The 60948-nt window shown below is 38.8% G+C and overlaps 2 protein-coding genes and 2 pseudogenes across 15 annotated transcripts; 3 read left to right on the top strand and 1 right to left on the bottom strand.

The window, feature by feature from the left end:
* Positions 1-1927: 1927 nt before the first annotated feature.
* On the bottom strand, positions 1928-30870 carry LOC131196251 (E3 ubiquitin-protein ligase RNF4-like). Of its 5 annotated transcripts, none has more exons than XR_009154679.1 (3): positions 30267-30423; positions 15086-16676; positions 1928-2715 (listed from the first exon to the last, which is right to left on the bottom strand). XR_009154679.1 is itself a non-coding variant. In XM_058178813.1 (2 exons), the coding sequence occupies exon 2, from the start codon at positions 16627-16629 to the stop codon at positions 15778-15780; it is 852 nt and encodes a 283-aa protein (XP_058034796.1). In that variant the 5' UTR covers positions 16630-16676; positions 30733-30870; the 3' UTR covers positions 4529-15777. The 5 variants fall into 5 exon arrangements, 2 of the variants coding, with proteins under 2 accessions (XP_058034796.1, XP_058034795.1); XR_009154678.1 differs by lacking the exon at positions 1928-2715 and adding an exon at positions 4529-13211 and having other exon boundaries at positions 13720-16676; XR_009154677.1 differs by lacking the exon at positions 1928-2715 and adding an exon at positions 4529-13962.
* Positions 6447-7906, top strand: LOC131196250 (unconventional myosin-XIX-like; annotated as a pseudogene).
* Positions 8301-14329, top strand: LOC131194335 (unconventional myosin-XIX-like; annotated as a pseudogene).
* YTHDF3 (YTH N6-methyladenosine RNA binding protein F3) lies at positions 30562-51649 on the top strand. Of its 10 annotated transcripts, none has more exons than XM_058178805.1 (8): positions 30562-30685; positions 32148-32172; positions 34750-34781; positions 36931-37016; positions 39819-41420; positions 46188-46256; positions 48686-48740; positions 50574-51649. In XM_058178805.1, coding segments are annotated over exons 3-8 (1833 nt in total). In that variant the 5' UTR covers positions 30562-30685; positions 32148-32172; positions 34750-34762; the 3' UTR covers positions 50576-51649. The 10 variants fall into 10 exon arrangements, with proteins under 10 accessions (XP_058034788.1, XP_058034794.1, XP_058034786.1 ...); XM_058178803.1 differs by having other exon boundaries at positions 30648-30906; XM_058178804.1 differs by lacking the exon at positions 30562-30685 and adding an exon at positions 31136-31275.
* Positions 51650-60948: the final 9299 nt, after the last annotated feature.

The following is a 60948-nucleotide window of genomic DNA, read 5'->3' as shown; positions in this document are numbered from 1 at the left end:
AGACAAGCTGCAGAGGAGGGGGCACCTCCCGGTCCCAACCCTGGCTCCATGCCCAAGCAGACTGCAGAGGAGGGAGCATCCCCCGGCCCCAGCCCTGGCTCCATGCTCAGGCAAACGGAGCAGCTAGACCCCTCCCCCTCCTCCACAGCATGTGAGCCTGAGGAAAGTTTACTTCCAACAGCTGATTGGAGTGACCCTCGCATCAGAAGATTGGATAGGCGGAGGCAACAGAAGGAAGAGAGGGGCAGGCCTTAATGAGTGCTGAATCATGGAGCCACACCCCATGGCCTATATAAAGGATCTGCTTTCTGGCAGTCTCTGAGTCAGGCAAAGTCGAACTTATCTTGCTGAAGTCACTTACTGGTCTCCTGCCTGCTCTGAGGACTTTGCTAGGACTTTGGGCAGAGCTGCAGAGGCAAGCCTGATTTGGATTTCCCTGACCCGGCCGTCAGCGGAGGAGTGGGACACGACAAACAATCTGAACTGGTTGCGATTGCCTTGAGGACGGGGGCATTAAAGCGGAGACTCCTCCCCTATTAAGTTTATTGTGCCTGAAGCCAGATTAGGCTAGCGATTGGGAGTGATTGCAGCTGGCTTGAGAGGGAGACATCAGAGCAAAGATTTCTCTTTTTTAATTCATCGCGCCTGAAGCCGAGTTCGCGATTCTTCAACTCACAAGTATACTTCCCATATTTCTGATGGTCTTAGGCAATCCCTGGCAAATCGTCATTCGCCCCCCAATGAGGTCGCGACCCACAGGTTGAGAACCGCTGTCTTAGTTGCTCCATTAGTAGCTGGGTGGAACACAGAGTTGAGGCCTTGAGAGGACCCTATCATAGTTAGGAACTTACACCAGAATTTAGCGGTGAATTTCGATCAGATACAATTTTCCATGGTATGCCATGTAGGTGGTAGATATGGGTGATGAACAGTTTCACCAACTTCCTGGCTGATGGGAGGCCAGAACAAGCCATGAAGTGGGCTTGCTTGGAAAAGAGGTCATTGATTGTCCAGATCACTGTGTGCCTTGGCTCTCCGGGAGTTCTACAATAAAGTCCATGGCCAATTCTTCCCATGGTCTGACAGGAGTCACCACTGGCTGCAGGAGTTTGGGGGGGTTGTTCCTTGCTACTTTTTTATGGTGGAGCACATGACACAGCTCTGTATGTAGTCCTCTATGTCTTTTGTCATGCACGGCCACCAGAAATGCCAGTTTGTTAGGTGTAAGGTCTTCAAAAACCTGAAATGCCCGGCCGCTCAGGCATCATGGCAGTGCTGTAGCACCATCAGGCGGTGGGTGCCGGATACGTAGATTTTGGACCCCTTCCATGCTAGGCCATCCCGTTGGGTGAGGAGTTGTTGGTTTTCCTGGAACCATGGATCAGCCAGGAGCGTGGCTTGGATGGAGTGGGGTATGTTCGCAACCTGCTCCTTCTGTCGTAATGTCTCATGCACCTGTTGAACTACTGCCCCCAGTGGTGCGGTGTCAGTGTCATGGTTTGTACCACCTCTTCTCAGTCACCAGTGTACTGCAACTTTCATGACAGGGTATCTGCTAAGAAGTTCCTTCTACCTAGGTGAAATGGCTTCCAGAGGAAGTAAGTGGGAAAGGGAGGCAAAGGGGCCCCAGACCTGACAGTCCCCAAGGAACTCTGCCACTACTCCCCTGCTCCCCCAGTTCTCTGCCGTGTACCCAGTAAAGCCTCTGAGGCTTCCTGGCTGGCTATGGGGTGTTTGGCAACTGGTCATTCCTTGGGATGCATGTCCTATGGAGGGGCCTCCAGGGTGGCTCCAGGCTCCACCCGTTCTGCAGCCTCCAAGCCAGCCTCTGTTCCTCTGCCATACTGCTAAATATGGCACAGAATAGTAGCCCTGACATCCTGTCAGGTTCTGGTAATTCGTGGAAAGAATGCAAAGGACACAATCCTGTTTTGCAATTGGTTTATCTTCGTCATGAATAAATCCGGCGTGAACTGACAATCACCATGTGAAAACAGTGTTTCATTTATTACAACCTTGTTTTTAGTCCTTTCAAATAACTACCTAGAATTCTTTTCAATTCTCTGTCCTTTTTCACAAAATTATTCAAAGCTTGAACAAGTCTTTTTTATAAATCCAAAATAACAAAATTATTGAGGTCTCTCTTGGTTTATTTGACTACCCCTTTTAATTAAGATATCAGCCAGATCCATTTTATGTCCAGTGTAGCTGCTTTTTCCCTATCATTCTTGTAGCCTTTCATTTTAAAATCTACTTTCAAATCAGTCCAATCTTGCTCCTCTTTCATAACATCTTTGAAACACAGTCTTATCTATAGAGGTAGCCACTTTTAACATTAACTTCCGGCTGTCTTGTGAAGATATATCTTTTAATATATCCTGTGTTAAAATATTTCCCTCCAACCTGAATTAGTGCAATTTAAATGTTATCCTTTGTTATCTTTATAGGAGTCCTTGTCTTATAGAACTTATTGGAATTGGAACTTTAGACGCTAAGCTTGAGTTACACCCAATTTTATTCTTTTGCCAAAATAATCATTGGCTAATGCAGTTGTGTGGCGCAGTGGTTAGAATGCAGTATTGCAGGCTAATTTATTGCCAGTAGTTTGATTCTGACTGGCTCAAGGTTGACTCATTCTTCCATCCTTCTGAGGTTAGCAAAATGATGACCCAGATTGTTGGGGGCAATATGCTGACTTTGTAAACCACTTAGAAGCTGAAAAGAACAATGAAGCAATATATAAGTCTAAGTGCTTAACAGTGGCAAAGTGGAGTGCTGGGATTACCATCACTAAGTGTTGGACATTGTGCTTTACTTGAAAATTGTATTTGTAACATATCTGGAGGATACCAGATTGGGGAAAACTAGGTTAAAGGGTGAAACAACATTAAATAATTAATTATATTTCAGATGGCACTTACCCTTTAGAAGTTATGATAGACCAGTAATGGCTAACTTTTTTGTTGTGGCCTGCCAAAAGTGGGCGGAGCACGGGGGGGCGGATCGCACACATGCGTGCCCATAATGCAATGCAATGTCCCCCTGTGCATGCACATGTGACCCAGCCACTCCATGCATGCGCACCCCACCCCTGCTTGTTTTGGGCCTGGAGGGTCATGCGCATGCACAGGGCGGCGGTTATGTGCACATGAGCAGGGGATGGGGTTGTGGCATATCCCCCCAGCATCAAAGGGAAGAGCAAGGAGCATCTGCACAACTCCATCCCACTATCTTTCAGCTTGCCTGTGGTCACGCTGAACATGCACCAGCACAGGGCTTCTTGATTACTTGCCTCCCCATGCTTCTGCCTCGGGCTGCCTCCAGGTAGCTACTCTTTCAGTTTCTGATGCTCCTGCGCACTTGAAGACCAGCTGGCTGGCGCACCAGAACCCAGAAAAGCAATAGGGGATAGCTCCGCGTGCCTGGAGGGATGGCTCTGCGTGCTACTTCTGGCACGTGTGCCATAGGGTTCACCTTCACAGTGATAGACTAAACAAGTAGACATTGAATAAAGCTTATACTTTTAAAAAGGAAGTCTTTTATTAGTTATGCACTTTCAATCCCCAGCTGATATTGCATGGATACTGGCCATAAGAATCAATGGTGTATTTCAACAGACAGCTATGGTGGCATGAGGGGAGATGCTTTAGGCTAAGTAGCTTGTATTTAAATGGGAGAAACCTCCCTTGAGTTCAGTGGGGCTGTGTGTTTATACTCCTACAGAATTGCTTTACATCAAGTGACCTTTGCAGTCAACACAGTTGAGTAATGAATACAGATGGTCTTTAATTTACAATCACAATTAGGATTGAAACTTCCAATGCTAAGTGATGCAGTTAAGAGACTGTGTCCAATTTTATAACCGTTTTGTTGCAGTTATTAAGTGGATATGGCTTTCCCCATTGATTTTGCTTGTTGGAAGCTGTCTGGAAAAGTCCCAAGTAGCAATAATGTGACCCAGAACACTGCAACCATCAGAAATATATGCAGGTGGCCATGCACCCACATGAGCATCAGGATGCTGCAACAGTCATGTGTGCATGGACCTGTCATAACCTATTTTTTTCAGCACCATCATAACTTTAAATGGTTGTTAAATGAATGGTTGCAAATTGAAGATTACCTGTAGTGCAATTACAGATGCTAAGCAATAGCTTCCTGATGGTTGTTTCAGTATTATAAAATTATTAAAAACTAAATGCTGATCCATTATTCTATATATTATAGCCAGGTTTAGCAACTTCTTGGAATTTTGAAAGTGATCAAACACTTATTACAGTGATTTTTAAACCTATTACAACTTTCTCAGCTGAAAAATTAATATATTCAAATAACCACACTTCTGAGACAGTTTGATGTGTCAATTTACCTATTCCTGCTTTTGAACTTTCTGTTTAATTTATAGTCATCATGTACAAGGAAGTCTTTAGTTCTTGAACGGTATCTTTGAGAATTAAACCCTATCAAAGTCTTGTCTCAGAAACTGGCCCGAGTTCTTATGAAAACCTATTCCTCAATTAGCCAAGACTCTTTTTGTGATGTGTATTTATTCAAATTATGATGCTCAGTACAATAATTGATTACAAGACCATTCTTACCATTTTTTTAATAAATAGCACCTGTACTATAAATAGAACCTGGACATTAAATATCCATATTCTCCCTATATATGTTCTTGCATTATAAATGTGTGAAAGAGTCAAGTATGTAAAAAGCTTTACTTTTATCTGTAATAAAATTTGTCTAATATGCTAACACAAACATGATATAGAAACATATAAATAAAAAGCATAGATTCTACATATTTAGGATGGAAGGGAATACAGATATTTGCCATTTTTTAAAATTATGCATATTTGTATAAATCAGTATCACCTTGAAAACAAATTCAGAATTGTGTTTAGATTTTACTTTGAAAATGCTAAGATTATAGGCTATAATGTTAATCATGTTTAACCAACATTTTTGCGCTTTTTCTTCCCTAGCAAAAAGACTAATTTTGGAAGAAAATAGAAGCAAAAGCCTTCAATATAGATGTTAATCGAAAAAGAAATAACACATCCTCTGAGGTTCAGGTATGAACTATTGAATAATGGTCTAACATTACATTACAGTTCAAACCTATTTAACACGCTAGAAGTTGATGTGCTTGCTAACTAGTAGAACTTTCAAAAGCTAGCAATAAAACCACTCTAGACCAAGCAGACTTGAATTAATGACAAATTGTAATAGAATAACAATTAACAAATTGTGCAGCTTTTTTGTTAAAATAACTAGATTAACTGATATTCTGATTGTAACATATTTAATCAAAAGGAATCTGCTCAGTAGAATTCAACCTTACTTTCTTAAAGGGGTCTAGATTTTTAATTGGCATGGGTTACTCTAGTCATTCAGTGTTGATTCACAAATATGTGAGCTGAAATATTGGAAACAAAAAGTTTCACTAAGTTTCACATATTTCACTAAGATAGTGAAATTTTAACAAGTAAAACTGGATCTGAGTAATATAAAACTATGTTGACTTCTAAACTTGTATTAGAGAATGATTTCAGTAAATGCTCTTATTGCGTCTAAATGAACCAATTACATGGATTCAGTTGATTATATAGCAACCTCTAAGCATGTGGGAATTGCTCATGGATAAGCAGACCTCTTAACTCCCAAAGGAAATCCCAAATAAGGTTTCACACTTTATGTAAATCATTCTGAAATAGCTGGTCCAGGCCTGAACTGAGTCACATTTTAGATGCTGTATACTGAAGAAATGGGGCTAGTCTGTTTTGAGTAGAAGTGATTTCAGGAGTGAATATCAGTAGCTAAGAGAAACTTGTGAGAGAAGGTGCCAGGGAGTTTAGGTCACAGGTGGGCAATGCTTGCTGGAATGAGGAAGATCTGGGAAAATCGGGGGCAAACAGGACATGCCATTCTGGAATATCAGTAAAGCTGCTGAGAGGGGGAAAATACAGACTTTTATTTATTCTTTACTAGGAGCTGCAGTTTAGAAATGGAGAAAGGATTGATATGCACTAATCTTACCCTATTCAAATATCATCCAAAATCTAGAATAAAGATAAAGCTGAACTGTGAAGTACCTAAGAAAGTTTGCCAGAACCTCCAAAATGAAATGGTTTAGTTCTGGGTGGAAACAATATTCTTTCTGATTTATATACATTTCTAATTTTAACTGCCCTAATATAAACAGATAGGGGAATCCATATCATTTTTAACATTTAAAAATGGAGGGTGATTTAAATTCAGCAGTCTCTGCTTCTTGTTCCTTCCCTTTCTTTACCTGGACTGGGACTGGGACCAGTAAGGAGCGACCTCAGCCTTCCTTTCCTGGTTGTTGTTAGAGGACATTTCCTTCAGCTTCCCCAGGACCACCATGAAACTCCCATTCTAGCTTTATCCGCTTTCCAAACCTATCTATACACGGCAGGCTAATGGCTTCACATCACGATGGGGAAGATAATTCTTTGGACAAAAAAGTTAAACCCTTTCTGAGTGACCAACAAGAAGTCTCTTGCATCAATGACATTACCAAAGTGAATCCTGTAACCACCATAACAATTCTGAAGTGTCTGCAAGCAAGATATGCTATTGATATGTTTTATACCAAAGCGGGGTGCAGCCTTGCATCAACCTCTTCCATCCAGTTCAGTCTCTCTACTCACAAGAGCTCATGAAAGAATAGCATGCTATTGCTTATCTTCAGGAATTAAAACCTGAAGCAGAAGCAGAAGAAAGCTACCGAAATGTCCAGAGGCAGATTTAATTAGTCAGTCCATAATTGTTAGCGGAGAAAGTGGTGCTGGTAAGACATGGACCTCCTGCTGCCTGATGAAGTTTTATGCCACCGTTGCAGCTTCATCTGACATCCCGGAAGGCAGTATAATGGTAAAGAGGATCAAGCAATGAGTGTTGAATTCCAATCCTGTCATTGAAGCTTTTGGAAATGCATGTACCCTTCGGAATAACAACAGCAGCCGCTTTGGGAAATACATCCAACTTCACTTAAATAGATATCAGCTTTTAACGAGTACCTCCATTCAGACTTGTCTTCTAGACAAAACCAGAATTGCTTATCAAGCCCCTCAGGAAAGGAATTTCCATATTTTTTATCAGATTGCAAAGGGAGCCATGCAGAATGAGCACGAGAATGGAACTTGTGGAGAATGCGCGTTTCTGTTGGCTTCCAAATTCTGACAAAACTCTAGAAGAAGACTGCTTTGATGTCACTTGGGATGCCATGACTCACTTGGGTATTGACAGTTTCACCCAGAATAATGTTTTTAAGATACTAGCTGGCCTTCTCCATTTGGGCAATATTCAGTTCTGTGAGTCAGAAGATGAGGCACAGCTTTGTTGAGTTAGAAGACCTGGCCAAAGGCTTTGCAGAGACTGCTTCCAGGTTTTTAAGAGTGCCTGGGGAGCAGTTGTTGGACACACTCAGGATCGATAACTGCTGGGAGACAACGGCAGGTGTTCAGGAAGCCTTGTCGCAAGGCAGAGTGTGAAAGGAGGAACTGTCTAGCCAAGGTGATTTATGCCAGGATCTTTGATTGGTTGGCATTATGAGCAATAAAAGGATCTGTAACTCAAATTCCGTGTGGAACAACTTCATAGGTCTACTAGATGTTTACGGTTTTGAATCTTTGTGGAAAACCATTTGGAACAGCTCTGAATCAACTATGCCAGTGAGAAACTGCAGCAGCATTTTGTCGGCCATTTTCTAAAGGCTCAGCAGGAAGAATATATTGAGGAAGGTCTTGAATGGTCTTTTGTAAACTACCAAGTTAATCAAACCTGTCTGGACGCCAATGAAGGGAATCCTGTTAGCATTTTCTCCTTGCTCAATGAGGCCTGTCACGAGCAGAATTTTTTCTTAGATTCCAGAATATAGAGGAAGAGAAGGGTGAGAATTTGGAAGCTAAAGTGGTGGAAATTTTGGCTGAAGTGTTAGAAATTAGCAAGGAAAAGGCGCTTGATGGTATTGATGAGATTTTCAGAGTACATACAAGATATGCAACAAAGAATAACCTTCCTAGAGAAGTTCATATAAGATTCACCAAAAAATCAATCAAAGCACAAATTTTACAAATAGCAAGAGGCAAAACATTGAAATATAAAGGCAAAGAAATCATTGTATTGAAACAAGTTCCAAGAAGAGTAAGAGAGTTGAGAAGAGAATACCAATTTTTGACTAAAATTGTATTGCAGAAAGGCGTTAATTACAGATGGCTGGCACCAGAGGGCCTGGTGTTTACATGGCAACGCAAAAATATAGAATAGATACCATGGACAAAGCCAAGGATTTTTATGCAGAATTCTTTAAAGAGAAAGAAATGGATACAAGTGCTAAAGTTACATTGATTGAATTACAGGAGTCAGAGCTATTGGCATTGCTTGAGAAAGAAGAAAGTGCTGTGGGTGGTAAGGTAGAAGTTAAGCCATGACGTGAACCCAGATTGACAAGAGCGATAAACCCTAATCACAAAGTATAGAAATGGAAGAGAGAAAATGGATATCAATACATGTAAATGGATTAAATTCGACTATTAAGAGGAGGAAAACGTTTCACAAATTAGAGAAATTGAAATTGGATATAATTTGTTTGCAAGAAGTACATATTAAAAAGCAACATGAACGAGTATTAATACAACCAAAGTTAGGGAAAGTATTTACCTCACTACCCCAATGTAAGAAAAGATAAATAGCTTTATATATAAAAGAGACAATTAGGGCAAATTTAATATATTCAGATAAGAATGGTAGAATTTTGATGTTGGAAATAATAAATGATAATACAAAATTACTTTTAATAGCATTATATGCCCCTAATGAAAATCAAGACGACTTCTACAGGAAATTGCATATGAAGATTGTTGAATTGGACTATGAAAATACTTGCATCCTTGGTGATTTCAATGGCGTAGTCGATGCAAAGTTGGACTATAAAACAGAAAAAGCAATGAGGCAAAATAGAAAGATCCTTCCAAAATCCTTTTTTAAAATGGTAGAGGAAATGAATTTAAAGGACGTGTGGAGAGAAAGGAATCAAGAGAATAGACAATATACTTTTTACTCAAATAGACATTTGTCCTGGTCTAGAATAGAGATGATATGGATGACAACAGAAATGTGTTTTAATATAGAAAAAATTGACATAGAAGCTAATACCTGGGCGGATCATAACACCATGACGTTGATATGGAAAGGCCAAGGAAAAGATCCAGATGGACTTTAAATATTATGATCTTAAAAGATAAAGAGTTTGTACAAAAAATAGAGAAGGAATTGGTCTTTTTCTTTAAGGAAAATAAAAAGTAAGATACCTCAATCCAAAACCATTGGGATACAATGAAGGCATATGTAAGAGGCTTCATGATAGATTATGTAAGAAGAAACCTCAAGAAAAAGCAAACCTTCAAAATACTAGAAAATGACTATAGGAAATGGGAACAAGATTTACAAAAATTTTCAGAGAAAAGATATTAAAATAAGAATGGAATTAATTAAACATAAAATGGCTTTAATTGAAAAAGAACAACTAGCACAAAAAATCAAAGGGGCAAAACAGAATTATTTTGAAAACCAGGTAGATGGCTACCTTATAAACTCAAAAAAGAGAAAGAAAATCGTAGAATATCACAACTAGTGGATAATAAAGGCCAGATCCAATACATGAATGAAGAGAAGAAAAAGATTGTTCAAAATTTCCATAGGCAATTATATGGAAAAGAGGAAATTGATGAGGAAAATGTGAAACATTATCTACATAAAGCAAATTTACCCCAGATTCCTAAAGACATGGAAATGATGTTGGAGGGGAACATAACAATGATGGAACTAATGCAAGCGCTTAAAAAACAGAAAAGTGGAAACGCATCATGCCCAGACAGATTGCCAGCTGAATACTATGTGACTTTTCAAGAACAGTTGGGCCTTCCGCTATTAATGCAAAAGGGAAAAATACCTGAGACCTGGACAGAGGCCTATATTATGCTTATCCCAAAAGAGGACATTGATTTAAAACAAGTTAAAATCTATAGACCAATATCTCTGTTAAACTCTGATTATAAAATTTTTGCTTTAATATTGGCAGGGGCCGGAATAGCTCAGGCTGTTAAGAAGCCTGTTATTAGAACACAGTAGCCTGCAATTACTGCAGGTTCAAGCCCGGCCCAAGGTTGACTCAGCCTTCCATCCTTTATAAGGTAGGTAAAATGAGGACCCAGATTGTTGGGGGGGCAATAAGTTGACTTTGTAAAAAATATACAAATAGAATGAGACTATTGCCTTATACACTGTAAGCCGCCCTGAGTCTTCGGAGAAGGGCGGGATAGAAATGTAAACAAACAAACAAAAAAAGAAAGACTTAAACAATACTTGAATGAGTTTATACATCCTGATCAAAATAGATTTCTGCCTAAAAGACATATTAAAAACAGTATGAGAATAATATTGGACACTTTAGAATATTATGAGGCTCAACCCGAAAGGAGATGGCATTGATTTTTTTGGATGCACAAAAAGCCTTTGATAACGTTAATTGGCATTTTATTCTTCTACAACTGAAACAAATGGGTTTTGGTGAAATGTTTATTAAAGCAATAGAAACTATATACCATAAACATCAGCCAAGGTTATGATAAATGGTGAATTGACTGAAGCGATTCAAATTAAAAAAGGCACAAGACAAGGTTGTCCACTGTCACCGCTGCTGTTTGTGCTGACACTGGAAGTATTAAATAGAACTAAACTAGAACTATTTAAAGTATTAAATAGAACTAAACTTAGAATTAAGGAGAAATTTCCTGACAGAACAATTAATAAGTGGAACAACTTGCCTTCAGAAGTTGTGAATGCTCCAACACTGGAAGTATTTACGAAAATGTTGTATAACCATCTGTCTGAGATGGTGTAGGGTTTCCTGCCTGGGCAGGGGGTTGGACTAGAAGGCCTCCAAGGTCCCTTCCAACTCTGTTGTTATTATTATTAAGTGTCAGAGAGGAAAGAGAGATAAAAGGTATGGAAATTCAAAAGAAAGAATATAAACTTCAAGCTTTTGCTGATGATCTGGTTTTTATTATTGAGGATCCATTAGAATCTATAACTTGCTTGAAAGATAAAATAGGAGAATTTGGGAAAGCTGCAAGCTTGAAAATTAGTAAGGATAAAACGAAGACTTTTGACAAAAAATATGTTAATGAAGCAAAAAACTGAACTGGCAGAACGCTCAGAGATGCAGGTAACAAACAAAGTTAAATATTTGGGGACATATTTGACAGCAAGGTGTAGCATGTTGAAAGAGAATAATTATAGTAGACTCAAAAGCAGATTGCGACAGATCTGGCAAAATGGGAACATCTGCAATTGTCACTGCTTGGAAGAATATCAACGATTAAGATGAATATACTACCTAGAATTTTGTATTTGTTCCAGACAATTCCAATTAAACTGGGGAGAGGATACTTTGAGGAATTGAATAAAATGATGTTGTAATATATTTGGCAAAGCAAAAAAGTGAGGATAAAATTAAAATTATTACAAGATGTGAGAATGAGAGGGGGCTTTGGGCTACCTAATTGGAAATTGTACTATCAAGCAGCAAACTTGATGTGAATTAAAGAATGGATAACTCTAGGAAATAATATTGACTTTGGAAGGACATGATTTGTTGCTGGGATGGCATGCCTTTTTATGGTATGGACAAGCTAAAACACAGGGATATTTTAGAAGACATTTAGTAAGAGAGGTGTTGTTATCAAACTGGGAGAAGATAAAGAAGTCATTTTTAAAAAATTCCAATTTGGGTATCATCTATTGTGGCATTTTCATATCCAATAACATTTAGAAAGGAACAAATTGTTAGGTACAATGAATTGTTGAATGAAAAAGGTGAGTTAAAAACTAAACTAGAACTAGAAGGCATAAAAATGAATTGGTTTTCTTACCTGCAAATACACTCCAGATATGATAAAGATTCTAAAACAGAAGGCTTTTATAATAATATAACGGGTTTTGATAAGATTTTAACAGGTACAGATGATAATTTGATTAGGAAATTGTATGGATATTTATTAGAGGTTAAATTGGAGGAAAAACAAATGAGACAATTATTGCTTGGGGAAAGAATTTTGGTCATGGGATAGATCTAGAGGCATGGCAGAAATTATGGATGTATAACTATAAAATGACAATGTCTACAGCATATAAAGAGAATTTGTATAAGATGTTTTACAGGTGGCATCTACCCCCGACAAGAATTGCTAGAATGTTCAAGGATAAATCTGAAAAATGTTGGAAGTGTCATCTGATACCTGGATCATATAACCGTATGTGGTGGACATGTAGCGAAAAGGTATTGGACTAAAATACACACATGGTTGGAGAAAATGATCAAAAAACATATAGACTTTAAGCCAGAAGTTTTTTTGTTGGGAATTATACCTGAAATATATACTAGAGATTTAAAATATTTGATTGTGAATATTATTACAGCAGCCAGGATTGTGTTTGCTAAAAATTGGAAAAATGAGAAATTACCTTCGCAAGATGAAATTATTAGGAAGATGATAGAATGTGCAGAGATAAGTAAATTGACATTTGAAATTAGAGAACAAGATAAACAATATTATAAAATATGGGATCTATTTTATCACTGGTTAGAAGGAAAGTTATGTTAGAAAAGATTTTTTAAAAAACGAGGTCAAGATTAAGGGAAGTAATTTGAATTAAACTAATTTAGGAGAATGGAATGAATAATGTTACTATAAAAAATACCACTTTTTAATTAAAAATTGATTGAGTAAGAGACCTGGACAATGTAAGACAGATGTATGAAAGAGATGTTTATTTTGAAATTGCACAAGAAGATATGTAAACACCCCACAAACAATTGTAATTGGTTTGACGAGATTTTTGTTTGTTGTTAAAAAAAATAATTATAAAAAAAATGAGGCCTGTCACCTTAACTGGACCTCCGATGCTGCACAGTTTCAAAGTCGGATTAAGATTGTTCTGTCCAAGAACACCTGTGTAAGCTGAGACAAATTTAGGAAGGAGCCAAACATCATCATATCCCATTACGCTGGTAGTGTCTGCTATCAAATTGAGAGTATGGTGGAAAAAAATAAGAATCCCGTCCCCCAGAGTTAGTCCTCTTGCTGCAACAATCCCAGGATGGCTTCTTCGAAAATTATTTCCTGTTGAAGAGACAAACACCAAATCTGATGAAAATGATACGAAGATGGAAGCAAAACCTGCACTTGTCAGTTGTCTCAAATTTTAAGGGTTCGCTCGAGCAACTTATGGAGATCCTGCATGGCACCACCCCGAACTACATCCGGTGCATTAAGCCCAACGCAGACTGAAAGACGGCCCTTTTCAGAAAAGAGGAGGTTCTGCATCAGTTGGAGGCGTACAGCATTATAGAAACCATCAACATCAGTGCAGCTGGCTTTTCAATTAGGATTTCCTTTGGAAGCTTTTTAGAACGTTATGGGCTGCTGAAGGAATTAAAGAAACGGAATCTGAAAGCAACGTCCAAACAAGGAAATGACTTTTCCCCTGATGCAGAGAACGGCAAATCAGTGACTCCTCCTATAGAAGAAACATGTGACACTTTGCAGTCTACGGTCCAAGATATCCTTCGGCACGTGAAACCCATTAATTCTTCTGTCAAACCTGGAGAAACAAAATCACCCAACCTACCCATGTTTTGTGGCATGACAAAAGTATTTATGACCAACTCCACGTTGGAGATTCTCGAAAACCAAAGGGCTTCTGTCTTATCTGAGAAAGTGTTGTGCATCCAGTGCTGTTGGAGAAGGTTTCTGAGAAGAAAATCGCCAGGCAGAGATGATCTGCAACCATCATCCAGTCAGCTGTTCGCCAGTGGCTAGCTAGGAAACGTTTCCAGAGGTTACGTAAAGCGGTTAGGATTATAAAACAGACCTGGAAGAAATGGAAGACCAAGTTGGCAGCGATAGTTGCAGAAGAACTGGATGGTTTGGAAGAACATCCCCTTCCCTCTGTCCTTGGGACAGCTGCTCCCTCAGGCCAGGCTCCTAGAAAACTGGAAGTTGACAGGTCCTGGCCTCTGAATCCCATCATCCATGCCTGGCTTCTCAGTCTTGTTCTGTCAAGCACCCTGACAATACTGGAGAGGCTCCAGAGAAACCTGGCTCTCCTAACTTGCCTCCAAGTCTTACAGAAGATGAACTGGACCAAGGCCAGGTTGCCTGTAAAAGGTATCAACTCCATCCAAGCTCCCCCAGAGGGTGGTGAGGCCCACGTCAAGATGGGTGGCAAATCAAATTAACCAATAAATATCTCAACATAAAAAAATAAGATTGCACACTTGCTGTATCACTGGGTGTTGCTTTAGATACGTATGTTAACCGTGCCCCGGTTTGTTTTTACTGTAAATAACATCTAACTTGCAATTATTGTATCTTTTTAATTTGCATAATGCTTTGCATCTAGCATCTTTTTACAAATTCTAAAAAAAAAAGGGCAAAATATTCAATTCAATTTTGGAATTCCTAATACTGTAGAGAGATTGTTTCTATGTTCATGATAATTTGTAAATATAACTTTCATTTAGAAGGTAGCTGCTAAGAAACCCTTCATGATTATACAATAAGCAACATCATTAATATAGATAATAGAACATAAATTGTCTATCCAAGCTGCATGGCTCACTTCCTTCTGCCTATGCAAAAACTACAAGTTCTACTATTTTCATCAGTGTAGCATATAGCAAAATATGAAGCTCCAAACTAAAATTCTTAATAACAAACTTACTGTTTGTTATTACTTCATGCTATATCATTCTAATTGTTAATGGCAACCAGACTAATAAGGGCTTTATTAATATTTCCAAAATGCACCTATTGTATTTTGCCACTATAATCATTGATAGTATAGGGATTAAAAATGTTCAGTCTGCACTTTATGACTAAATAAAGAGAATTGAAAGAACCATTCCAACCAAGATGAAAATGTATTTACTGAAAGACAGCATTCATTATCTTCACTTTACCAAATATATGATACATCTTACGCCAGAACTCACATTTCACTTTGCCTTGTTCTGAGATGATAATGAAGTAGGTTTCAATTTATTCTTCTGTTAAGTTAGGTGCATGTAGAAAATATTTATGATTATACTTTAGAGTCAAACATTTTATTTTCTAGTTATGGTCCTACTACTTTCTTCCAAAAAACCTCCAAATAAAAGATTTAAACATTTAATGTTAGAAATGTGGTGCACCTTGGCTACAAAATATAGTCTTCTTGGAAAAGCAGAAGTTCATGCAAAAGGTAGCATATCATCAGGAAACAAATTCTCAATTTTTTTGAGAATGAAATGCAAAAAGAAAAATGTAGGCTGCTATTACTCACATTATCATAAACATGGCTTGTATCTTGGGCAAATTAAAACATATTTCATCCTGTCATTTGAAGTAAAAAAATGTTATCTTGAAGAGATGTCATTTTTCAAAAACAGCATGGCAATACCATTTTGCTTTCATTGTAGCTAACTGTCCTTCAAACATCTACATACTTTGGTGGACTATAAAGCCAATTTCATATGATTAACCAAATTTTTTAAAAAAGCTTACATACTAATAATATAACTCCAAAATGATCTGCATGTTAACTGTTGCATCTGGAAAATTATAATATTCTATTGTTGCTGAAAATATACGTATATGAAGCATTCAGAAGAGTACAGTTTAGTTTCTTTGTAGAAGGATCTAAGTTTCATATATAAATTGGATGATACTGTTTGTAGCCAAGTTTCTTCCTACAAGTTGGGCAAGAATTAGAATTTCTTAGAGAATCCCGGAGACATTGGCTACAGAAGACATGACCACATTTCGTTGATACAATGAGCCGTCCATTCTGAATAATCTCTGAATAGCCATCCATGCAAATTGGGCAACTCACAGTACCTGAACGGTGTGAACTTGGAACATCATCTTCTAATAATTCAAATTCTTTAGTTAGTGTGCTGGTTAAAATCACTTCATCTCTTGGTTCATCATCATCACTGCTTAATATACAGCTGTCAGGGAGTTGATTTCTAAATTCTTGATTTTGCGGTTGACAAACATTTTCTTCAACAATCACAACCGAATCAGTGTGTGTCAAATCAACTACTATTGGTTCTGAAGATTCACAAGTCAGGTCAACTACTTCTTCACAAGTGTTAACTTCAACATCAATTGGTTCTTGGGAACCTGTTTCAGGACCCGTGTTACTAACTGCGTTTCTTTTACAAGTTTGACTAGAATTAATTGTTCCTCCACAGCGCTTTTTCGGTAACTCGGCTTTCTTCATTCTTTCACTAGGAATCAAGTTGGGAGCTGTGGCAACTACTGCCAGACCATTTTCAGTGCTAGAAGAAGCTATGTTGGTACTGGGAGACTGCAAGAGGGCTACGGTAGAAGTAGATGGGCTTGAGGAGGAGAAAGAGGAGGAGGGGGCAATATTGGAAGATGGTCCAACAGATTTGACCTCGAAGACTCCAGCTAGATTTGATGGGCCAAAGCTGCCTCCTTTTTTATTTTTCCGACGCTTGGTTCCACAGCGCTTGGTATCAGCTGGGCTCATGGTTGGCTACAGGCAGGGAACACCAAGCTTCCAAATAAACAAATAGTCTAGGAGTAAAAGAAACATGAGTAAAACAGATGAAAGTAAAAATCTACTGCATGTGCTTCCAACTGATGAACCACAGAACAAGGAAGAGTACTAACCATACTGTACTATGCAAATTCTTTTTAAATAACACTAATTTTCTTTGGATAGATCATCGTCATTTTTATTTTTGTTATATCTGAATTATACCTTTTGACCAGGAGCAAAGGTAGCATGTATTGCATGCTCTCACCCATTTTTTCCCATAACAAACCTGTGAGATAGGCTGAGCTGAGAGATAGTGACTGAACCAAAGTTACCCAGTGAGTACTTAAGGCTAAAGTTGGATCTTAACCACCACACTATAGTGGCTCTAAATTTAGTCAGCTTCTAGTCTATGTTATAGCTAGAATAGCTATTCCTATTATTTCCTGGAATGTAAATTGCATAAATACATTTGTTGCCTCAGTGCTTACCTAAATAAGCTTATGTTTAAAGTAGGCTTATTTTCTCAGTAAGTCAACAGTAAAGTTGAAAGTCTGCAGATTTAGCAACATAAAACTACATAAGTCACCAATAGATCTATATTTAACAAAAGCCAGAGTAGAATGTTCGTATTTATTTAGCATTCTCAGTCTAAAGAATTGTTTATATTCTACTTCACTGAAAAAATAGCTAGCAGAATATCTATACAAATTCTGCAAATAATGTTTATAGAAATTCTAAAGTATTACAAAAACTAAACTTATATAATACCTATATTTCTAAAATCTTAATTTTGCCAGTAAAAGTTTGATGAAAGAAGAATTTACAGGACTACTCCAGCAAGTGTAAAGGAGTGAATTTTGAATTGATATAAGATTTGCCTAAGAACACAATTATTCTAGAACAGGGCTGTCAAGCTTGCGGCCTGTGGCCCGTATGCGTCACATGCTGGCCAAGCCCATGTCCAGTTTAGCGAAGGGGAAAAAATTGCGATACATCATGTGACACTGCAGGTTTGACACCCCTATTCTAGATATATCAGCAAGTTGAGAGCGAAATTGATCGAGAGACCAAACCATTGGACTATGAGTGGTAAAGTCCAGCTTCTAGTTCTGCCCTAAACACCAGAAGCCAACTGGTGATTTCAGAACAGTCACTTCCTCTCAGCTATAGTAGAGAAGGCCACAGAAAGCCAGTTTCAAAAATGCTGCCAATAAAGGAATAAAAATTAACTCAAAGGCTTTCCCCACTTCAAACCCAACAAGATAGTAGCAGAGGTTCTTAAAAATTCCAATTTAATATTCCCCTAAACTATTGAAAAGCCAATGTAGGCTTTTACATGTTAACTATTGTGAAACCAACTAGTTAGTTGAAATATATAACTAGTTAACTACTATGTTATATAGTATGTACTATAACTAGTATAACTAGTATAACAAAATCAACCATTACAAGTAATTCAAGTTCAAAGATCAAATGCAATCATCAAATCCAGACAGGATGACTAGAATTACAAAACTGGAACAAGGTTCTCCCGGTTCAACACTTTGTTCAGTCCAAAAACCTAAATTACAGGAAATCCAACATGTCCACCTTTTATCTGAATTGATTCAGTGAAGGGGGGCAACACCTCTGAATAATTGATTAGCTTATTGTCAGAAACGATTTTGTTAACAAATCTTTCTTATATTAAACCAGATTCAGATGAAAGTACTAACTTAACTTTCTGTAGAATTGTCTACAATGTGTGCCCTCATGTTTATCCATTTATAAATATTAACAAAGTCCTATAACTTACAAATAATGAACAGATTAGATATTTACACTAATTTAACATTTTTATATTACTTCATTGCTTAAGCTAAAATTTACTTTAGTAATCAAGAAAAATAAACTGGGACTTTTTGTTGTTTTCATTTGATAGATCATTAGATTTTGAAATACAGCATTCCCACCACTGAAGAAGTGCAAGACAATCAGCTAGATAACAACTGGCATATGAAACTGGACAAATTCTTTGTAATTCTATACGCTAATTTATCAAAACTAAAATATATTTTCAGTAAATTCTTTGGTAGATTTAGCCATCAGCTGTCCCAAAGCAAAAATAAAAGTAGTTTTGCAGCAGTTAGAAAAGAATGTGATGCAGATCTAGATAGATCTCAAAAGGTTCTCAACATTTTCTTCACGATGGACCTCTAAGGATTAAAGATTTAAATCATAACATTTCTTCAAGCCTTTGTGGATTCCCTATGATAACATTGCAGCCCCTTCCAGGGTTCCACACATCACAGGTTGAGAATATTGATAGGGATCATTAAAAAGATGTGCAGTTTGAAGAGAAATGGGCCATTCTGAATATACAATTGTTATTTATTCACTATTATCATGAACAGGTGGAATTAAAAACTACTAAACATTAATCTGGCAAAGAAAAAATAGGTTCAACACTATTACCAAAATGATTGCCTAACTATCCTTAGAAAAACAACATACTTGTTCAAAAAAACAACATATTTTAATATATTTCACACAACAGCACTGCATTCAACAGCAGTATAGCATTCAACAGGAATCATGAATCGGTCTAAAATTTTTAAATTACTATTGTTAAAAGATCAGCACATTTTTTAACTCCAAGAATACTTTCATTTTCTGTTTGTGACAATAAAATCACCTAAAAAGGCAACTGTAAAACACCTAAAGTGAATTACGCATAATGTAGGACAGCTGCCTTGGAAACAGAAGCAAATACAAATTTGTTGTATTTGCTATCTCTCTCTTATTATTTTCAATTACTGCCAAACGGTGTTGTCCTGATTTGAGTATACCATGTTTTCAACCCCCCATCTAGTTTTGTTGTCTTTATTAATCAATAGGCAAAATATCCATAATGGTTTGCAGCAGGAATCAGGTGGGGATGGAGGATAGATTCTGATTTTATAATTCTACATGGAGATTTTTTTAGGCTAGTCTTCCCTTCCTAGTATATCTTATTTGCACATCATACAAATTAAATAGAAATATATTGGAAGACACAAGGATAGAATAGCCCCAGAAATGAGGGAGACAGATTCAGCCATGATGGTAATTAGTCATGGAGAATTAAACATGCAAGGTACCTTGCCTGAGAATTAGATCTCTTGCTTAGAACATGAGAGTGGAAGGATGAGGAGAGAAGAACAAAATAGACAAATACAGTGAAATGGGCAAAAATAATCCCCTCCGTGGGAAAAAAGAAAAAAAAAAGCAGAAAAAGGGCATTGGCTTACCTGAACGCATCTTCTATCGATTGCAGGCCAGCAGTCAGGATGGGGAGTGACTCATGCCTGATGACGACTGAATCTGCCAGATAAGAAGCTCCTCCTCTTCCTTCTGCTTCCCATCTTTCAGATGAAGGAGATCTGGCAGACTGATTCTGCTGAGCTGCAATGGTATAGTTATCGTCGCCCACTCCTCCCATCAAATCTATTAGAACTCTCCTTTCTCTGACCCGGAGGATCAGAACCATGAACAGGGTGGGACTGACTGCTGGCCCTGCAATCGATAGAAGATGCGTTCAGGTAAGCCAACACCCTTTCTCCTCGATTGCCGGGCCAGCAGTCAGAATGGGGACATGCCAAAGCTGCTACCCTATAGGGAAGGGTGTACTGGATCCGACGGGGCAGATCTGGGAAGAACCCTTTGGAGAACCCTACGGCCAAATGCTGCATCGGCCGAGGCAAATCTGTCCACTTTATAGTGACGTATGAAAGGGGACGGAGAAGACCAGGTAGCCGCTCTGCAGACTTCTTCTAAGGATGCCTGCATGGCCCAGGCAGCCGAGGTAGCGGCGCTGCGGATTGAGTGTGCTGTGATGTGCCGAGGGGTGGGGAGGGCTTGGGAAGTATAGGCCGTGGCTATAGCTGCCCGAAGCCATCTACCTATAGTGGAAGAGGATACCTTCTGACCCAAGGTTGCCTGCTGGAACGAGATGAAGAGGGCCTCCGTCTTTCGGAGAGAAGAGGTCCGTTTCAGATATATGTGCAGAGCCCTGCGGACATCTAGTTTGTGCCAGGCGCGTTCCAGGGCATGAGATGGATTGGGACAGAAATTGGGAAGAATCAGTTCTTGTGCTCTGTGGAATGGAGTGTTGACCTTGGGTATGAAGGTGGGAACCAGCCTGAGGACGACCCTATCAGTGTGAAATATGCAAAGGTCCGGCCTCATGGAGAGGGCTGCCAGCTCGGAGATCCGGCGTACTGAAGTAATCGCCACCAAAAAGGCCACCTTATAGGATAAGAACTTCAGTCCTACCTCTCGTAAAGGCTCGAAGGGAGTCTTGGTGAGGGTGTTGAGGACCTTGGGTAGATCCCAGATGGGTAGCGGTGAATAGTTGCTGGATTAAGGTTGGAGGCGGCCCGTAGGAATTCCCTGATGAGTGGATTTCGTGAAAGGGTGCCTTCTGACCTGCAGAAACGAACCGATGAGAATACTTGCCTGCGTAATGTATTCGGGGCCAGTCCTGCGTCCAGTCCATCCTGAAGAAAGTTCAGTATCCGTGCGGTTGGAGCTTCTGCGGGAATCAAGCCCTTCCTGGTGCACCAGGCCGTGAAAGTAGACCATGTGGAGTCATAAATCCGGTTTATGGAAGGTCATCAAGCTGATTGCAAGGTGGAAATTACCCGCGACAAGATGTCTGCTTCCGTCAGAAGGCGCCTGACAACCTCCAAGCGTTTAGCTGAAGCTAGCTGGCCGAAGGGTGACTGAGTGAGCTCTGTCCTGCGCGGAGGAATTCTCCATGGCTCCTGTACCGATAGCGCCTGAAGGTCTGCAAACCAGGGTCGATGCGGCCAATGTGGCGCTATCAAGATGATTTCTGCCCGTTCCTCTATCAGTTTCCTGACTACCTTGGCTATTAGGGGAAGGGGGGGAAAGGCGTATAACAGCCCGGGGGGCCACTGAAATCGTAGAGCGTCCATGACTTCCGCTCCCCGTGCCGGAAACCTGCTGAAAAACCTCCCTGTCTGAGTGTTTGTCTGTGTGGCAAAAAGATCTACCTGTGGAGTGACTCGATATCTCCCTGAACAAGTCCGGATTGAGACGCCATTCCCCCTGGTCTACCGTGGCCCGGCTGAGCCTGTCTGCCTTGACATTTGTCACCCCTGAGATGTATGTGGCCCTTACAGATCTTAGATTCTTTTCCGCCCATAGACCCAGACAATCTGCTTCCTGCATCAGGTGACGTGAGCGTGTGCCCCCTAAGCGACTGACATGAGCCTTGGCAGCTATGTTGTCTGTTTGGACCAGAATGTCCTGATCCCGGACTCTGTCCTGAAACACCCGCAAGGTGAGATGTATGGCCCTTAATTCTAACCAATTTATGCTGTGAGCCAAGTCCTGCGCTGTCCACCTGCCCTGAGCAAACTCCGTCTCTAGGTGGGCTCCCCAGCCGTAAAGGCTGGTGTCGGTAGTGAGAACTAATCGACTAGGTTCTTTGAAGACCGTTCCCTTGCAAATCGCTGGGGAAGACTACCAGCGTAGGGAGAGAAGTGTCTTGTGAGGAATATTGACCTTGCGAAGTGACGTTTCCTGAGACTTCCGTTGGAACGGGAGAAGGAACCACTGTAGAGCCCTGCAGTGGAGGCGTGCCCACGGGATGATCCCTATGCAAGAAACCATTTTCCCCAGAAGCTGAGACAGTGACCTCAGGGAGACAAGTCTCCCTGACGTAACTGACCTGGCTAGTGACCGCAAACTGTCCAGGCGCTCCTGCGAGAGAAATACTGTGTTGATGGAGGTATCTATTATGGCTCCCAGGTGTTGTATGTGAGTGGTAGGAACTAAGTGGCTCTTGGCTATGTTGATGGAGAACCCGTGGATGGAGAACCCGTGGTTTCTCAAGACCCGAAGGGTTGTGGTCAGGTCTTGTTGAGCTAGGCTCTCTGATCTAGATAAGGATATCGTCCAGGTAGAACTGAATCCTTATTGGTAAGGTATGAAGGTGAGCCGCCAGCGTGGCCATCAATTTGGTGAACATCCGAGGAGCTGAGGCCAGACCGAATGGCAGAGCCCGATATTGAAAGTGACGGTTGGCATAACAAAACCTCAAGAACTTCCGGTAAGCGGGATGAATGGGTACATGGAGATAGGCCTCTGTCAGGTCGACCGATGTTAGAAGGTCCCCTTCGCGAAGACCCTCCAAGATGGTCTGAAGTGACTGCATCTTGAACCGTCAATAAACTATCCGACGGTTCAAGGACTTGAGATCTAGAATTGCTCTCCATCCCGAGGATTTCTGCACAATGAACAGGTGAGAGTAATAGCCCTGCCCGTGCTGTTCCTGAGGAACCGGCTGAATTGCTCGAATCTCTAGCAAGTGTTTTATTGCCGCTTCCAGCAGGAGGCGCTTGGACCGATCCCCCGAGAGACGGCATCGCAGAAATCGAGTGGGGGGTGGGGGTGGAGATGAATTCCAGGGATAGACCCATGCGGACGGTCTCCAGTACGCAGGCATGTGAATTTGTGTTTTCCCATTGGCTGGCAAACAAGGCCAGGCGGCCCCCAATGGGGAGATCTGCTGATATGTCAACGGTAGCGACGGAAGGGGTGTCCTCTGCTGCCCCGAAATGGCCGTTTGAAAGAGCCACGTTGGCCAGGGTTCCCTTGCCTATCTTGTGGTCGACCCTGACTGGGATGGAAGAAGCGCTGAGCTCTGTTACCTGAAGCACCCTGATCTGAAGCCCGAAAGAGCCGATATGATGTGGAGGTAGACAGGCGGGCTTCCCTTGTGCGAGATAAACTGGGCAGGATCTTCCGTTTATCCTTGGCCTCAATGAGGAGAGGCTCGAGGGAGGCTCCAAAGAGCTTATCTCCCTGAAACGGTGCCGACGCTAGGTGCCATTTATTCTTGGCATCTGCTTGCCACTGACGAAGCCACAAAAGGCGGTGTGCAGTTATAGTGGCCCCTATGGCCTTAGCTGAGAAGCGTGAAGCATTCATAGTGGCATCTGCAGAATACTCTAGTGATGCCACAATTTTATTTATGTCCTGGTGTGATCTTACATCAGAACTGGGTAATCTGTCCTGTAACTGCTTAAACCATAGTAGAGCTGCCCTGTTAAAGAAGGAAGAAGCTAAGGATGACTTAACTGCCCAGAAAGAAGTTTGGTGTGCCTTGACCAGGGAATACCCGGACCGTTTATCTTCAGGCCTCAGATTTTCCTCAGGTGGTCCCGTTGTGACTGTAGAGGAGAGCAATCCCGCCACAGGGGAATCTACAGGAGGTACCTGAAGGAAATCAGAGAGTTTGGGTGCCAAATTATATAATTTCCTATCTAAAGGAGAAGGAGTAGGACCCAATGAAGGTATTTTCTATTGACGGTGTATTACATCCTGAAATAACTTGGGGGCTGGGATCTCCTCTGATTCCTGAGTAGGTTCCTCAAACAAGGGAAAAGGGGGTTGATCAGATTTACCAGCCTGGTCCAATGGGCGAGGGGTAGCCAGCCCTGTGGTAGCCTTAGCCTTGTGCAAGAGGGATCGGAAAAGTTGAGGCTTGAAGAGGCCTACAAATGATGGCTGGTCGGAGTAAAATCCTCATCATCTGACAAATCCTGATCTCTCATATCCCCTGCTTCTGAAGAAGCATGACTTGGGGAATCCCCAGGAAAGGCCTGTGTCCGGGAGCGAGACTGATCTAGAGATAAATGAGACTGGCTACCTGCAGCACTATTGCATTCAGATACCCAAGACTCTGTTCTGCGTTGTAATTCTGTAGCTAGACTTTTCTGGATAGCAGCCTGAATCATAGTGGCTATTTCAGGAGAGATGATGGGCTCAGAGTCGGATGCCCCCCTGGTTTCCTTTTCCACCACCTTCTTGGAATCAGATTGTAAAGTGATGGGGGGTTGGGCCTGAGGGGGTGATGGATTAGTTTGAGAAATAGCCCCAAAAAGTCTCTCATTTATCCCCCCAGTCTGAGGAGGAGAAGCATCTCCCTCGTCTGGGGACATGGCTGGAGTGACTTCCATCCCTGTGATTGCCACTGGACTCTGAACGGGCTTCAGGACTGAAACAGTCGAAATAGGGTTTGACTGCTGAGGAGGTGTCTCCTTGGGAGCTGATAAACGGACCGCCTTCTCTATAGCCTTCTCAAGTGCTTTATGGCACTTAAGAGAATCCCTGTCAACTGCAGAGGACGATTTGCCTGACCTGGAGATTTGGGACTTGGAAGATCTGGCTCTCTTTGCAGGTTGAGAAGGTCCCGGGGACTCCTTAGAATCCCTTTTATTACAAAGATGAGTATCAGAATCGGCCATTTTGAATTTATAATAGGCCTCTATGCAGCCACGTGGCAATCTATTCCTCCCAGGACAGTAAAAAAGAGAAAAAAATAAAAAAAATTACAATAAAAAGGACTAAAATTATTCCCCCAAATGCCTGAAAGCCCCAGCTGGGGTGTAATTGGAAAGATCTCACTGTTAGAAGTCCATCTGGTTCAGTCCTTTCGTCCTCCAGGCAGTTAGGCTATTCTTAGCCTCGCAGCTTTCCGAAGATGGCCTTCAGCCTGGGGAAAGCACCAATCACCCACGAGGCCTGAGCAAAGGCCGAGGGTGAAATGGATCCAAAGCAGTCTGGTAGCAATCCAACGAGGCCTGAAGCCAGCCGCCCACGAGGCTCAGCAGGAGCCGAAGGCAGTTCTAGCTCCGGGAAGGTCAAGGGGAAACCAGCGCCGGCCCTCCGATGGGTTTCAGAGCCTCCAGGAGCCCACGCGGCTCTCAGCTGGGCGAGGGGTTTTCCCCATCACCCACGCCAGCTGGGCGTTGGAAGCCTCCAGATGCCCACGTGGCTCCCAGCTGGGCGTCAGAAGCTTCCAGACGCCCACGCGGCTATTGGGAAGAGAAAAAAAACCCAAAAAGCCACTCTTCGCTCTACTTGCTTGTAGAGCTGCCGCTGCTGCCACGCTACCAGTTTTAAAGAATGCAGAACCTGCAGCTGGGATTAAGGGTTCTGCTTTCCGCCTGTAGCGGCCTCAGCGGTCTCGGGCGTGAGCCCTTCGCGCTGGAATGAGGCAACCCGAATAGGGAAGCCTCCAAAGTCTTGAAAAGACCTAATCAAAAAGTGAAAAAAATAAAATAAAAATAAAAATCCCTCTAATTAGCTCAGCTAAGAAAAAAAGTCTAACAGTCACGACTGAGTCTGAAAGATGGGAAGCGGAAGGAAGAGGAGGAGCTTCTCAACTAGCAGACTCAGTCGTCATCGGGCATGAGTCACTCCCCATCCTGACTGCTGGCCCAGCAATTGAGGAGAACTTAAAATAGTAGAAATTTGGCTACAGACTAAAATACAATAGTAGAAATGAAATAATTGCTTTGGCAAATGAAGGTACTAATAAATTAACTAAATAAGTAAATAATTTATAATTTACTATAGAATTAAAAAAAAACATTTTAATTTCAGTCATGGTGATTTTTACCTCAACCAAATTCTTTGCTATAAAAACTTGAGCTAGGGACTTCTTTTTGTTGCTATCAGTTATTTACATTAGTTTTAATTTTATATCATCCTGTTAAGATGTATGAACCAAATCCAATGAATAGGAATAGTAGGAAATTTTCATTTCTTTAACACATACCCTACCAGGGTTTAAATTAGGAAAATGTGTGTGCGATGGGGGGGGGGTAGAGTTAAATTTAATATTAAGGTTAGCTGAAGTTAGTTAACAAATCTGTATGTGTTCCTTATATTCAATCTATGCTTAGTTTGCAGTAGTGAATGCATAAAGGTATGATGGTGTTCATAACATTTGTAAGAAAAGAACTGATTTTTCTCAGCCTCTAAGAATTTCTCATAAGAAATTCTAACATCTACCTTTAATTTAACTGAAATAATTTCTCCTGAGATAATTGAGAAACCTTTTAAAGCTAGTGCAAGATGATTATTTACTGATTAGTCCTGAAGCTACCCAAGAATTGAGCCAGTGACATAAGATATACTGTATTTTTCAGACTATACGACGCTCCGGACTGTAAGACGCACCTAGCTTTTGGGGATGAAAACAAGAAAAAAAATCTGCGTCTGCCTCCCAGTAATTTGCTTCCTTGCAGCAAACAGCCTGGTCAGCTTCAACACACCTGATTTAGCATGAGCAGCTGACTGGTGGTTGGATCGGCTTCCCAGAACACTGACAATCAGCTGTTCCAGGCTGTGGGGGTCGCCGCCGAATAGGATGTGCGGAGGCTGAAAATGGGGCAAGCTGAGTCAGCGGCGATCCCTACAGCCTGGAACAGCTGGTTGTCGGTTTTCTGGGAGGCTGATCCAACCACCAATTGGCTGCTCATGCTAAGTCAGGCTGTGCTGAAGCTGACCAAATTGCTGGGAGGGAGAGGCCGAAGGGTGGGGGGATGGTGGGTGGGCGGGGCTTTGGCAACATTTACTCTATAAGACGCACAGACATTTCCACCCACATTTTTGAGGGGGGGGGGGAGAGTGTATCTTATAGTCCGAAAAAAATGATAATTGATAATACTCATGTTTTTCTTCCATTCAATTCTCAGATTCTGCCCAGACAAGTCCCTCAGTTTTCTTGGCAAGGTTTTTTTAAAGTGGTCTGCCATTGCCTCCTTCCTTGGACTGAGAGAGTGGCTCAAGGTCACTCAGCTGCTTTTTTCCTAATGTGGCATTAGAACTCAAGTCTCCCTGATGCCTTAACTTCTAAATCAAACTGGCTTTCATAATAACCCTATATGAAAATTCTTCAGGACGATAGCCATTGACTACCTCTGTCTCTTTCCTAGGAAATAAAAATTCTCTGCTCCATAGATTTAGAGAAAAGTATTTTTACTAGGAACAAACCGAAAGGAAGAAATTTCAGGCAAAGGAGGCAAAGGCCGAGAAAACAGCAACTTGAAACAAACTGTACAGCCCAACCCCCTTGTAGCTAGGCAACAGAGGCTACTGCATACCAAGCCAGCAGATATGGCCTTGCAAGAGATAAGCGAAGGCCGCAGTTGCAAAGCTGCAATGAAAAATTCTACACTGATCTATTCCCCCTTTTCTATGGCTAAAAGCATCAGGATAGCTGACACTGCCCCATTTAGAACACTTAGTGTTTCTACTTCCTTTAGAATTAATTTAGATCTTACTTAAATGGAGATTTTCTATTTTGCTTTACTAGCTTATGCCTCTTAAGCTATTTATTGCTTTGTATTTTATGCCTTCTATACTTAACATTTGATCTTAATGGCAGACTCTTGGTGAAAATGAGAAAGCAAGTCACAAGGGAGAAAGTATTATCCTAAAAAATGATGTTATCTGAACTCCCTGCAACTCTCCTCAGAAGCACCTGGGGATGCTGTGGTAATGAAAAGCAAGCATAATTTTCTTGGTCTAAAACAGCAAAGCAGTCATTTTATTTTCTAAACCAGCATAAAAACAGCAGAAGGGTTGCCTAAAAACCCTTCCCCTTTACTATGGCTAGTATTTAGGTGGGGTTACTGACTCAGCCTTTTGAGGCCAGTAAAATGAGGACCCAGACTGTTGAGGGTAATATGCTGACTCTGTAAACTGCTTAGAGAGGACTGTAAAGCACTGTGAAGCAGTGTATAAGTCTAAGTGCTATTTTTCTACCTAAAGTACCATTCAATTTGGTGGGAGAGAAGTGTATCCATTAAAACTTGGATTTTTTGAAATAATTAGAATATAATTCTATGTATTTCTTCCATTGGTTATCTCTCCCATCAATATATTCTCTAGGTGTTTACTTTTGTTCCAGATTTCAGCCTATTTGCTTCAAAAACTTGGTGTAAATTATTAAAAAGCATTTCTAGTTTATCAGTCTGCTTCCAGTTAATAGTCACTGTACTGTCAACAATTTATTGTGCAGTAATCTTGGAGCATGTAAGATAATGATTTTATCTTGCATTGCCATTTGGCATTCTTCTATGAGGTCTAGATGGCATTGCCCTTTCTGATTAGTACAAGAAGTCCTCGACTTAAGGTCACAACTGAGCCTGAAGCAAGACAATTAAGTCAACTTTTTGCCCCATTTTACCATTTTCTTGCCACAATTAATGAATCACTGCAGCTGTTAAGTTATTAACATGGTTCTTAATTGAATCTGGCTTTCCCATTAACTTTACTTGTCAGAATATCACAAAAAGTAATCATATGGCCCCGGGACACTGCAACCATCATAAATACATGCCAGTTGACAAGCATCCAAATTTTTATCACATGATCATGGGTATGCTGTAACAGTTGCAAGCATGAAAAACTGCCATAAGTCACTTTTTTCAATACACCTGTAATGCTGAATGGCCACTAAATAAATTGTTGTAAATTGAGGACTAGCTGTATTACCAGTAGGCAAAGCAGCATTCATAATGGAAAAAGTGGAACAATTTCATTTACATATGGAGATTCATTTTCTAAATTGTTTTGTCCTCCTAATGAACATTTGTAGACTAGGACTTATATTGTGGTAATTTTTAAGTTTTACTTTCCACCATTTCAAATGTCTGGTTCCTCTGCGTTTAAAATTACTGGCCTAAATCTTCTTTCCTAAATACTTTAGTAAAGCTGTCCTCTTCTCTAAGCTGTAGAAAGCCTGGAGAAGTTGGTGCTAAATAAGAAAAGGGGTTGGAAGTGGAGAGAGAAATGGGTTAAAAAGGGAATTCAGTAAACAAAAGTGCTAATGACAGCAAAGGTGAGATTATAAATATGATCAATTAATAAATACAGAGATTTGCCTCCCCAAATCCAAAACATATCTTCAATTGCTCCAACAGGTCATCCGACTTCACCTCTAAAATAATGAATAGTAAAGCAAAACGAATTTAATATATACCAAAGCAATGATGAACTTAAAGAGGAAAATAAAACTTGTATAGGAGTCCAGGGAAAAGACAGATATTCTTAGAAAAAAAAGTTAAAAATGCAAATGGAACAGAGCCAAACTCTTGTTTTTTTCGATGCTATGTCATAGCTCAGCAATAAAAATTAAATCCCCAAATAAATGACTCGTGAAATCCAGTTCCCCATTAATCTATGAATAACTAATAATGCTAGTACTGAAGGAGAAGACAGTATGGTATGCACATATTTACTAACCACTTCCTGCTCCTCCTGAACTACAGCGAGTAAGTACCTCCCTTCCATTAAGCCTAAATTAGAGGGCCTCGGAAGAGTACAGACAAAGCCTGTTTTTAAGATCCTGGCCGTCCGCCCTAATCCCAACTCCATCCATCATCAATCTGTCCAAATGTCTCCTTTGTCACAGAATCAGTTCTGGGGAGAAGCCTCTGCAGGATCTCCTGTTCTCACATTAGGCAGGTCCTCATGCCGCATCCAGGCTTTTTCGTCCGAACAATGGGAGACGGGCCAGAAAAGGCTCGGAATACAAAGCAAGGGCACACCTTCCTTCCCCACCTTCCCACGTCCTTTGTCCCACTTCGGTCTTCCAGTGAAGGGCCACTTCGAAGCCCACAGCCCATCCCAGACGGGTCACAATCACAACCGGGACAATGGCAGCCCCTAACCCGAATAACCCACCCTTTTCTCAAAGGCGACACTGCCACCGGCCAGGAAGCTGTACGGCTCCAACCCTTCAACCACACCCTGAGAAAAAGCCCTTGTCTTATACGTACCACAGGCCGCTGGCGAAGCGGGGGAAGGCCGTAGCGGCCCTTCTTCCCAACAGCCACCCTTCGAAAGGCAACTGCACAGCTCCTACCAGCCTCGCAGACTGCTCAAGATCCGAAACGCCAGCCTCACTTCCTCCTCCGCCCCAGCCAGCTTTTACTGCGCCTGCGCCTGCGGCCTGTTCCCGGTAAGAGGCGCCGCCTCTATACGGGCCCTCGAGCGCGCCTTTGGCGCACGCGCGAAGGATCCGCTCCCTGTTACTTTTCCCCCCACCACGTGACTTGAAGCGGAAAGGGAAAGGGAAAGGTCAGGCGGCGACGTCGTCAGCGGAGGGGGGAAGAGCGGAAGGTCAGGGTGCCGCGGAGCGGAAGTAGGAGCCGGAGCGCGTCCGCCATTGTGGGAAAGCCCGGAGCCCGGAGTAGAGGTGGGAAGTCGCGCTGCGTCCGGCGGGTGGCTTTGGGAGGCACTGACCAGGACAGGAGGGTCCGGGCTGCGGAGACAATCAGCCAGCGGCGGAGGGGAGAGTAGAGGAGGCGGAAACAGCGACCACGACGACCTGAGGGAGAGAAGGAGGAGGCCCAAGCGGAGCGGGGTGAGGGGGATTGCGGCTCCCCGTGAAGAATGTCAGCCACCAGCGTCGACCAGGTACCGCCTTCTCGCGGCTTCGTGGTTCCCGAGTGGAGGATCCCCTCGTCCCGCCTTCCTTCCGTTGGTCATAGCGGGGATCCGAGCCCGCTACATCCGAGACCGTGGGACTCCTCCCCTGCTCCCAGGACCGCCCCTTCTGCAGGCCTGGAGGCCGCTCGGCCTGGGGCCTTCCTGCCGAGGCTCAGCGATTCCATTGCTTGTGTTCACGGGAGGGCAACTTACTCGCTAGTCGCCTAAAATCTACGAGCTCCGGCCCTTGCCTTGTCGGGGCTGGCCTCTGGCTAAACGTTCTGCCCTCGCTGACTGTAGTTGGACGTGGCTCTGAGGAATTCGCAGTAGTCGTTGCCGTTTGTTCTCCATTATACAGTATTTTCTGCTGGCCTTTTGTTGCCGCGCTTCTTTTCTTCTCTCCCGCCCCCTCCCCCCCAATATTTATTTTTCTTGTTCTTTTGTCGCCTTAGGGTGAATACTGTTATTTTTCCAGATAGTATGGCTTTGTTTAATGCATTGCTATATTTTCCATGCACTGTTTTTTTTCCCTTGCTTATTTTTTCCTTTCCTAGTTTTGCTCTTTTCATTTTTATGTGCTTTTAACATTCCACCTTCTTGTCTTTATGGGGGTTGTTTTTCCCATTGTGTTCTTTGCAACCATCTAATGAACTTCTCTCTCCCTCTGTGTACACATTAAACCTTTTTCAAAGATAATTGATACTGGAGGTCTGTAGTGAACAGCCAATTTAATAGACCTCAGAATCAGGCACATCAGAGTCAGTATAACAATTTCAGATTTGAATTTTCACTTTTGAAAAATACTTTATTATTGGCCAAAGTTAGGGAAGTATAGATTTTTCTGCATTGATTTTATGCTTCACCGATATAAGAAAATTATTACAATTTCAAAGTTACTAAGTCTAATGGGATAGAGGAGAAAAACAGGAATAATATGTTTATAATCATGTTATCACAGTGGAATGTTAATTTTTAGCTATGCTTTTATAAATCTAGTGCTTAAATAAGAAGTTCTGATAATTTTATTTCTTATTGCTTGTGCCAATAGTGTACTTTTATGTTTAAATATTAAACTATTATGTATCTTTTAAAGTGTATAGTTCTTGTGATATTCCACGTACTAGCCTATTTAGAATTCATTAGATGCTTAGGTCTTGGTATTTACTGTTTTTAAAATATGAGTTATTTTATATATTTAATTTATTGTTATTTTATTTCATTGCTAACAGAGACCTAAAGGACAGGGAAATAAAGGTAAGATGATTTTTCTTTTCTTACAATCCCAGTTAATCAGTATAATTATTTAATTAATCTGAAAAATGTCTATAGGGACTGTGGATATTTGTTTGATAACTTTTATTGATATAGTAAATGATTCATTAGGCTACACAAATGAAATTCTGCAATTTTGTTTGCATTTCTAATAAAATTGAATTACCTGAATGTTTTGTCATTTTCTTTATTTCTGCCATCAGAACAAATAGGACTAATCAACTGTTCAAATGATGTAGGTTCTTTATTATTTTCTTTTGCCTATTGATTTTCCAGTTCAGATATTAAGTGTCTTAGGTTTGCTATAATTACATATTTTTGCAGTTCCTCTTGGCATCTAAATGTTTTATCTTAAATGCTAAGATGAATTAAATTAAATTAATTTAAGGAAGTTCATAAAAATTTTTCATTTCCTTTTCATTCCATTTCTTGAAAGCTCAGGAGGAAGGTCTTTAGATTTGAGGTAGTTTTTAAATTTCAAAATAGGTGGGAAACATAGCCTGGATATATAGACTGGATTTCTGCTTGGTTTGGACATTTTTTTCCAGCATCCCCTTCACATCGATCAGGATATGGTTAAAGTTGAGTGTTTTGAGGAAGAATGATGGAGTTTTTGTAATTTCAGGGAGAGAAGAGAATGGGAAAACTATTTAAATCTATTTTTAAGCTAATTTAGTTAAAAACTTTTGTTTTTAAAAATAGCATTCCAAAGACTTCTCTGGTGATTTGGTACAGTTGTCAATTTGCGTTGTGATAGCTTAAGTAAGCCATTTTTTGTTCTTTTTATTTATTTGTGGTCAACTTTTATCCCTGAATTCTAGTAACTAATGCCTGTGCATGGGTTTGGCCTTGTGTACATAAAAAAGAAGCTGTATAAGGCTAGCATAAACACCTTGCATAAACATTTAAGATTATATTCACAGTGTACTGTGTCAACCAAACTGTGATATAAGTGTCTACATCATTGAAATGATAAATTCCAACAGGGTATGTTATTTGTGACATTTCTTACCATTCTTTACCAATAGTTCTTTCGAGTTATTAAAAGTGATAGCATCCATCACAATGAAACACTTTCAAGTTTGAAGGATGAAAGGAGGAAATTATTGTGATACCTTTTTTCTGGAATACACTCAGTCATCTCAGTTTGGCTTATTTCTCAGCACAAGGATATATAAATTTATTGTTTAAACATTTCCACATCTGAGAAGTATACAGAAATAATTTCTATAAATTCCTTATAGTCCATACTTCTTGTTTTAAAGATTATTCCCCAGAGGATTTACATAAATTTAAAAAACACAAAACTGTAAAAAAAAATCTCATTAAAATAATAACAAACAATAAGAAAGATGTGATGCCTAAAGTATTATGAAACATTAGACAGTTGAAAGTTTTATAAATTAATGCAAAAGATACATATGCTGATAGTATTTTAGAAATATTTTGGATATGCGTTAAACTACAGGGATTGAGGCAATTAATTGAAAGCAAAGCTGTGTATTTTGTCTTTTCAGACACTGGTAATTGAACTGAATAAATTAAAAAACTGTTAGTAATATGGTTATACACAGTTTATAATATCATAAATTAAGATGGCAACTAGTAATGTTCTAGTTTTAATCATTCATGGTTTATGACAAGATCTTGGCAGTTTATTATTATAGCTCTGAACATACGTGTACAGCTCATTTACAAGTAAAGGACCTAAATATATTAAAATGAGTTACTAGTTTCATTATACTTTATATAATTATTTGCTTTTAATAATTGATAAAATATATCTATAGAACCAATGTCAGATTGTTTATATTGGAATTTTTAATAAAACCCTAAAATATCTGTTACTCTGATTTTGCATTGCACAGAACATTTTGTTTTAATTTTTAAAATAAATTGCTAATAGAAGTAAAACCCATTATTTATTTAGTATTTATTCAGTTTATAAGCCACTTCAATTATTGAGGTAACTATGGTTGATTACAATATATTAAAGCAATAAACCAAGGAGCAAACAATTTTTTAATTATATTTTTTACTATATTACTGAAAGAAATACCAAGAACTGAGAAATACTCTGTATTTATTTGAATTTGTAATTCTTTTAAATTACTTTTAAATAACCATGACTGAACTTCATGATGATAGTCAAAATGTCTTTCAGTGAAACAGGGTGCCACACCTTTACATTCTATATATATACATTTTATCACTGAATATTATATTGAATTAATAGTAATTGTGCTTTCTACTTTGTGGTTTTGATTTTTAACAGCTAAATTTTAGTTAAGGAGTAAATTAATCAAACTTGTAATATTTTTTGTTCAGAATTTGTTCTGAGACATACCTGTTATTGATTTGATATTTTTAAAGAAACATGTTTTAGTTCTTATGAGCTAGCAGCATATGTTCCTGTTCTATGGCATAGTTGATTTCCTGTAAGGTGAATCACAGGATAAACTGCTGTTGTCTTTCTCTGAAATACTTGGTAGAGAATTTTGCCTTTCTCTAAAAATTGTATCGCACATTTACATCTTTTTCTTTTGCTTACTCTGTCAGATATTCTATTAGAATGAATTGTACCAATTTTGGTATGTACTTGTTTTGAATATTATTAATTTTAAAGTTAGTGTTTGCACTTGCAATATTATATGACTTATATTTTTGGCTTGTGGTTTTTAACAAGCCCAATTGTTTTTTCCCCTCAGTACAGGAGTTGTGCAAAGGGATGTAAATCATGTTAGAAGATTCAATGTTTTGAGCAGAGAAAAAGCTTTTTGGCTGTAGTTTACAAAAATATGTGTAGAAACAATTTAAGAAAAAAGGTCTAATGAAGAAAATATGAAATTGAAAGTATGTTAGAAGTAGAATTTTAAAGAAACCAATAAAATGAAAATGTGACTGCAATAAAGCTTATTGTGGAATCTTTGGTGTTCTATGAACTTGGTTATTTGCTTGCAGTTGTTTCATTGCCTAGTTAGGTAACACCCTCAGTGCACTAGGTATTGGCACTGATGATGTTACCTGATCGGGTAATAAAACATCTGCAAACAAAAAACCAAGCTCAGAGAGCATTAAGGACTCCACAATTCAACCCTGAGCTACAGATATTCTCTTGATATCTGTATTTATATCTATTTTGCAACCCAAATTTTAGACACAGTTTTCTCTTCTCCAAAACTGGCTATTTGTGACAGAAAAGAGAATACTTAATAGTGATGTATATTAAATGGATGAGTAACTTTATTACAGACCACCAAGCTTATCAAAACAAAAGGTGAGATATGTTGGATATATAGCTGAAAAATCTGCTTTCAATAGAATATTAGAACAGAGTATAAATCTGTTAGCATAATCATTGTAATATGGGGACACAGTACCTAATCTGCAAACTAGATGCTCAGTTGAGTGGTTAGAGTTATATACTTGTGAGTTGTTTTATTGACAAGTTAAATTGTAAACCTTAATATCCATTCTGGTTACCAGGAATTCATAGTATAAACACTACCTTTTGAAAACATTTTTCCTTAATTTTAAGATTTCAAATTAAAATGTTCTAATTTTTATATAAGGATTTGTCAATTGCTATCTAATCCCTACCTATACCTTTAGTGTGTATCCAGTGTAATCTCACTTCTTAAAAAAAGTCATTGCTGCTTGTTGCTAGAAGTGGAAACCAAATAGAACACTTGGAAATATTGAGAATATACGGTATATCTGTCTTGAAATTCTTGCTTATGCATTGTGATATCTTTGTAGAGAACAGACATGGAACAATAGACAGGCACATTATTAAGCCACATTTGTAGGACTAGTTACTTTTATATTACAGTTTCTGTTGGTTGAAATTCATTGGTATTGGCTTTTTTAAAAAAACATTTTTTGTCATATACCTGAAATCTGGTTAAAAAGCTACATTTGAAGTAATATAGAGGAAATCCGGCCATTTGTCCATTTAGGTCAATATTGTATCACTGAATTTCAATCAGGAATTTTACATAGTGATTGAGTCTGAGATTATTTATGTATAAAGCAAGTAGAAATAACTTTTAATACAAGCATTTGCAGATTTCATTTTTGAAATAAAGTTATTGTAAGATACATATCTGGATGTCACTGTACTAGAAAGAGAATTTTAACAGCAAAGCCGGACTTTTTGCTGATATTCAATCTATTTCAGTATAGAAAAATTAAATTGGCTGCTTTCAGTATGCCATTTATCTATTCTCTCTCTCTTACGAACTTAAGGGGAAAAATTGCTATCATGGTATACTATACAAGGTAATTAAATAACTTAGTGTACATATAAAGTGATATATAACACTAAACTCTGTTTAGTTAAAGACCAGATCAGTGCTGTATTTGCACTTCTATATGAATCCATTGAAGTTCTCTTGTTCTGATGTACATACTTCTCTAAATTAGTTTCTTTTCATTGGGGCCTTCTTACAAATAATATTTCAGGCTTACTTTTTTTTCTTGCTTTATATTCTAATCTGTGGCCATAGAAAGTGTAAAGCTCATTCTTCACGTTCTATTTATGTAATATTTTCCCATTTTCATCTCTTCTGGATGATCCTGTAAATACACAGTTCCTTTGTGGCTTTTTGATTTAAGGATTCTACAATAATACATGCATGTTACCTATTATGATTTACCTTAAAATGTTATGATTTCCATTAGATGTTCAGAGTCACGCACAATGCTTTTATGTTATTTCTAATTTTAGTTGCATTTCAGTTTCAGTGCAAAACGGTTCGATTCATCAAAAGGATGCAGTAAATGATGATGATTTTGAGCCATATCTGAGTAGCCAGACAAATCAGGCAAGTATTTACAAAATTATTACATATTTTTCGTACTCTGTAATAAGTAATAAAATAGATTTCTTTAATTATCCAATAACAAAATACAACCTTTCAAAGATTTCATATCCCATTTACTTATAAAACATTGCTGCCTTTGGAACATGCCAGTGAGTTAACTTTGTTTTTCCTTAAATTCTTTTGCTTAGGATCTAAATATGAAGGGATATTGCAGTGGATATAGATGGGAAACAAGCTTAGTTAATATGCATTTCTTGTAGTCATTTTCATTCATTTAATGCTCTAAGCAGAAGATGCATTTTTAAAGTTATACATTCTATTTTCAAAGAGTTAAATTAGATTTTTTAATGAAAAATAAAAACAATGGGGGGGGGGCAATTTGAAGCCTTGGTTAATCCTTGCCTGAATTATTAACCAGAGCTGTCTAGCTAGTCTTAATTAATCTCATGGGATGCTTCTGTTATTTTCTTCTTGCGCTACAATGGTGGCTATTTAACAAAGGCCATAGGCAAAGTTAAGGATAATGAACCAGGATTTGCATATGTATCTGTTTAGTTATTCTATTCTAGCTCAACCCTATTGTCTTAGAAGTTTCACTGATACAGAATTTTTCTCTCTCAAACAGCTACAAAGAATTAACTTAAGGCCTTGTTTTTCCACGGAAAAACTCATAAGTTACTTCTACTAAGGTTCTGGATGTTTCAGTGTGGCAGAAGCCAAGGAAGTTTTTTTCATCCAGGTTTGCCTAAGGCAGAGTAGGAACAAAACTATATGTGTACAATAGAGAATTTGATGGCATTATCCTCTGGATGTCTTTTCCCACTGAATGGCCTTGCAACTACCTAGATAATGATACACCATTACTGTGATTGTCTCCACTGCCTTCTGAAACTTCCAGCTTTGGGTTGCAGTTTGATTGCTTATTATTGCTAGTTGTACAACATAGCAAGCAATATGTATGCAATAATAAATAGTTGACTTTTGATACTAAACAGGTGCCAATTTAAATGTTATATAATATGCATAGGATATTTAGATAATTCTGACAAACAGAATTAGAATTTTCATCTGCTAATAAATGTGTGGGCTCTCATTCAGTTGCAGCCAAGTTTTCTATCATTAGTTTTTGTGTCCTACTTCATCAGGACTTAACGCATGATATCAGAAATACAGGTAGTCCTTACATTTTGGATTGGCAACTTCATTGCTAAGTGATATGGTTATTCAGTGAGATATCACATGATATGTCATGTGTTGCGACTTTATTGTCAGTGTCTCCCTTAACTCTGGTTGTCAGAAGCCAGCTGTAAAGCCCCCAGTGGTGATCACATAATTGCTGTAATGGTGGTAAACAGCCACTGGTTGTGAAAAACGCAAATGATGCACTGGTCAGTTGTAAAATTACTTTTCAGTGTTGTCATAGATATCTACTGGACACAGTTCCCCTTCTCCATTTTTAAAAGACACTCGAAATCATACCTGGAATCTTGTGCAACAATGCTGATACCTCACAAGGGTTTGGTGTAAGAGCATTTCAGACATTATGGGAGCTTTACATGTCTTGTTGCATGTGATTAAATTTTGGCTTAATGTTTTCCTGGCGAAAGTCATAGTAAAAAGCTGAAAAATGTTGAAATGTTAAAATATAATGTTGAGCTTTTTCAATGCAAAAAAGTTCTTTGTGATGTGTGCTTGTGACAAGAGACATTTGTATGTGTGTTTCTGCCCAGGGAGTAGGTGATTTTGGGCGTTATGTTTGCACTGGAATACAAGATACATAAATTCAGTATGATAGTTTTTTATATGATGGTTTGAGTGCTCCAATAAAATGGCCTTACATTTCATTCCCAATTAAAACAAGAATATTCTTGGCCTGAAATTTTCCCCTGCATACTAAGCTAACTAGCTGTGTGTAGGTCAGATGATTAATTATTTATACTTAAGGTCAATGTTGTTTTAAGCAAATTTTTAGTTCATGCAAATCTCTGCCATATAAGGGTTCAAAAATATCTGTGGTTAACACAAATATTACCTTTCCCATTTTGTTGGTAAATATTGAAAATAAAACAGGTAAAATAAACTATTGTGCTTGTTATTTTTGTGCCATTGTATAATAAAAATACTTAGGTCGAGGAACAGAATAAGGTATATAAATTCAGAGGTTTGGGGGTCAATTAAGCTTGCAGTAAGTCCTGTCCTGCCTATGCATTTTATTAGTGATCTATGTTCTTAGAGCCTCAAATTTTGTTCCTCCTCAGGAGTAAGAAATAAATGGTGTTCCATAGCTTGATCTCTTATTACTATCTTTCTGTGGCGAACTTATTAGCATCTTGACATGAGACACAGTGAATTTTAACACATTGAAGATACTAAAGTCTTTATTCATATTGAATAAATAAAACTCTTGTCATGTATAGCCTGATTTAAGATGAAGAAAACCACAGGAAGAAGGCAGGAGCCCAGTTAGAAGGAATAAAATAAAATGGCATCTTGAATATTCTTAGATGTTGGAGGTGCAGCTGTGCCAGAAGATGTGCAAATTCTTTTTTTAGAAAGCCATATCAGTGTAATTAAAATTGTACCACTGTGGAGCAGTTTTAAACTATTCAGTGATTATATTAACCACTGTTATTTATTTGGTTTTTAGGGCTTTTATTCCAGGTCTTTTAATATGAAAATATTTTTTCTATATTTAAGTTTTGGGACATGAACAGTATTAAATGTTCTTAAATTTAGATTTGTAACAAATGAACATTATAAATGCAGCATTAAAGTTTAATTATTATTTTTCTTCTTCTGCAGAGTAATAGCTATCCACCAATGTCAGACCCATACATGCCTAGTTATTATGCTCCCTCCATTGGTTTTCCATACTCTTTGGGTGAAGCAGCATGGTCCACAGCTGGAGATCCTCCAATGCCATACTTGACAACTTATGGACAGATGAGCAATGGTGAACACCACTATATCCCCGATGGTGTATTCAGTCAACCTGGAGCTTTAGGGAATACTCCTCCGTTTCTTGGTCAGCATGGATTTAATTTTTTTCCTGGCAATGCAGATTTCTCTACATGGGGGACAAGTGGATCTCAGGGGCAATCAACCCAAAGCTCTGCTTATAGCAGCAGCTATGGCTACCCACCCAGCTCTCTCGGTAGAGCTATAGCCGATGGACAGGCTGGATTTGGCAATGATACTTTGAGCAAGGTACCTGGAATTAGCAGCATCGAGCAAGGTATGACTGGATTGAAAATTGGTGGTGAAATGACAGTTGCTGTAACAAAAACAGTTGGATCAGCTCTAACCAGTACAGGTATGACGAGCATTGCAGCAAATAATGTGCCTGCAGTTAGCAGTTCAGCACCTAAACCAACCTCATGGGCTGCCATTGCAAGAAAGCCTGCTAAGCCTCAGCCAAAACTTAAACCTAAAGGTAATGTGGGAATTGGGGGCCCTGCAGTACCGCCGCCACCTATAAAACACAACATGAATATTGGCACTTGGGATGACAAAGGGTCGGTGGTAAAAGCTCCTCCAATCCAACCAGTACTGCCTCCTCAGACTATAATTCAACAGCCTCAGCCTTTAATTCAGCCACCTCCTATGGTGCAAAGCCAGCTGCCTCAGCAGCAACAGCAACAGCCGCCACCACAGTCACAACAGCCTCAAGGACCTCAGCAACAGGCTCAGCCTCATCAGCTGCAGCAGCAGCAACAGCTGCAAAATCGCTGGGTGGCTCCTCGCAATAGAGGTGTAGGCTTTAATCAGAGCAATGGAGCTGGCAATGAAAACTATGGTATAGGTGTTATACCAGTTAGCTCTTCACCATCTGGTGTAGAAGTACACCCAGTTTTGGAGAAATTAAAGGCCATAAACAACTATAATCCCAAAGACTTTGACTGGAACCTGAAGAATGGTCGCGTGTTTATAATCAAAAGCTATTCAGAGGATGATATACATCGTTCCATTAAATATTCTATCTGGTGTAGTACTGAACATGGTAATAAGCGCTTGGATGCTGCATATCGTTCATTGAATGGAAAAGGCCCACTCTATTTACTTTTCAGTGTGAATGGCAGTGGACACTTCTGTGGAGTGGCTGAGATGAAGTCAGTGGTGGACTACAATGCGTATGCTGGAGTCTGGTCTCAGGATAAATGGAAGGGGAAGTTTGATGTTAAATGGATCTTTGTTAAAGACGTTCCGAACAACCAGCTGCGGCACATTCGCTTGGAAAATAATGACAACAAACCAGTTACCAATTCAAGGGACACTCAAGAAGTACCCCTAGAAAAAGCCAAGCAAGTGCTTAAAATAATTGCTACTTTCAAGCATACCACCTCAATCTTTGATGACTTTGCACATTATGAAAAGCGTCAAGAGGAGGAGGAAGCCATGCGTAGGGTAAGAGATCATACTTTTTCCTGGATTGGAAGCTTGATTATTAAAAATGGAGTTGCTTCTGATCTTAACTAATAGAAAGTGATATTTAATACCACTTTAACAGATTTAGGTGAGAGTTATCAAATATTCTGGATAACATGTTCATTACGGTCTGCATTAAAATTCAAGTATCCTAATTTTAATTTAAATCTGTATTAATAACTGCAAGGCCAAATATTTAATAGTAGTGATGAGATTCTGTGTCTTCATGTAAAGTATTTAAGTTGTAATAGACACTGAGATGTACACAAAAGAAACAATTCCTTTACCAGCACTATTGCTGGTTAAAAAATAATACAAAATAAAAAATTATCAAAAAAATCAATAAAACAGTTTTTGAACTATTCCCTCTGCCCCATTCCCTCAAAAGCGTTATAATTTGTATCCAAATTCATTGCAGACCAGGAATGGACAATCTACAGCTCAGCTAAAGAAATTAATGGAGTCTGAGTTCACCCTGGCAGAATTGAGCAGGAAGTAAGGAAATAATAGTTTTGAGATGCTTAAGGCACCTATTTTAATCCATTAAATGTCTTGAATTACACAAAACCTTGAGATTTGGTTTTGGAATTGGAAGGAAACAAAGAGTTCTGGTGAAATCACACCTGTTGGAGGCAGTGTTTGTGAGTTAGAAAATAGTTCTCTGTCTTGTGTTTTTTCCATTCTTGTTTTTTGAGAAGGCTAAAGGAATCAAACTGGGTAAAGCAATTAAACACCTTTCTTCTGATTTGGATCTAAAGCCTCTTAGCCATCCGAATTTAACTTGTTCTTCCTTGGATTAACTGCAAGTAAGGATGTTGCTTCAGACACATGGCTTATTATCAAAACGCTGTCTTTGTGGAGACAAAAACAGTTTATTTTTTAAATTTTTTAAAAAGACTTGAACTTCTGTAATTCGTTTGACAGTAAGCCAAGACCATTTGAAAGGCTGTTAAAAGATTCTTGCAGCTTTTGTGGACAAAATTGCTTAGGTTTGACAGAAGCTAGATTTCTGGCACACACAAATAGTAGAGATGATTGAAGTCTTGTCTTGTGAAACGATCTGGGATAATTTTGAGTTTATGTTTCTGGGAAAGCAGATCCTCTACAGCAGGGGTGTCAAACTCAGGGACCAGATCCAGGCTGAGGGGTGGTTAGATCTGGCCCACGGGGCTGCCCTGGAAACAGCAAAGGACCAGCCTGTGGTGCCTTTGCCAATGAAAACGGAGTTTGGGAGGACTACGTGCTGTCTTCCCGAGTGCCGTTTTCACTGGCAGAGGGTTGCAGGAGGCCATAGCAGCTGAAATCTGAGCTCAACAGCCCGTTTCCACTGGCAGAGCGTTTGGGCCTCCACAGGCGTCCTCGACATGGGTGATGTTGAGCTAGCCATGCTCTCCCTGGCCCCCCCAAGGTCAAACACAACCCTGATGCGGCCCTCAATGAAATCAAGTTTCACATCCCTGCTCTACATGTTACTTCCATCACTTTTCAGTAAGAACCCTGCTCCTACTGGCTATGATTTCCTGTGAAATGGCAGAAGGTTGGATCTGGCAGTGATCAGTAGTTTCTGGAGATGGTTGTAGCATACCTCCTGTTCAAGAAACCTTGGCTCAGTACAACTTTATACCTATTTCCCCTAGAAAACAGTGGTGATGTTACAATTTCTCCTAGAGAAAATATATTATTTATATCTTGGTAGTCAGGATTCAGTTTATGATATAGTAAGTAAATTGCATTGGATATGCTTGCTGATGATGGCTTTAGGAGTGAGTGCAATCCTCTGAGTCCTCCTTGAACTTGGGAATTTTGTAGTTCTCCTAGCTTCACAGTTCTTGCTTGAAGAGCAATTGTGACTAGCATAGATTTTTCACAGTTAAATATTCTGTATTGATTGCAACCATTCCTAGACTGAGAAGTCATATTTACAGTATGTATAAGCATGTATGTCCTAATCAATTCTCTCCTAGATTATTGTAACAATTCTACATGGGGCTACTATTGCAGAGCATTCAGAGGCAACAGTTAATACAGAATATGATGGCCCAGCAGTGATGGTATATGCTGGTATACTTGGATAACGCCTGTTTCAGGAACTACATTGGTTGCCAGTTGGTTCCTGGTCTTCTGTTTCTCTGGATCAAATCTGAAACCCAGATTTGATCCAGAGTCCATATGGCAGCACCCCACATTCTTGTGCGGTCTCTGCAGCACCCAAAAATCGCATAAAAGCACACCCAGTTCTTGTGCAGTTTTCAGAGGCTGCAGAAGCTGTGTGAGAATGGGGCATGCTCTCATGTAGCTTCCAGATCATCTAGAAATTGCCTTGCTCTTGTGTAGCTTCTGGAGCCTCTGAAAATCATACAAGAATAGGGGCATGCTTGCTTGCGGTTTTTGGAGACTTCAGAGGCCATGTAAGAGCATGCTCTGATGCCGCTTCAAGAATAAAGTCTTTGTGTAAGCTGTAGCTATCATTGGTAGGCTATGGGGGCCTGTTACAAAAAGAGAATACCATCTGAAGGTAAGAGGCAGATTTTGGGAAGTGTTAGGCTGCAGGGGCATCACACCATTCCCCAAGACTTGCATGCCCTTGAGATAGGGTGTAATGTGGTCTTTTGAGTGATAGTGGCAACACTAGGGCTGAAGTCGAGACCTGAGCTGCTGACAGGTTGTTCAGGGTTGTCTAGATGAAAAGGTTGGCAGGTGGGGGGAATTCCAGTGCCCCCATGGTTATAAGATCAGGCTCACTGACAAGCAACCAAATTTTGATCATGTAATTACAGGGACACCTCAGTGGTTATAACTTTAGACACAGTTTGTAACTGTTCAGTGCTGTCAGAGTTCTGAATGGCTCCTGAACAGCCATTCGTTAAGAAAGGACTGATGCTGATTTTCCCCTTGCAGGCCCTATATGGCTAAAGATCTGGTTATCTGGGGTACTGATTTTTCTTGTACTCATCTGTCTATCAAACTAGATGAAATACAATATATTCCCTCCCAGTCCCATCCCTATGCGATTGTCACCTGATGGAGCTTTGGAAATGGGTGTCCAGCCCTAGCCCATGCTGTGGAACTCCTTCCCAACAGAGATTTGACCTGCTTTGTTTTTTGGGAGCTTTAGAAAATTGTAAAGACTACCTGTTCCACCTTGCACAAAAGAAGGGTACACTGTAATTGAAGGTTGGGTTCATTGATGTATGAAATTTTTATTTTTGAGATTTTATCTTTTTGCTTTTATATTTTTAAATGTGCTTCAGAGTTATTTTTAACTACCTGGAGCCTTTGAGAATGACTAACATATCGTCAGCAAAATGAATAAAAAATAATTTAGTGGGTCTATCTTCTAAATACGTATAATATTTTAACATATTAGAAAATTATTAAATTATGTATGCATAAAGTAGTATAATAGAATCTTGAGAATATAGTTTAAATATTTGTACATTTATGTTAATTGCTATATTGTGAAATATTCCTTATAAAATGTGTCTCGGTGTGATAAACCAAAGCTTATATTGTATGTGCTTAATTAAATCCAAACCAGTGCTGATTCTTATTACATGATGTAACCATTGTAGGCTAGTATAGAACAAGACTTAATGTATTGCTTTTTGCAATGAAAGATGAATAAAGGATTGTTGTCCATTAGGAATTTTGAATACAAGTCCCAGATAGAACTTGAATCTCCTTGCCAAAGTTCATACCTTCCCCGTTTGATATGCTTTTAAAAGCTTGGAAAAATATTAGAATATCAGCAACAGAGAAACTGCTGAGAATGCATAATGCTTTAGCTACTGAGAGTCCATTTACTGCTGAAAAGTAGTGAAGTAGAAAAGTAACAAGAATAAGCTAACCTGTTGAGAAATATTGTACTCATTAAGAATGGAATGTTCAATTTAGGTAGAGTTTAAAAGCTAAGTATCCTAATTCCTTAGTCACAAGTGGAAATTCTGGGGGGAAAAACCTATATTGCCTTGTAATTTATATTTGTCAGTGGAAAGGATTGATAGAAGCTATTCACAAACTGATGGTTATTAATTGGGGTTATTTTAGAGACCACCAGCATCCACGGGAAGTGAGCGAGGTCAAGAATGGGAAGATGATACTAGTAGTGTGATCGGAGCTCTACCTCTTTTGTATGTGTGTCAGCATTGCATACATGACAAAGGGAGAGGGGCTTTAATTATCCTGCTGCAACTGCTATTAGGCCTTTTTTTAATTTGGTCTCTCCTCATGGACGGATGCTGGTGATTGCAGATCACCATTGGAAAAGCCAACCACTGTTAAATTGAGATTTTTCTTTCCGTAATATTCTAAATGAATTAACAAAATGAAATGTTTTATTCTTCCCCAAATTTTTAGAACAGCCTAATAAAGGCTTGAACTAAAATCTTTTAACTAAATTGCTATTTTTCTTTAGACACTGTCCATATGTATTAGGTGGAATATATACCATGTTATATTTGTTAATATAAACAAATATTTAATTGTTGAAGACCAAACCAATCATGTTTCTCAAATATTTGTTTTTGAAAAACTGACCAATCTGGTTTATTGGTAGCGGAAGCCGAACTTTTTGCAGTTGGTTGTGCTAAATACTGTGTTGTGAATAAAAAAAGACTGAATCCAGATTTGACATACTGAATTAAAGGGGTTCTTGTATTGGCAGAGGAAATTCCTCATTGTAGATAAGGAGCAGATCATTGATTATTTTTGTGGATTCCTTCTTCTCCATGTACCTTATTTTCATAGATGATCTCTGCATTTCCAGATTTTGGGAGGCTACAGGGGAAGGAGGTTGTTTTGCCTTCCAACTATGAGGTATTTCAGTTTGCAGATAAGTGCTCTGAATAATTTTGATGCATAATGAAAATAAGAATTCAGGGCTCTGAGAAAATAAAACTGGTCTTGAAAAGAAAGTTTGTGCAAATAGTTTTTTTCTGAATATGTGGATGAGATGGGAGTTGCTTTTCCCCATTGTTTTGCTAGCTAGCAAATGGCCCTTTGGAATGAGAAGCCTTTTTTATAGAATACCGCCTTTTGAATCCCAATCTGTTAAAACATATACCTTTTAATAAGTTTTTAAATTGCTATCTAAGAAAATATTTTATAATATTTGGTATCACCTATATCTGTGTTGCTGAGTAAAAAATTAACAACGCCCTATATATATAATTGAAAGAAACCCGAATTCATGATTGAAAAATGCTTAATAAAAATTGGTTTCAACTTTTCCTGAAAATTATGTATTGACTGTTTTACGTTCAATATGAGTAAATTATGCAATAAGGAACATAGAATTTGGCTGATCTACTGAAATTATAAATGCAAAACCGATTGCACTATGTGAACATCCGTATGAAGATACAGATTTTTATTTGACATTCTGTCACCATGTTTCATATAACAGACAATATATTTAAATAGAACATAGGATTAGATGTTCACAGGATAGCTTACTTGTTTCCCTATGGTATTTTTGCAGCATGTATTATGATAGAATTTAGTATTGAAGGGTTCCCCCCCTCCAAAAACATTAATGTTATGAAAAACTCTTGACAGTGCTACATATTGTGAATTATGTTGTAAGATATTCAGTATCTACAGGAAACTTGCTACTCTCTTAGAAAGACTTGAAAGTGGTATTTATCATAGAGGGAATCCCAAAGCTTATCTCTGGAAGTTTTCTCATTAACTTTGCAAATGAAAAACATGGAGTTGTATCTAATAGACTAATTCCATTTAGCACAGAATGGATTCTAGTCCCCTCTTACCTTGCTGAATAGCTTTATTTGGGAATTGGGTTATTTTTATTTAGTCAATTTATATAATTGGTCATCTCACTTTGCAAACAGCTTAAAATAAAACAAACAAAACTGCAAACTATATAATAATAACATGTAGCGATTAGGCATGATTTAACTTCTCATCATTATGAGCAGGGGATAGGCTCTAATCCATGCCCAGAAGCCCAAATCCAAGTTTTCAAGGCCTTGCAAAAAGCCCACAGGGACAGTCTAATCTTAGGGGGAATGATGTTCTAAGGGGCAGGTGCCACAGCCAAAAAGATTCTCAGTATCTTGAGCATACCCTTCAGACAGAACCAGTAGGAACAATTGGAGACAGATGGTTTCATAATTAAGCTGGTCCTAAGGCGTGAAGAGCTTTAAAGGTGATAACCAGAACCTTGAATTGCAGGAATTGCAGAAGCACATTGGAAGTTGATGCAGCTTACAGAGCAGTGACACATGTGCCAAGTAACTGACACCAGTAACTGCCATCAGTAACTGCCTGTGATGTTGCATTTTGCATCAGTTGAATGTTCCAAATGTTCTTCAAGGGCAACCCCACATAAAACACATTGTAGTAGGCCACTCTGGAGATCAAAATAACACGTGCAGGAATGTGTGCAACTAATAACGACCCTTAAGCTTTGCAGAGGTGCTCTTAACCATGGCTGCCGCCTCTTCTTCAAGAAGGAACTGTGAGACTAGGAGAACCCCCAGTTGGCACAGAACCAAAGAAGGAAGAACCCATGATCTGTTGTGCCCCATCCAGACCCCCACATCCTCCAGGCCCTGAGACAGAGCCTCCATGGCATTACTTAGGCATCCTCGGGTAGAGATATAAAGCTCACCCCAAACTGTCTGATTCAGATGATCTCATCCAGTTTCATAGATGTTAAAACGGGAAGAGACAGTATCTGATCCCTGAGGTGCTCAACAAAGGAGGGGCCACCACCACTGGATCTTTTCTCTCCTACCGATACCAACTGAGATTGATCCTGGAGGAAGGAAGAGAATCATCATCTTCCATTTCCTCTAAACTACCAACCAACCACTTTCTCTGCAACCTTCCTTAGAAAGAAAAGTATGAAAACTGGACAAAAATTATTCAGAATGGTGGCATTTAATAATGCATCCTCCCTTTTAATATAATTTTATTGAAAGTTTTAACACAAACTAAAATAAAGTAAGGAAAAATAAAATAAAAGAAAGCTAACATGCAAAAAGAAAGAAGAAAAATAAAGTGAGAAAAAAAGATGTAAAATAGTGGTTTCCTATTTTCTTTAAAACAGTTATAAGTAAAACTGTAGATTTACCTCTTTTCTAAACTTATATTGTGCCTCTTTTCTTTCTATAATCTACGATGGTCAAAAACATAGATAATTTTTTTGTTTTACACAAAAGTCCATAAGGGATTTTCAATCTGCAATAAATATAGGTATTATCTTTTCTCTAATCAAACAGGTCAATTTGGCCATCTCAACAAGTTTTTATCATCTTCGCCAACCACTCCTCAACTGTAGGTATTGCCAGATATTTCCATCTTTGTGTATACCATAATCTTGCTGCGGTTGGGTTGAGCGATGGCCCCTTGAGACCACAGGACTATCAGGGTGGATTTGATTTAAGTCATGATTTAAACACTAGTAAAAAGGCTTGATTTAAATCAACTCAACTTAAATCATAATTTTTAAAGAGCAGCTGTCATCTCTGCTACTCCTCTGACCCGCTGTTGACTTACCGACAGTCCCAACATTGCAGAATATACAGCCTCATGCTACATAACTAAGCTCCATTTCATGCTGAATAAATTATGTATCTTAAATAGAAAACTCTTTAGATAGATTTTTACTCCAAAAGCATTTTGTTAAAATAAATTTGATAAAAATCAAAAAATCAATTTAAATTTTAAAAAATCCATTTTTTTTAAAAAAAAATCATAAATTGTTATCCATCCTGAGTGCTATCCACCTCCCTCAGAGAAATTAACTACTGCCAGAACCCAACAACATGTCCCCTGTCCGGAGGTTGTAATCAGCCAGAAGGAACATGGATCGAACACAGAAGTGCTGCATAATAACCCTAAGGACTATGTCCATTTCCTCAGGCCTAATGAACTTAAATTTGCCTCAGATATCCAAGCTGGACCCAGCCACAGTAACTTCCACGTGACCTGATCTACCTTAGACTGGACTCTTAACATTAATATTATGAAGAGAAGTACCCTTGGTCAAAATATGCAACCTTATATTGGATTCGTTGAGCAATTGTGTTATATGAAAAAAAATGAATTTAAAAGATCCCTTCACCCAAAAAGAATCAGACTGTTAACATGTTTCCAATGTGGTTAAGATGGTTTTGCTATTTTAAGGATTTAGATCAGTGGTAGTCAACCTGGTCCCTACCGCCCACTAGTGGGCATTCCAGCTTTCATGGTGGGCGGTAGGGGTTTTGTCCAATACTGAAGCACTTTTTTTTTTAATTTAATTGACTTTTTAAAAAAATTTCATAGCATTATTTAAAAACATTTTCATTAGGTTTTTATAAAATTCCCTGTGACAATTTAAATTTCTGAAAATATACTATTATTGCCCGCACATAAGTTTAGTTCACGTTACGTAAGTGAAACTAAATGACGCTACAGTGCGACCGCAAACAAAAGAGCCTTGTCCTAGAATAGCTTGCGCATCTCCCCCCACACCACCCAGCTGTAACAGACAAGCAGAGCTGGTAGCCGGTGCCCCCCCAAAACCCAATCCACGATGCGCGAGAGGCATGCACAGATACACGGCGCATTACTGTGGAACTGGTGGGCGGTTAGAAAATTTTACTATTAACAGAGATACAAAAGTGGGCGGTAGGTATAAAAAAGTTGACTACCCCTGATTTAGATTAAAGTTAATAATTATAGCAAAGGATTTTGGCCTCTGCTCTTTCTATTTAAGTTGAAAGAGAGCATCAATAAATATTCTATTCTATGATTAATGGTCCTACTTTGATAAATAACACTTATAATAATGAAGACCATCATAGTCTTAGGCCTATACAGAAAATTAAAATGATATGAAATATAAATTACTATGGAAGAGTGGTTTATGGCTTTGATAAAATATTATGGCATGCTTATTTTTCTTAAAATATTGTATAGAATTTTCTAAAGAAGTAACAAGTTCAAACTCTATAGGTTGAAAAATGATTTTTTTTAACCAAGGTAATTGCTTTCATGTTTTGATAAAGGTTACAGTTTGTTTTTATGAATCACTTATAATTGAGTTGGTGTGTCCACCACTGTATAGAACTGAAGTATTTTATGATAATGCTTTAATGCTTTTCCTTTTTTTCTGTCCTGCAGGAGAGGAATAGAAACAAACAATAACTATATGGAGATGATCCTGCTAGAATTACAACACTAATGATGTAGACTCTGGAAATGCCTAATATGTCTAAGAAGACGTTATTAAAGCTTTGTTCCTGCTTAAGGTGACATCTTTGAACACTTTAACACAAATGACTCTTCTTGTAATGGTTCTCATCAGTGCATCTGCCCTTATACTCTCTCACCAAACACACTTGAGAACTGTAACTTCGTCAAGCACTTTCTGTCCTGAAGCTTTTACCAGTATCTGCTGTCTTTTGTAATTATGCATCCTAGCTAAGGCACAGGAGATGGAACGAATGCAAGGATTCATTAACTCTTTGAATTTGTTAAATACTAACAATTAACCATCATAAGTGGTTCAATGATGTGAGATTCACATTGCTTCAATTTATTTTTCTTTGATGTAGTTTTTTAATTGTCAGGTTTTTTTAGCTATTCAGCTGAATTTAAAGCAAAATCATGCCATATTTAGTCCTGGAGTAAAATTCAAGTCTAAATGTTCATGTGAAAATTATTGTAGTAAACTTTTAATATGGCAAAGCAACTTTGAGCTACAGTTTAGCCAAATGAATTATAACATGAAATTATATTAGAATGTCATTTCCCTTGTTTCAAACTGTTTGGTGTAGAGAATATTAATATATGCAGCTTGGTGGGCCTCACCAGTTAATGCACATTTCTTTTTTTTTTTCCCCCTGTAACATGTATACCAGAAGAAGTGTGTTTGTCTGAGGAACTGTTTGTTTGCTACACTCAATCTCAATTTTGAGTACATGTACCTCAGTCTAAATCAGACTTTTTATGACCTTTATAACAACACTTAAAATCTTTAATTCCTATTTCTGGGTGTTTGCAAGCCTGAAAAGATTGCTATCATGAAAGTGAAAATTTATTCCTCGAAGTGATTCACTAGCTAAATAAACATTATTCTTGTTTTAGCAAGCATATATTCAGTTTCTCAGATTTTGTTTGTTCCCAATTCTGAATATAATAGTCTGCTATTTTTTCAGTTCAAAATACTTTGGGAAATAAAACGTTTATTCATGGTTTCAGTTTGTATGCTCTCATGGCTGTGTTTACATGTTACTTATTAGTACTATATAATAAAAGCCTAGGAATCATAATCACCTGAATATGTTCTATGCTACTTTTTAAAATTTATTTTAAAAGTTTGCTTGTGTATCAATGTGAGTAGTACTGTTTGAAAACACAATAGCTATATTATCTACATAAAAAACAGCTGCAGTCTGGCATCAAGTTGTGCTATGTTTTTAGAAGAGTAGAAGAGCAAAACAGGTATAGAGGCATCTTTAAAAACCTATTTGTGAATTCTTAATTATGACTAAATCATAAATGTTTACATCATCTTTGGAACTCTTCCTTAATTTTAAAACTTGCTATGGTAGTTAGGATTATATTAGAATGTTATTTTTGTGCCACACATATGTTGGGTAGATGGCAGTTTTGATTAAAAAGGCTTTATTTTTGCCCTTGTGCTTGAAGCCACCCTTGTACAGGTAGTCCTCAGTTTACAACCGTTTGTTTAGCAACTGTCTGAAGTTAAAACAGCAGTGAAAAAAGTCCTTACAACCAGTCCTCACACTTACAGCCATTGCAGCATTCCCCACTGTCACGTGATCAAAATTTGGGCATTTGGCAACTGCCAGCAGGTATTTTATAACAGTTGCAGTGTCCTGAGATCGTAATTTGCAACCTTCTGACCAGCCTCCAACAGCAAAGTCAATGGGAGAAATGAGATTAATGACAGACCACTGCATGATTTACTTAACTGCAGTGATTTTCTTAATAACTATGCCCAAAAGATCATAAAATCAAGTGCAACTCGCTTAACAGTTTCCTTGTTCAGCAGTAGAAATTCTGGTTCCAATTATAGTCATAGATAGCGGACTACCTGTACATATTAAATGTATCGTCCAAGTCAATAGCTTTACTTTTAGAAGGATCTTATGTAAGAAAGGGAAAGAGAAATCATGTCATTCCAACTGGTTCCTCTCTGCTTAATGCTGCCAAAGATTCTGCTGGGTTGAGCTTGCCTTAGCAGAAGAAAGTATAATTAAGAAAAAAAATCACCCAGGATGGCATATATTGGACAGTATATCACACGGGTGAATTGAATCTTAAGGCTTTCTTTTACACACATGGATTTATAGTACTTTGAACTCTATGGTGCTTCCTTCCTTCTAATAAAGTATATTTAGGAAATTTAATTGTTAGATATGTATTTCCAAATGAATAATTTAATTTGAAATAAGTTACATATTTTTTAATCCCATGCATATTTGTTAGATGCATACAGTGGTCTAGTCCAGTGCCCCCCTAACCTTTTTGGCACCAGGATCTGGTTTTGTGGAAGACAATTTTTCCACAGACTGGGGGTAGGTGGAGAAAGAGGAGTAGTGTGCAAACTAGATTCCACCATGTGCAGTTTCGCTTGCCTGCCACTCACCTCCAGGTGTGTGGCCCGTTTCTGAACAGGCCACAGTCCGATACTGGTCCACAGCCTGGAAGCTGGGGACCCCTAGTCTAGTTTACAAAATACATTTAACAATAGTGTCAATTAATCGATGGACTCAGCAAGTATAATTGTATACTTTACAGCTGTACTTTATCTTCACATTATAAAGTCTACATTTTTCATTGAACCATGGTTAAAGTTTATTAAATGAACAGAGATCATACTTGCTGCTTGAGTTAGAAAAACAATGTGTCTATGTTTCTCTTGATATTATTCCTACAAATGGCTTTTTCCCCTCATTTTAATAACTGCAAAATATGCTGATAGAATCTTGGATAATCTTGGAGAATAACATTTTGTTGTTTTGTAGTTAACATAGTGGCTTTAGAAGACCCAAGGTAATTTGAAATAGGCTATCCTAAATTACAATATAAATATAGTAATTCTTTTGAATTATGCAAATTAATGTAAAACTATCCAATGTTCTCAACTAAGGATGTATCAAACAATGAGTGCTTGAAATGGATTATTCTAATCATTTAAAGGATTTTTCTATTCTGGGTTCAGAATGCTCCTGTTTTCAGCTTGGAGGTTAGAACAATTTGTTTCAAACTAAAATCAACTTTGGAATTTGAAGCATTTAGCATTCTACTCTCATTCACTTTCATTAGTTGAATATTGGTATAATTTTGATAAATCTGAAATCAGGGTTCTTAGGCTTATGTAGCAGGACATATAGACCTGAGAGGATTTTAGACTTTTATACGTAGAATATGTGTACTGGGTGTAAATTTAACAAAATCATATACTATAACCATACAGTAAAATCATCTACCCTTATGCTTAAGGTTTAAATTAACATTTTATAAATAAGGGAGAAATTGCAGAAACTTTTAATGCTGAACTGCATTGATAAGAAAATGTGAACACTTTTCCCCCCTTACTAAAACAAAACAAGCATGTATTTACCAGCAGATGGCAGTAGAGTAGGGCTTTCAAATTATGTTAACAATAAGGCTGAAATATTGTATATTCGGCATCAGGTAAGCCATTTTGCTGCCGCATGTTATCAAAATTAGCAGCATCTGCAGAACAAAGAAAGAAATGAATTTGGAGAGCTCCAATCAATTTTTTGAACATCATTGCATTTAAAAGAAATATTTATTCACTGTGGAAGAAATTATATGACCCATATGACATTAGGTACACACTGTTTCTGAAGAAATCCAAGCCGATTTCATAAGCTGCAGAGTTAATTGACCTAGCCAAGTTGTTATTCACTGCCCTTCTTCTGTTTGCTCTTGATAAGCCTGTCCATGGATTTGCCCAACTCCCTTTAAAGCCGCCTTTATCTTGTCCACAATATAAAACTATTTCGTATCCAACATAGAGATCATATAAAATCCTTGGCACCTTCCTGAGAGTTGTTGGCTAGACACTTGGAGAGCAACATAGTAAAGTCCTTCATGAGTTTACAGTTCTAGCGATTAAATCAAGAGATATGCTCAATACTATCTGGTCAGGTTTCTTTGGATGAGTTTCATATTTTAAGGACCAATGATGTACAAGTGGTTTGTCAAATTCAGCCAGCCACATGTGTACTTGCCCCTTGCTCTATTTATTGCATTTAATTGGAAGGAATTTTTCAACTGTACCAAAGAGTTCTAGATTCCTCTTCACAAAACGGTATGATTCCATTGTCATTAAATAAACCTATATTGAAAACTCGTGTGTGTGTGTGAGAGAGAGAGAGCTTGACTACAAAATCTAAATACTTTTAGTCCAGAAGTCAATGTTTGTTTCAGGTTATATAGCATTCAATTCCAAGGCTCTAAATATTTTAGAATTTAAAATAAAAGCACTAGTAAAACAGAACAGTACCTAAAAAATAGATCAACAAAACTATCCCATTCTTCTAGGATGAGGCATAGTAGGTGTCTAGTTGGGAGTGGTTGCTTTAGTGGTTACCTCTTGTATGTTGGGCTCCCTAGTCTTTTTGACCACTGGCCAAGGCATTTTAATTGTTCTCAAACTTTGCAGGGACTGGTGAAATAACATCTCATTACTTTGAATAATTTTAAGTATTTGAGACAGGATATATTACCATACATCTTAGAATACTAATAAAACTGAAGGATGTGATTTCAGAATCACTGACTAGTTTCTGAGTATTTCTGGAGTTCATGGAAAATGCAACAAGAGCTAATGTTTTCGTTTTTTAAAAAGAAGAAAAAATTGACTTAAGAAACTATAGACTAGTCAGCTTGACATCACTATCTGAGAAAAATCCTAGAAAATAATAATCAAGAACGGGGTGTGCAAGTCCTTGAAAAGGAACAAAATTACCAGAAGCTAGCATAGATTTGTTAAAAATAGGCAATGCAAGATAAATCTACTTTGGTGGGACTGTGTGACCAAATTAATAAGACCAGGGGAATATCATACATGTTCTAGTCTTAGACTTCAATAAGACACTTGTAAAGTTGATCAAAGCCTCCTTCATAAAGTGATATGTTAGTTTTATGTTTTGCTATCAATGGATTCCCAGCGGGTTCAGTAATCATACCTGATACGTACTTCTAATGGATTTATGTCTACCTCTGGGAAGACAATTAATGGAGTACTTTAGGATTTTGTCCACTTCCATTCAATAAATAAATGACTTAAATATGGGGATAAAATGGATGACACAAAGCGGGGGTGGGGGGCGTTTGCTAAGAAGAGAAGAAGAAAAGGAAGATTCAGCAATCAAAAGGATATAGACTTGAACACTGAGCTCTATTCAACAACATTTGAGAAACGAAATTTAGGCACTTAGATAAGGGGCAAAAAAGCAGATGCAGAAGTACAGAGTGATAGATGGCTTAGAAATAGTCTGTGTGAAAAGGATCTGGATACGGTACTTTGGTAGACCACAGTGGAAGCGTGAGCAACCAGTGTGCTGTAGCTGCCACAAGAACAAATGTAATCTTGGACTGCATTAACAATGGTATAGTGCAGTGATGGCTGACCTTTTTACCATCGCGTGCCAGGACGAGCAGGGGGGGTTTTGCATGCACGCGTACCCACACCCATAATTCTATGCCCTGCCCCCGCGCATGTGCACACGACCCCACCTCCACTCCTGGCACGTGATGGCCCGGTAGGCCCGTTTTTCTTTCTCACCTGGCTCCAGAGCCTCTCTGGGAGGCCGAAAATGGCCCATTTGACAACTTGCTGTGGGACCGGAAGGCCCATATTTTGCTGTCCTCAGTCTCCAGGGCCTCTGTAGGAGTTGGGAGGGCAAAAATGGCCTGTCCCCACCCCCACTCCCAGAGCTCCTCCGAATGCCAGAAACAGCCCATTTGACAACTTCCAGTGGGACCAGAAGTTGTCAAACAGGCCATTTTCAACCTCCGGAAGATCTCTGGGCGGGTGTCCTAGAGAGGCCCTGGAGCCAGGTGAGAGAGACAAATGGGCTTTTCCCACTCCCCCAGGCCCGCCAGAGGCAGGACACAGCCTGTTTTCCTACTTCTGGTGGGCCCAGAAGACCCGAAAATTAGCTGGTGGGCTGGAGCTGAGCTCGCATGCCCACTAATATGGCTATGCATGCCATAGGTTTGTCATCACGGGAATAGTGTGACATCACTGGAAGCAATATTTCTGCCATTCTCTACACTGATCAGACTCTCTCTGAAACACTGTCCAGTACTAGTTGCCACAATGCAAGAAGGATACTGACCAGCTGGCAAGAGAAGAGAACAACAACAAAGGTAATGAGGGACTGTAAAATCAGTTAAAGAATGATGGAAGCTTTAAAGAGGAAAAACCAAACTTGAAATAAGGGGAAATTTCCTAATCCTGAGAGCTATTTAACAATAGAACATCCTGTCACTTCTAACTCTTTGTACATTGTGGGTTGAAGCCAGGATTGAAGGTCCACAATGGTATGAGAATGTCTTCCTAGGACACATGCCAGAGGTGGCACACAGAGCCGTCTGTGGGCACGTGTGCTGTCACCAGCTGGTCTTCCAGGTTCCAGCGTGTGCACGTGTGCCAGACAGCTGGTCCAGAGCACATGCACACCAGTGCGCACACATGCTCCACTCCATGCCGAAAAGGTTAACCATCACTGGGCTAGATTGTCCTTGAGATTTCTTTGACAGTATTTCCTGCTGTTTTGGACTACTATGCTATATGATGGGGAAGAATCTTTCATTATTTCTGATGTCCTATGGTACAAGCCAGACCCTTTCCTGCCTCCTCCCCTCCTCCTCCTGTTTTTTGTTTTTAAAGTTTACTAAGTGCTGAAAACAACTGAAACAATGGAGTACATACCAGAGCAATATAAAAACCCAGGAAGCACATCTCTTTGTTAAGGCACCTTAACAAAGACCTTTACACTATTAAAGCAATGTCACCTATACTTGTCCAGGGAGAACAGACTACAGATTTATGCAAGTATTTAATAGTAGCTTGCCAAGAATGTCTGCAAGCTTTTCAAAAGGAATCTTCTTTTGTGTCTTTTGATATTTAAAGAGCTGTAATTACAATGGCATAGCTTTGAATTTTCTTCCTCTTCTTCCCCACCCCCATTCCCCTCCCCCATCTCTGTTAGTCCCTTATGCAGATTAATTTATGGACCAATACATGTTACAGACAAGCTAATGAAAGAACTACACATTTCTTTTATATTTTGTTTCTTTTATGGTTTCATTTGTGTGGATAAATGCAAAATGGGGAATGCTATAAATAAGCATAATGAGGTCTCTTTCTTTCTCCAATTGTTGGTTGTTAGTGCTGAAGTCCTGCATAATAGGGGAAAAAAGAAACAGAATTTAAATGCTCATCTCCATTTTTTTTCCTTTTATTTCACAAGATTAATTTGGTCAATGTTAAATTTTACTCTTGGTTTTTTTCCCCTTTGTTCTTTTCCTAAAGATTTATAGCATTTTTTTGTTCTTTTTGATAATCTATTAAACACAAATTTATAAAACAGATAACTGTTTTCTCCACTGCTAATTGTGAAACTAGAATACCTATGTAACATTTTATTGCTACACTACTTAGGCTGGCCAAGTTTTGGCATAGAAAATCAATTCTGTCACAGGAAAGGAATTCCAGTTTTGAAACCATAGATTAGAAGATCAACAACTTCTTTGATGAAAGTTAATTTTTTATCTCATGAACACTTTTTATGAGCTACCTGTCTACACATGATTGGATCAATTTACTTTTGTTTTTCTGAATGCTTGCAAGTAATTATAGAGAAATCCACTAAAGGTTAGAGACACAGATTTGTTTCTGACCTGGATGTTTTAAGAATTTGTCATTTTTTTGGATTAAAAATAATCCTTACTAAACCTTTTCTGATAATATCCTTGTGTGCCTCTCTTCCCCACCCCCAATAACCATATTAACAACTTCAATATATGTGTTTATGTCTATATACAAATGCACAGAAAATTGAAAGAACAAAAGGGAGGTGAATTAAAATCTTTAACAAAGTGATACTATTAAGTCATTTTAAGGATACAGAAATTCACTGGGTTCACACAGCACTAAGTCCAAGATATTCTAAATGTCCTAAAAGAGAAAGGAATTAATAATATCTCTTCTTTTCATGCAAAGCCAATTCAGATGCCATCTTCATGATGAATTTAACACTGGAATATATTTTTCCTAAGTGTACTGTAACCTCTTTTCCAGGAATTTTGCAATGTACTGTAACCTGATTTCCAGGAATTGTGCAATATATACTGTACACATACATGCTAAATATTGGGTGATTATACAGATGGCCTTGACTTACGACCATTGGTTTAATACAATAGTCTTTAAAAAAGTATTTTTAAGACCTGACACAAAGCTATGATTGTCGCTCCATTCCTATGGTCATGGGATCACAATCTAGGCACTTGGTAGCTGTCTCACTTTTATGACCAGATAGAGTGTCATAATATGTTCACAATTTGCAATTTTCCTAGCTGGTTTCAACAAGCAATATCAATTGGGGATGTCATATTTGCTGAAAGATCACCTGATTTGCTTAATAGTTATGGTAAAAAAGGTCATAAAATCAGGTATGATCACTTGCTTAACAATTGTATCACTTAGCAACCAAAATTCCAGTCCCAATTGTATGCATCAAGGACCACCTACAAACTAGATTAGCTGTTGGAAAGTCCATTCCTTTCATCTATGAAATGAATTGCCCAGGGTGGGTTTCAAATTTTTTTACTACTGGTTCTGTGGGTGTGGCTTGGCGGGCATGGCAGGGGAAGGTTACTGCAAAATCCCCATTTCCTCCCGATCAGCTGGGACTTGGGAGGCAGAGAATAGATGGGGGTGGGGCCAGTTAGAATTTTTACTACCGGTTCTCCGAACTACTCAAAATTTCCACTACTGGTTCTCTAGAACTGGTCAGAACCTGCTGAAACCCACCTTTGGAATTGCCCCTTCCCAAGAAAAAACATTTGAAATGAAGTTTTCATCATTTCAGAGCATGGAGTTACAGGCAATGGCTTTTATCAAAATAAACAGCTCATTATTCTTGCATGACATAAAACAAGTTTATTTCTTATCAATATTTTTGGCCATGAGGGCTCTGGATGGTGGGTTAAAGTTCAGTACTTACAGAGGAACACTCCATATTCAGATGCAGCTTTAATCTTTTTGCATTCACATGCAACATTCTCTTATATTCTTCAGGTCATATTACCCCTTGGATCATTAGATATGAGCTGTAAAAGTCTACGTCTCCACTTGATAACACTAAAAGATTTAAGTTTTTAATAACTCTTTGCTTCCCTCTAGTGATTGTCTGAATTTCTGCAGTCCAGAACTCGTAACCCTTATATTCTATTACATATGACTTTCAAATAAGCAACAGGAGGGTGAAGAAAGTAATTGAGAACTTCATAATGCCTCTTCATCCGGTGTCAGAACTAGCAGCCAGGGGAACCAGGAAAGCTGATTAAGACCCTCTTGATTGGACAGCGGGATCTACTATGCAACTGTACTTCAGTTGTCCTTTTCATGGACAGAACTATAAATGAAGCCATCCAGTTGTTGAAGAAAATTATAAGTGCTAAGGTGCAACTGGGAAGCCTCAGCCCACCTGCATACTTAATAACTGTATCACTTACCAAAGTATGACTAATTTTAGAAGGTTTAAAAAGGCAGGCACTTGTTTTTATTGCTCTTCATGCAACACATTCATTGAGTTGCTGAACTTTTTTTCCTTAGGTCAGTGAATGGAATCTGATATTTCCATCACCCTATTTGTTGTTGCAGATTTAAATTATTCTGTAGTAGTTTGATTGATTTGAGCATTGGTGTTGAGAAATTCCTTGAGACTGCAGGTTAAGTCTCATCACCCACTTGCCCACATTTTGGAAGATTTGTTTCAGATATCTTCCTCACAGCTTCATTAAGGTCCACTCCTCGAGTTCTTGAATTGCCAGTGAAACAGTGGTGCTGTCCGGAGTAGAGTTTTAATGCGAGGCCAATTAAGTAACATAAGTGGTAGCGGCCCATGGCTTTGCAATGGCATCTTCCAGCAGGAGAAATTCCCACCAATTGCTCTACTGAGCAATTGTGTGGTGAGATGGGATTGGGTGAGAATTTGCAGATGTTTGGGAAAGAGGCTTGAGCTATCTTTCAGGTTGCCTGAGTGATCAGTTGCAGGTGTGGTGGAGGTCTGCCATGTCTGACACCTATCAATCAGGTTATTTTGGGACATGTCTAGAGTGCTTTTCTGGAAAATCATGAGAGCTGTATTCAAAAACAGCCTGACTGACAAGTCCCAGGCCTGGGGGAAACAGAACTCTGGTCAATTTCCCTCCTGAACCTTTCCCTGGACTCCTTCTGCCCTCATTGGAATCATTGCAA

This window comes from Ahaetulla prasina, chromosome 3 (genome assembly GCF_028640845.1).
Source record: "Ahaetulla prasina isolate Xishuangbanna chromosome 3, ASM2864084v1, whole genome shotgun sequence".
Classification (NCBI taxonomy): Eukaryota; Metazoa; Chordata; class Lepidosauria; order Squamata; family Colubridae; genus Ahaetulla; species Ahaetulla prasina.
Note: the sequence above shows the minus strand (reverse complement) of the source record. Positions and strands in the feature narration are given on the sequence as shown.

Excerpts from the sequence above, each read along its gene's own strand:
- LOC131196251 (XM_058178813.1), bottom strand. The coding sequence starts at position 16,629 with ATGAGCCCAGCTGATACCAAGCGCTGTGGAACCAAGCGTCGGAAAAAT.
- YTHDF3 (XM_058178801.1), top strand. The coding sequence starts at position 30,883 with ATGTCAGCCACCAGCGTCGACCAG. Across the intron at positions 32,173-36,930 it reads TAAAGGACAGGGAAATAAAG|TTTCAGTGCAAAACGGTTCG; the intron begins GTAAGATGATTT and ends GTTGCATTTCAG. Across the intron at positions 41,421-46,187 it reads AGGAGGAAGCCATGCGTAGG|ATGATCTCTGCATTTCCAGA; the intron begins GTAAGAGATCAT and ends TTATTTTCATAG.